The sequence below is a fragment of the Cynocephalus volans genome, chromosome 1, assembly GCF_027409185.1.
Source record: "Cynocephalus volans isolate mCynVol1 chromosome 1, mCynVol1.pri, whole genome shotgun sequence".
Lineage (NCBI taxonomy): Eukaryota > Metazoa > Chordata > Mammalia > Dermoptera > Cynocephalidae > Cynocephalus > Cynocephalus volans.
In genome coordinates this window covers 35,846,712-35,918,800 of record NC_084460.1, presented here as the reverse complement: position 1 = coordinate 35,918,800, position 72,089 = coordinate 35,846,712, and positions in this window count along the sequence as shown.

Genomic DNA, 72,089 nt, shown 5'->3' with positions numbered 1-72,089 from the left:
TCATGTAGGATATGGAGATATTTTAATGTGGTTAAATGACGTGAGGTGAGGCTCAAAAAGTAAGAGGGGCTAGGGACTCCCAAGGTCTTAAAATAACTGTACAATGGATTTAGACCTGATGTTATGGGAAACTCACTTGCAATAACATTTTTAAAAAAGTGAGAGAGGGCACAGGAAGAGAAGAGTAAAAGAGTATACAGTTATGAGGACGAATGCCTCATGTATTTTATAAAGAAATCACACAATTACATGCAGGTAAACATATACATTTGTGGTAAGCAGAAAAATGATCCTTAAAGATGTCCATGCCCCAATCCTGTGCACGTGTTACTTTACATGACAAAGCGCTTTGCAGATGTGACTAAGGTTGTGAACCTTGAGATGGGGAGATTATCCTGGATTATCCAGGTGGGCCCAGTCTAATCACGTAATTCCTTAAAACTGGAGGACCTTTCCTAGCTGTGGTCAGAGGTGGATGTGTCCCGGGGAGAAAGGTCAGAGAGACGCAGCAGTGCTGGCCTGGGAGATGGAGGAAGAGGCCCTGAGCCAAGGAGTGTGGTGACCTCTGGAAGCTGGAAAAAGGGAGAACATGGCATTGTCCCCAGAGTCCCCAGAGCAGACAGCAGCCCTGTAGGCACCTGTGGGACCAGAATCAGACTTGCAACCCATAGAACTGTAAGATAGTAAATACATATTGATTAAGCCCTTAAATTGGTGGTAATGTATTAGGCCAGCAATAGCAAATGAATTGTGTGGATCCACGTAAGAGTCTGTATTTATTACACGCTTTCTGTATCCCACGCACTGTGCTTTGTGCATGTGTGTGGCTTTGCTTAATTTTCGTAACAACTCCATGAAGTGGGCACTGTCATCGTGCCCATTTTAAAGACCGAATCTCAGAGAGGTTAAAGCAATTGATCAAGGTTACAGAGCTTGGGAGGGACAGAAGAGGGGTTTGAACCCAGTTCTGCCTGTTACTCCATTTGTAGAGTCACTCACGTCTAGAGTAAAAGCTCTTTTTAATTTTTTGCCTCTGATCCAGGGATGACTAGGAAAACATCTTCCTTGGCAGGACCTGTGAAGAAAAGTGTCTGCAAGTTGCTGGAATGTGACAGCTCTTTAGGGTAACATGCTTTAGTACTTGAAGAAACATCCTTCCCCCCCCCCTCATAAATTGTCTACAGGACATATGCTTTAGAACTTGAAGAAGCATCTCTTCTCACATAACCAATTACAGAACTAATTACGAACTGTTTTTATCTGTTCATTAAGGTAGATATAATTAAAGCAACATTTTGTTAAACTAGTTTGAGTGTGTGCTTTAAAGTAATAATTACTACTTTTATTTCTTTGTGACTCTTTCTAATTTGTCTTGGCTGCGTCTCAGGCTATCTCATGTTCTCTCTTGCTCTCTACTCTCCAACAGGAAGAATTTGGCCCTCAGTCCCACATCCCTGGTGCTTTACCTAGTTAATTCCACTCCTCTGGGAGGCCTCCCTGATTTCCTCGACTGGATGAATCCTCTGACATTCATCCCCACATTGCCCTGTTCCTTCCCTTTATCAGCCTGATTACACTCAGCAGATTATAAATTTATTGCCTGTATTTCCTGTAAGCTTCTTGAAGGCAGGGCCACATTTCCCACGGTGTCCTGAGTGCTCCAAACAATGCTTGGCACGCAGTAAAGTTCAAGAAATAGCAATGGACAGATGGATAATATGGACTGGTCTTTGCTCCTTACTGACAACTTTTGGATTCTACACTTACGGTAACTGGGTTGTGATTTTTTTTTTTCTCATCCTCTGCCTCCTCCTCCCATTCTGTGAGTGTGCACAAGCCTGGGCACCTGTGCTTGTGTGTGCATGAGTGCAGGTGTACACACACACACACACACACACACACACACACACATGCACACACACAGACAGAAGATGAGCGATGTCTTTTCAAATCTCTTTGTCTTTAAGCTGGAGCCCATTGATCCTTGTCAGCTGCTTCTGAGTCAGTCTACAGAGGGAGAAAGGGCTTTCCAGGGTGATTAGGAGGAGAGGCGCTTTGCCTCCCAGGAGCATCTACCTTCCTGGGTGCCTGGGGGATTACCCATGCATCTGCCTACCAGCTGTGTCTCTGACCAGCACCCCGCAGGTGGCCTCCTTTGCCCTAAGCTCCTGCCCCCACCCTGCCAGTCCTGCCCCCGGTGGGCTGGTGCTCAGACTGTGGAGCCAGAGGCTGCGGCCATGCCTCCTTCCTCCCTCCCTCTGTAGTGTCCTGCAGGAGTCTCCCCGGGAGGAGTATCGCTCGTTCAGGGGCAAGGTTTCCTGCCTAGACTGCACAGGGATGTGGGCAAGAGGCCGGGGTACAGTCCTGAAGGGGGCCTGACCCTGTACTGCAGCCCTCTGGAGCAACCCCAGGTGGTCATTGCACAACAGACAGTGAAAGTCACGCCGCCGAGTGTCAGACCTTTGACCGTGGAATCTCAGCTTTTGGAAGCAGATTTAGAGGATGGTGGTGTTCTGCATGTGTCCCTGTTCCCAGCCTGCCTCAGTACCCCCACCCCATGCCCCACACCAGCCTTTGCCCTGAACCCTGCCCCTTCCCAGTGTCCATGGGCTGCTCCACCTACTGCCTGGGCCAATAAGAGGCCAGAAGAGGACAGTCTGATGGAGGGGAGGAGGTGGGAAAGCCTTCATGCCCGAAGGCACGGTTGCAGCAATCTCACAGTGCTCCAGACAGCAGCGTCCTGAGCCCCACAGGGAGTCAGCGGGCACCTTCCTGTGTTTCTCTGTCCCCTCAGGACACTGCGGTGTCTGGAGGCTGCCTCTTTGCTGCCTGCCTCATTCCTGTTCTCCAGCACCTGTGTCTTTCCTCAGTAGCCCTGCTCATCGATTTTCCCGTCAATAGAGAGTATTGGTTAGGAACTTTAGAGTCTGCAGACCTGGGTTCAGTACCTGGCTGTTTGACCTTAGACATCTGACTTCTCTCTTTGGACCTCTGTTTCACCGTCTGTGAAATGGGCTTAATAATCCCTTTCTCCCCAGGTTGTGATGGGAATGAAATGAGGCAATGCATCCACTTACACACTTTCTTTTTTTTTTTTTTTATGTGAGTACATATTTTTATGAATATGCATATATGTGTACACATACATATATTTAAAGGTAGGAAAAAAGTGGAATAATATAAATTGTATCTCTCCAATCATTTATGAAAAATGTAAATATTTTCAAATCCCTTCCTACTCTTCTAAAGTCAATCACCAAGAGCAAAGAGATATTAGAGTTCAGAACAGGTAAAATTTTATATTTGAGTAATAGATACACAAAACATGATAGAATGTAACCTATTGAGTAAATGAGACTGTTAAAGGCAGAAGAGAGCTATTTAGAAATACATTCCATTTCTTTCTTTATTTTATTTTTATTTCTTTAGTTTTTTATTCATTTTTACCCTGTTACAGAGGTTTATTTGTTTTTTTTTTTCCCCAAATTTTATTTCATTTTGTCAATATACAATCTGGTTGATTACTGTGGCCCATTACCGAAACCTCTCTCTCCTCTCCCTCCCAACAACCTCATATCTGTTCGCTTGTCGTATCAACTTCAAGGAATTGTGATTTTTGTGTCTTCTTCCCTCTCCCCCATTTTTTTGTGTATTTATTTATTTATTTTTAGCTCCCACAAATAAGTGAGAACATGTGGTATTTCTCTTTCTGTGCCTGACTTGTTTCACTTAATATAATTCTCTCAAGGTCCATCCATGTTGTTGCAAATGGCAGTATTTCATTCTTTTTTATAGCTGAGCAGTATTCCATTGTGTAGATGGACCACATTTTCCTTAACTACTCATCTGATGATGGACATTTGGGCTGGTTCCAACTCTTAGCTATTGTAAAGAGTGCTGCGAAGAACATTGGGGAACAGGTATGCCTTCGACTTGATGATTTCCATTCCTCTGGGTATATTCCCAGCAGCTCACTTACCCACTTTCTGAGCACCCACAATATGACAGGCACTGAGCAGGGTGCTGGGGTGACAGTGGTGACTGACACTGAGACTGGTTGGAAGGAGCCCACAATTTGGAGTGAAAGCTCTCATGCACATATGCAGAGTTACATACCCCAACAAATAAACAGCCATGAGTTCCCACAGCACTCTGGGCACTGCTGAGAAGCACACGTATGCGAAGCAGAGACTGAAGGCACCAGGGTGAGGGTAGCCTTGGGGAGTGGACAGGGAAGGGCTTTCCTGAGAGACAGTACCAACGAGAATTTTGAAGGATGAGAAGGAGCTCAGGACTGCGGGACGGTGAGACCCATAGACGGCCGTCTTGAGCGTGAAGGTCCTGAGAGCAAGACACAGTTGGGTGGGTTTATAGGTCTGACAGCTGACATGACTGGAAGACGGATGGTGGTCACTGTACTCTGCAAGGCTCCTGGGGCCGAGAGAGAGGTGCTGCCTGCTCCCTCCTGCCCTCTCGCTCTTTTTGTGGGTGTGGGTGGCTGAAGGCGACTTATAGCCCGGGTCCTTCCCACTGCCAGGCCCAGCCCTGATGCTCTGCGCTTCAGAGCCTGCTGTGGAGCGTCCACCCCTGCCTCGCTCCTGGACCTGTGGTCAAGAAACAAAGGCCCTCATGGCCTCACCACCCTCAGAGCCAATGAGCCATTTCCACAGATCATTTAGGTAAAAATTGCTAATATACCAAGAAAGTGAGGCAAAATAGCTGAAATACTCAGGTCATGAAAGCCAAACACTTGAACTAGGTTGGAGAGTTCAGGAAAAATAATTGAGATCTCAGAGAATTCAGGCAAAGCTGTTTGGTAGTCAGTACGGTTAGAGCAATGGGGGGCAGGGTGGATAGGAGTGGGAGCGTTCAGAATCACCTTCCTGGTGTAGAGACCAGCTTTGCCATGTGGCCTTGGGTACACTACCTAGCATTTCAGAACCACCATTTCCTCTTCTGTAAAGTAGGGACAATAACGCCCACTTTGTAGGATTTTGTTAAGGACCAACTGAAATCCTAATATCTGCAAAGTGACTGGCAGAGAGCAGGTGCGTAATGAGTGCTCTCCCTCTTGTTACTACTATGCTGCTACTGCTGTGTGTCCTTGTTGTCACAGTTCCTATTGCTGCAAAACAAATCATCCCAAAACTAGTGGTATAGACACACCATTTTATTATGCTCCCAGGTTCTGTAGATTGGGAGTTCAGAGAGGGCACAGCAAGGATGGCATGACTCTGCATTGAGGCCTCAGCTGGGGAGACTCAAAGGACTGGAGGTGGCTGGAGACAATGATTCCATGCATCTGGAGCCTTGGCAGGGATGGCTGGAAGCTGGACTCAGCTTGCACATTTCTACTCTGGTGTGAGTCCTTATGTGGCAACACAGTGTTCCAAAGAACAAAATGGAAACTTCGTGGTGTTTTATGACAAACTTTGAAAGTCATGTAGCAGCATCCTACCGAAGCAGTCACAAGACCACCCAGATTCCAGGAGAGGGGACAGAGATCCTATCTCTCAGTGGGAAGACTGTCAAAGAATTGTGGCTGTGCTTTAAAACCACCACACTGATGAGCCTTCCAGACATAACACGGTGATGACCAGGCCTACCCCATCCCCTACTCTGAGTGATAGGGAGGCTCTTTTCAGACATATGGCTGCAAAATTGTCAGATCCTTGTAAGCCTCAGAATTCAACTAATCTTGGTCTATGACCCAAACTGGGGTACAGAGTCCATTTTCCTGCAGCCTGTGCAGGTCAGCCCAGCTGGGGAAAGGATGAAAAATATTCATGAGGTTCTCCCTCTCCGAGCGTTTAAAAAGCAGTAATAAATAGATGAGAGCTTGGGAGGTGTGATTGATTTGTTTTATGAATCACAGAAGAGGCTGTAACTCACAGGAGATTAAGGCTGAAGTAAGTTGTATGGCTCTTGCATTACACATGGAGATTAATGACTTATCACACAAGGCCCCACCGTTAACCCAGCTCACCCACAGGGAGTTTAATAGCAGGGCCATACAGGCGGACTTTTAGTAGTTGAACGAATGCTTCTAGCTCGTGTGTAGCCCTGATTATCACCAAATGAGCGCCCGCCTCGTTAGAATTATGAGGGCCCGGGAGCTTGGGAGTAGCTTCCCCTCTTGGCGAGGAGGAGCTAAGGATTTCCAAGGATACCCATTTTTTTCCCACCCTGTTTTTTTTTTTTTTTTTTTTCTCAAAACAATGAGCAAAATTTCTCAGGAGGGCTGAAGGATGATGACATTCCTGTTATTACCACTAGCTAGCATTTACTGAGTGTCCCAGGTTCTGTGCTGAAGGCTTTTCAGATTTTCATTGAAATCTCACAGCAACCATATGAGGCAGACATTACTGAACCCATTTTACAGATGAGAAATGTGGGATGAAGGCCTTGTGCACTTATGCAAGGAGCGCGTGCTGAAGTCCCACAGGCCTGGATTGGAATCCTGGGTGCATGCTTCCTTCAGCAGTGTCCTTACTATCCTGGAGCTCCAGTTGCCTCATTCGTAAAACGGATAATATAGATTCTTTGTAGAGGTGCTCTGAGGACCATATGATCACAGTGTCTGGCACTCAGTAGGTGTTCATTTAGAAGTCACCCAGGAGAGACTGCTGGGGACAAGGAGGGACAGCAGGGGGAAAAGCCATCCTGTGCTTCTGATGGTGCCTCTGGTCCCATAGCTAGGAGTTTGACGGGGTTGGTTGGGATGGCTGAATATATCCAGATTGGGGAAGAATGAGGTTAGGCTCTAGCCTTGGCCATGATGCAAAGTCTCAGGCTCAGAGCGTGGGGTGATGCATGTTGCAGTGTTCTCAGGGGAATTCAGGAGCTGGATGGGCAAAACCAGCTGTAGGCTCAGCCCTTCTTCCCTTGAGATCTGTCCTGCCCAGGGCAGCAGTGGTCAGAGGTCTCTGCTGAGCCTGCAAGGTGGCTGGAGTTACCTGTGTTGGTGGTGAGCTGGGCACCTAGTGGGGCCACCAGAAGCCCTTGATATTCCTCACCTCAGCCTATTGTCGACCTTCACGTCTCAGCTTCTCTCTGCCCCCTCGCTGGGAGCTGGACCTGCCATCACACATAGTCACAGCTGCTGGTTTGTGTCCAATGGACTTAGTCAGGTGGAATTCTAAACTTTATATCCACCTGCTCCCTGGTCTTTGTACCCACAGAGAAGACCTTGGATTTTTATAGCTGTCCATATCGCACCAGAATCCCCCTCATTGCTTGGAAATCTGTCTTCCACTGGAACCAACGCAGATTCTACCCATGGGCTTGATTCACTGAGTCCTGATAGTAAAGATAGCCCCTCTGCAACTTATAGCTTGCTGAACTAACTTTAGTACAAATTAAGACTTTCTCCCTCTTCTCACAGTGGGAGTCACTAATTGCATGGATAATATGCATCGGGCCAGGTTCTGTACATTTTCCATATGAGATAATCTTCCCACTAAATGCATCCACACCTCCCCTCAAACCCTGCTCCCCTCTCCTCCTTTCTTGCTTTATTTCTTCCTCGCTCTTCAAACCTTCTACTTTATAATATCCTTAATCATTTTATTTGTATGCCTGTCTCTCTACCCCCATTTCAGTGTAAATTCACAACAACAAGGATTTCTGTCTGACATGTTTACTGATCTCTCACCAGCCCTAAACAGCATCTGACTCATAGCAAGTGCTCAATGAACATCGGTGAGATGGATTGGATGAATGAATACTTGTGAGCTTTCAGAGATCTGAGTCTCCCAGATGGCTGTCTCCTACCCTCAAGCCCCTGCTTTGTCCTTTTGGGGACTCTGAACCCTGGGCAGCTCACCATGGGCTCATTGGCCTCTGACCTGGCCACTCAACTTTGCTCCCCAGATTCAGTCTTGGCCTGTGGCCCAGGCTTTCCAGGAAATTCAAAGCCAGATGTTTCCAGTTTTGACTTTGTTTCTCTTGTCTCTGAAGCTTTGTGGGGCTCTCATTTCTCTGTGTGGCAGACACAGAAATGCTCGGCTGTATTGGGCCTGTAGTCAATCCTACACAGCAGATCTTCAGCTGAGCAGTCAGTCAATAAACACTTACTACACCAAGCCAGAACACTGCAGCCATACTGCCGGGGTGCAAATTCCACATCTGCCACATACTAGCTCCTTGGGGAACCTTAAGCCTCAGTTTTTTCATCAGTAAAATGTGCTTAATGATGCTTAATTAGAGGCTTCAGTGAGATTAGTTCTGAAAAGCAAATTTAGCTTGGCATGTAGTAAGTACTCAATAAATGTTAGGTATTATTATTGCGTGCCAGGCACTGGGCTTGTTTTTGAGATTACAGACGTGAATGAAACACAGTCCTTGGCTCCAAAGGACTCATATTCTAGAGGGAGAGGCTGAAAAATTGCCAGGAATGTATAGTGCCATATTTGGAGCTGTGCTGGGGGACACAGGGCTCTATGGCACCACTCCGGAGGGCTACCTAACTCAGCCAGGGCCAGGGGCAGGCAGCCAGAGAATACCTCTTAGGACAAGTAATACTGGAGTAAGTGAATATGACTTTCCAGGTTGAAGGGTATATGTATTCATTTCCTATTGCTATGTAACAAATTATCCCGAGTCTTATAACCCAAACATTTATTGATTCACAGTTTTGTGGGTCAGGAATCAGGGCATGGATTAACCAGTTCCCTGGCTCAGGGTCTATCACAAGGCTGCAATCAGGTGTTGCAGGTTCTGAGGTTTTATCTGAAGGTTCAACTGGAGCAGGACCCCCTTCCAAGTTCACTTTTATGGATGTTGGCAGGACTCAATTCCTCACGGGCTGTTGACTGAGGGCCTTAGTTACTCACTGGCTGCTGACGAGGGGTGTTCCTCAGTTTCTGGTCACTTGGAGCTCTTCACAACATGGGAGCTGGCTTCCATCAGGACCAGCAAGCAAGAAAGGATGAGCAGGACAAGCCACAGTGTTTTTATAACCTAATCTCAGAAATGACATCCATCACTTTTTTTTTCTAGTAACCTAGAAGCAAGTTACTAGGTCCAGTCTATGCTCAAAGAGAGGACTTACACAAGGGCAAGGATCTCAGAAGGCAGGATCATTGTGGGCCTGTGACCTGCCTACCACAGTAGGGTTGTCTTTCAAGGACAGAGGAAGCAATGCTGCGCTGAGGCATGGAGGGGAGGGGTGAACCTGCGTGTATATTTTGGAAAAGGCAAGCAGCTCAGGTGGAGCAGTTGAGAGAAGAATGTGTAGGAGGTGATTGGCAGTGAAGGTGACAGCAGATGGCATTGGAGAGGAATGTGAGGACTAGTCCATGAAGAGCCTTGAAAACTCTTGATGGAATTTCTTCTTTAGTCCTAGGACAATGGGGAGCCACTGAGAGGTTTTGAGGAAGAGAGTGACATATGGAAGAAGAATCTGTGTATGGTTTTGTGCTTTTTCACATGGCCTTGAGTGTCCAGGCAGACCCTCCCTTAAGAGAATGAGGCTGGGCCAGAGGTGGTAGCTCAGGTACAACGAGCCCACTTTTCCACTCCTGTGTCCTTAGAGCTTTGTCTTGTGGGGTCTATCCTCATGGCCACTTTCCCTGACCCTCATTTTGTCTCAGCTGACCTATGGTTGGATATTCTCACTGCTCATATCAACCCCCTCAGTGAACACTTCATAGGCAACTGCTGTATGTCAGGCAGGCCTGTGCTGAATGGAGAGGGAGATGGGTGGGGACAAAGGTGGGTCAGATGAGAGCATGCAGACCACCGTGCCCGTGGGTAAATCAAGGGCATTAATAAATCAGTTAACATTTACAGGGGTCTCACTGTCTTAGTTCAATAGGGCTGCTATAACAAAATACCATAAACTCGGTGGCTTCTAAACAACAGAAATTTATTTCTCCCAGTTCCAGAGGCTGGAAAGTCCAAGATCAAGGCACCAGCAGATTTGGTGTCTGGTGAGGGTCCGCTTTTTGGCTCACAGATGGCATCTTTTCACTGTGTCTTCACATGGTGGAGGGGCGACTGAGCTCCCTCAGGCCCTTTTTTCAGGACTCTGTTCTCATTCATGATGGTTCTACCCTTGTGAACTGATCATTGCCTGAAGGTCCCACCTCCTAGTACCAGTATTTTGGAGCTTAGGATTTCAACACATGAATTGGGGGGGACACAAACATTTAGACAATAGGTGAGTACCTATGGGTGCTATGTTAAGAGCTACACACGCCTTGTTTCATTTAATTCTCAACCAGCCTCCTGGTTGGTACTGTAGTTATCCCTTGCAGATGTTGAGTAGATATTCTGAGAGGTGACACAGCTGGTGACTGGCATAGGTAGGGCTTGAACCCACGTAGTCTGGCACCAGAGCCCATGCTCGCACATACCTGAGTACCCCGGGGAAGCATGAGCATTCTGTACCTTGCTAATTTCTCTTATTAGTCAAGATAAGAATAGAAACTCATTGGATGACATTGTAAAATAATGGAAAAAGGCCAAAAAAAAAAAAAAAAAATCAACCACATACAATCAAAAATGCAGAGACAATGTGACTCTGCTTAAATTTTTTTTTTAATATCACATTTCTCCAGTAAAAGTAATGATGCCTGACACACTGTCTTTCTGGGACATAAGAATGTTCAGGCTTCTGGTTGATTTTAGTTCTCCAGGGGGATAACCAAGTGTGGGTCAATAGCTTGGATCTTGCCAGAATTCTAGCTCTGTTACTTACATGCTGTGTGCTTCTGGGTAAGTCAAACTCTTTGTAGCAAACCCTGTCAGTGCTCCAACGTTGTTCCCCCAGATCTTTTTCTTGTTTTTGTACTCACCAGCCAAAAACTAGCATGAGTCTTTCTGGCTGCAGAGACCACTTAGCCCATGTGCATGGAGAGCTGGAGCTGAAAGTGATTGCTGGGTGCAGGGGATATAAATTCTCAAGCTCCACTGTCCTCCAGTTGGGACAACTTTGAGGAGTGACCCACATTGTTTGCAGGGTTTTCCTGTGGGACCGAGCCAGACTCACCCTCGGTGGGACTTTACTTTGCAGCACCCCCCGTGCTGGCCTTGTTCCCTTTGGAATCCCACTTCTCACTATCCCGCCACTTCTCCTGGAGAATGCTTTCAAGAGTTTTGTCTCAGGCAAACCAAAATTGATGAACATTCTACAAAATTCCTGGCCAATACTCTACAAAAATGTGAAGGTCAAGAAAGGTAAAAACTGTCTAAGGGGCCGACCCCGTGGAGCACTCGGGAGAGTGCAGCGCTGGGAGCGCAGCAGTGGTCCTGCCGCAGGTTCGGATCCTATACAGGGATGGCTGGTGCGCTCACTGGCTGAGCACGGTACGGCCGGTCACAAAAAGACAAAAAAAAAAAAAAAAAAAAAAGTGTCTAAGAAAATATGTTAGCTTAATGGAGATTAAAGGGACATGCTAATTAAATGCAATGCTTGGTCCTGCATTGCATCTTAAACCAGGAAAAATAAATAGCTTATAATCTCTTATAATTATAAAAAGTATTATTGGGACAATTGATGAAATTTGAAATGTGGATTGTGCACTAGTAGTATTGTGAAAGTTCACTTTCATGATTTTGATAACTGTAACATGGTTAAGTTAAAGAATGTCTTTTTTCCTAGGCCATACACACTGAAATATTTAGTGGTAAAGGTGATGTCTCCGAACTGCTTTCCAATTATTTATTTACAAAAGCGATGAGTGTTGGGGGAGGTGGGAAGAGGATGAAGCAGGTAGAGTCGTGTAATGATTGGCGAGTGTGGAGGAGGAGTGTATAGGAGATCCTTGGGCTGGTATGGCAACTTTTCTCTAAGTTTGCAATTATATCAGAATAAAAGGAATCTGTCTCAGGGTGTGTTTCCGGGGAACCCAACTTAAATTCCTCCCTGAGCCTGTTTCCTCAATTGCTAAATAGGGATCAGGGTCTTTACCCCACCAGGCTGTGGCAAGGATTAAAGTAGCTAATATCTGAGAGGAGCCTGGCACAGGGCTGGATCTACACTTCCCACTCGTTAGCCACTCTTTTTGGAACACGGGGTTCAGGATGCATGCAAAGTGCTCACATACACTGCAGGGGGGACCTCTGAGAAAAGCACTGTTGTTCCCAGTTATCTCTCCCCTGGCTGTCTCTTTGCAGAATACTTCCCAGTCTGCAGCTGTGGTCAGTGATGTTTGTAGATTAAAAGAAACCCCCTGGGGGGAAAAGTTTTTCCTGGGGAGATCAAAGAGTCAGCCTAACATAAAAGAAAACTTATAAAACTATATATATTAGAAGCAAAACAAAATAAAATAAAAAAGAGAAGCCAACCTGAGAGCGTGATCCATATGTTAGAGTCGATATGTCTAAACTTCTGCGATGTGGTCTATAGAGTTGCCAACTGAGGCAGGAATGCTGCCTTGTCCAGAAAAGGCAGCCACATAAAAGGGAGATTTTTATGGACTTTGGCACAAAGATGATGCAGGAACTGTATGCCCACAGCTTTGTGAGGAATCTCTAGGAATTGATGTGGTTTCCTTTACTTTTTTTTTTCTTTAAAAAAAATCTTATTGAGGTATTATTGGTACGTAAAAAATATGCAGATTTAACATATACAGTTTGATGAGTTTGGACATATGTGTACACCCCATGATACCATCACCACAGTCAAGGTAGCAAACATATCCACCACCTCCAAAAGTTTCCTTGTGTCTCATTATTGTTTTCTTTGTTTGTTTGTTTGGTTTTGAGAGCTAAGAACATTTAAAATGAGATCTACCCTCCAAAATTTTTAAGTACACAATACTGTGTTGTTAACTATAGGCACAACGTTGTATGGTGGATCTCTAGAACTTATTCATTTAGCATAACTGAAACTTTATACCCTTTGAGTAACGTCTCCCCGGACTCCCCTCTCCTCAGCCCCTGGTAACCATCATTCTATTCTCTGCTTCTGTGAGTTTGTCTGTTTTAGATATGTCATATAAGAGGAATCATGCAGTATCTGTCCCGTGACTGACTTATTTCACTTAGCATAATGCCCTCAAGGTTTATCCACATCATCACAAATGGTAGGCTTTCCCTCTTTGTATGGATAGACCACATTTTCTTTGTCCATTCAGTTATTGTATAAGTCAGGGTTCAACCAGAGAAACAGAACTAGTAGGAGATATGTATTAAGATTTATAGAAAGAATTGGCTTATGTGATGTTGGGAGCTGGCCAGGCAAGTTCAAAATCCATTGAGCAGGCTGTCAGGAAGGGCGGACTGGAAAGTCTGGGCATGCACTGACGCTGCTGTTCATAGGCAGGATTTCTTTTTCTTCAGGAAAGCCTCAGCTCTGCTCCTAAGGCCTTTCAACTGATTGAATCAGACCCACCCAAGTTATCTAAGATTATCTTCTGTACTTAAACTGATTACGAATTTTAATCACATTACAAAACACCTTTATAGCAACTCCTAGATTAGTGTTTGATTAAATTAATGGGGACTGTAACTTAGCCAAGTTGACATGTAAAACTGACCATCAGTCACTAAAACCAGTTGTTGCCACCTCTGAGTATCTTCAGAATCCCTCCACCTCTCTCCATCCTCATTTACACTGCCCAAGGTCAAGCCCCAGGGTCAGTGGCTCCTCTCTGGTGTCCCTGCATCCAGGCCCATGGTCTCCAATCCAATCCACTGTGGCGTATCCCAGGTCAGAAACCACTTGGTTCTCCCCATTGATTATGGGATAAATACCAAAATCCTAAGGTGGGCAGTTGCCACCCTTTATTTTGTACCAAAGCCCCAGCCACACTGACGTGCTCATCTATTTCACACCTTTTCTTCTGCACGTCGTGATAAGAGTTGATGTTTCTTGGGCATCTGCCAGTTCCCAGGCACTGTGCCCAGTGCTTTGCATAGACTGTCTAATTTAATAATCAGAACAAATGTATTTTGTAGATGGGGAAACCGAGGCATGGAGCAATTAGAATAAACTGTCTGGGTCACCAGGGTGGTAACTGGCCTAACCTATAATCCCACAAATCCTGACTCCAGAGTCCATGTACCCTAATTTGCATGAGCCTGTGAGGTGCCTTCTAGGACATACAGGTAAGCCATGGGCCTGTGCACCAGCACTAAGATTCTTGAATATGGGCATCGAATGCTGTTGCCAACCTTTTAGACTCAGATTTCTGTAGATTAAAAAATAAATCAATAGACTTACCCTGAGGTAGGCAGGCTTCCAGATGCCTGGGCTGAGCATTAGTGGGAGGTGACACTGTCTGGTGCTACCTGGCTGTCAGCCCATCTAGCCTCCTAATGGCCAATGGTCAAGTCTCCAGAATCCTAGATAGAACCCTGTTAAGCCTTTCCTTAAATGAGGAGGGCCCCTCTTGTTTGAAGGGGCACCCAATAACATGTCCTTTTGGTGGGAAGGGGATCCTCCTTAAAGCAGAGACAACATCATGGGGATGAATATAAGAGCCTAAGGTGACCCACTGTGGCACAGAGCAGAGATATGAGGCTAAAATGGTGGGCACATTAAGTCCAGAATCTTGATTAGACTCCTGCCCATGAAGACTGCTAGTGCTATATGGTCTGAATGTTTGTGTCCCCCAAAATTCATATGTTGAAATCCTAATCCCCAGTGTGATGGTATGAGGAAGTGAGGCCTTTGGGAGGTGACTGGGTCACGAAAGTGGAACTTGCACAAATGGGATTAGTGTCCTTACAAAAAGACAAAAGACAGTTGCTTTCTCTATCTCTGCTCTGGCCATTTGAGGATACAATGAGAAGACAGCCACCGGCAAACCAGGAAGAGGGCCCTTCCCAGACACTTGATCTGCTGGTGTCTGGATTTGGGCTTCCCAGCCTCCAGACTATGAAAAATAAATGTTTTTGTTTGTCACCTAGTCTATGGTAATTTGTTATAGCAGCCTGATCTAAGACAGCTAGTCATCAGGAACAAATTGAAGCCCTTGCAGTCCCTTTATTCTGTTGGTGGCCTCAGAGTCTGTAGCTAGCTGCATTCCCGTCGCAGTTGTGATTGGTCTGCCATGGGCTCACCTGCATCCCCAACCCTCCTCCGTTTGTCCCAGTGCCCTCTCCCTGGGAGCTGCTCTCTATTGCTTCTCTGGACTGGCTGCTTTCCAAGGGTGGGGACTGTCTCAGTCATCTGTGTCATACTCGCATCCAGCTCAGGGCTTGGCACATTGCTGGTACCCAATAAATATTTGATGAATGGAAATGAGGCACAGATTGCAGACAAGACACAGTTGCTTCATCCTTACAGACAATCCAAGATGATTGCCTAAGACCTGAGATAATTTCCCGTAGGTGTAGATACAGCTAGATGTCCTCAAGGCAATGGAGAAATCTGGCATGATTTAGTTAATTTGATCTGTGTTGACAATTATAAAAACAATGAATAATAATAAGAATTCTACTTCACCCCCAAATATTCTGGTTTGGATGTCTAAAATAACTGGGTATTTGCCAATTCTCCTTTTTGCTCTGTTTTCTATGGATATGGCCTTGATCCTGGCAGAAGTGAGTTTGGAAGTTTAAATTAGTCAGATTGTGAATCCATTCTTTATTTGGACTCGATGGTGGATTCACTGGGGGATTATTAGAAGAATATGAAGCTTGGGGACCAAAGAAACTGAGTCCCATCATGATTAATGCATTTACTATCTATGTAACATTGGGCAAATCTCTAACCTCAGTTTCCACATCTGTAAAATGGGAATAACCATATCTACCACATAGCATTGCTTGGAGTATTAGGAAACTATAGGAAAGATCTGAAGACAGAGAACTCAGGCTCATGGGAGGGATAGATAATTAATCAAAAAATTGTTCCATATTACCTGTATCTTGGTAGATGTCATCCTAAGGCTCACTGTGGGAGCTTCCATTACTGAGCACGCACTCTGTGCCTTGGACTGTGCAGGGCAGAGGGATCAGGAGGGTTTACTTCTCTGCACATGTACGTGCAATGCCCTTAACTCTTCACAGCCCTTGGCCTGCGCAGATCCCAGCTTGAACCCCAGAGGCCTGTCAGAAGATGATGATGAAACATCTCTTTGGATGCAGGGTCCTGCGCACACATGTGAATTTAGCTTCCAGTGCATCTTAGTCAGAGGAAATAAGAAATGATTGCTTTCAGGAGGCAGCAGGTAGGTGGATGAAGGGGGCACTGGCTTTGGACACTTGGCAGAAACATATACTTTGCTTGTAAGGATCAAAAACTGTCCCTCTACTAAGCCATATGAAAAAGGGGAACACTTTATGACTGTGTTCAAGGTGGAGGATTCAAGTGGTAAAAGGGGAAAAGGCAGAGGCCAGGAAGGGAGGTGGCTGGTGTGTCCTGCTGGATCCCTGCACCTGCCCCAACGGGAATGAGGACAGTTCCAGCAGGGAACATTCAAATAACTGTGCCTGGGAGTGGGTGTGCCCAGGCTGAGGGTGGTCTTTGAGCCCGTGGAGGAGGAGTGTGGAGTGGGGACTAAGAGGTGTCAGATGATCTGAGCCAGTCCACCTGTCCTCTCTCTGTGCCTCACTTTCCTCATCCGAGAACATGAGCTGAGCTGTATTCCGGAAGTACTGAAAGAAAAAAAATGTGACAGGTATAAAGTTCTTTGATTACACAAATCACTAAATAATAGCATTTAATTATTTATAAGGTGTTTTGAGATCTTAGGATGAAAGCTGTGGAGGCTGCAGCACATTATTAACTGTTTGTCAGGAACCTTTGTTCAGGTAATAGATGTAATCAGTACATTAATTTGATACAATGGTGGAGAGGACTAGAGGGCCTCCCACCCCTGCTTCCTGCCAGTCACCTGCCAGGTCTTCTGGCCACTCCAGGGTGGGAATGTGTGCCCACTTGTTCTGATCCCCTTTCCTTATCTCATGCACATGCATGGTCTGGGCTGCACTGCTGGTATCACTGGGGAGTACGCTGTGGGTGAGGGATTCCTGGGCTTTGGGGTTGATGAGGCCAGTCTCTATTGTCCCTGTGAATCAATCATCAGCTCTAATTAGACTGTAAGTGCCCTTTTTTTTTTGTCTCTAAGCTTGTTGCAGGTCATGTGGCTGGTATGTAAATCTCAGCCCCTGGAGCAGTTTAATGGCTGCAGTGACCAGAGGTAGTAACTCAAGCTCTCTATAAATGAAAAATAAAAACAACAACCCATTACTGATGATGGTAGGTCTGCAACCTGCACGCAGTGCATCGTAAACTTGAGTGATTGCTCCTGTGCTTGGCTGAGGACAGGACTGGGAAGGGGGCACAGGTGGCAGGAGAGGAGATTTGTGACCTGCAATTTCCAGGTTGTCTCTCCCCTCTCTGTCCTGGTGCAGCCCAGCCACAGGTGCTGAAGAATTTCAACTTACCCTGTCCCAAGCAAGCAGGAAGTGGCTTCTCCTCAGACCTCATCTCCACCTGTGGGTAGGGGTTGGCATTGGCTAGTTGGTCCTGCTGCCCTCCTTCTGAAGCTGGTGTGTGTGCTGGGCTTACTGGGGCCACTGCAGTCTTGTTGCCCATCTCGTGTTGTGTCACCAGTTTTACAGGGTTTGACAGAGCAGAAATGTAAATGCCATGCACTGGAGACATTTGCTTTAGTCACTGTTCTTCAGCATCTAGAGCTGTGCTGAGCACGTAGTAGGTGCTCAATAAAGAATTTTCTCAATGAAGTGGATGAATAAGCAAAGTCTCTGGGTTTGGGGACCTGGTCTGAATCCTAGCTCTGTTCCTTATTAGCTGTGGCAAAGTGGAAAGTTTACTTAATCTCTTTGGACCTCAGTTTTCTTATCTTTAAAGTGGGAATCAAGTGCCTATGGATCTGGGTTGTCATGAGGATTAAAACAGTTGATGCTTCCAAACAAGCCTAGCCTTGGCTGGCATATGTGTTACTTCCGAATGACAAATGAGGAAATTGAGGCTTAGAGAGGTTAAGAGATCTGCCGAAGTTTTCAAGGTGTGGGAATAGTAGGAGAGAGGACACTTGGAGGGTACCCTGAGTCATTTGGATTTAGTTCTTGTCACTGTTAAGAACCTAAGCCCCGACTATCAGAGGGGATTTGGTGGCTCCTCTCTCTACTTCTGGAGGACTTAGGAGTCCTCAGAACCCATGCAGACCTGATGTTCATTTCAGCAAGTGTTTTTAATTAATTAATTAATTATTTTATTTTATTTTTTATTGGTTATAAATATTCATGGGGTACAAAGCAAATTGTCACCACTCGTGCCTAAGATGCGATGGCCAGATCCATACTGGCAGCATGTCCATTACCACAAATTGTGATTATATCCCATGTCCCCTACTCAATTATCCTCTCAATTATCCCTTCCCTCCCTCCCCATCTCCCTTTCCCCACTCCACTTTGTATTCCTAGGTATGCTCTCTCCCTCTGCAAGTCCAACACACCACTGTGGTCTTTCTTTCCTTCCTTCTTTCTCTCTTAGTTCCTACTTATGAGTGAGTACAGACGGTATATATCCCTCTGTGCTTTGCTTATTTCACTCAACATAAGTTTCTCCAAGCTCATCCACGTTGTGGCAAATGGGAGAATTTCGTCCATTTTTACAACAGAGTAGTATTCCATGGTGTAGATATACCAGTTTCCTTATCTGATCATCCACTGATGGACATATAGGTTGGTTCCATATCTTGGCTATTGTAAACAGAGCTGTGATGAACATGGGTCAGCAAGTGTTTTTTTGAGCATCTGCTCCATGCCTAGTTGGGTTAGGTCTGGGGATAAGAGTGAATAAAACCAAGTCCCTGTCTGCACGGAGCTCACAATCTGGTGGAGAACACAGAGGCCACGACAATGACGGTGGAATATGAGCAGCACTATAGTAGTGTCACATACAGAGTTGTGCAGAATTCACAGGTGGGAGGGCTGGACTCCATCCAGGGGTGTCTGGGAAGGCCTCAGAGAGGACAGGACGCAAGCTGAGTCTTGAGCAACGAGAAGAAACACTCCTGGTGGAGAAGGGAGTAGAGTGGAGTGTTAGAGACAGGAGATATAGGGCACAGGGCAAGCTTTGTAGGTGTGAATTGCACGGAGCGTTCATGGCTTGGTATGGAAAGAGCAGGAGTAAGTGGAGGAACAAGAGAAGACCAGGTTTACCAGATGATAAAGGGAGTATAGGCTATTCTAAAGATGCCTTTTTTTCCTAAGAGCTCTGGGGAGCCACAGAGGACTAGAAGCAGAATGACGTGGTTCTATTTACGATTTGATAAGATTACTGTTTACTGTCTGGTGAATGATACAGAAGTCTTCAAAACAGGGCACAGTAAATTCAGATTTAGATGCAACTGAGTGAGGTTAACTGAGTGTGTACAACTCGTATGCCTGACTCTCTGTATGTCATCTCACTACCTCTGATGCAGCTACAAACCAAGAAACTCCAGGAATGACAGCAACCACCCCAAACTAGAAGAGACACAGAAGGATCTTTCTTGCAAGCTGCAGAGAATGGTCATGCAACACATTGATTTTGGGCTCCTGGCCTCCAGAACTTTTGGAGAATAAATTTATGTTGTTTTAAGCCACCCAGTTTGTGATAATTTGTTGTGACAACCCTAGGAAACTAATACACCTTCTACAACAGCCTGTGAAGAAGATGCTGACTGTTTCAAGAAGACTGATTCTGGTAGAGATTGAGAAAAGTACCCATGATTATCCTCCCAGCAAGTGCTGGAACTGGATTCAAAATCAGGTTTACCTGACACCAGACTCATTCTCTTTCTGTTATAGTGGTGAGGACTTTTGTGAGCAGCCTGGCTGGGAAGGAGGATGACCAAGTGTGGGAGGTCCAGTCTAGCAGATGGAAAAGGATGCAGGTGGTCTTTGGAAAGCCCCACAGAACATTCTGGAAACTTATTTGAAGCAGATAGAACCCATTTAACCAGCTTGAGGGACAATGGGATCACTGCTTCTTTATTTTTCCCTATCAATCACTTGAGTTCCCACAGACATTTTTAGCACGAATTCCAGTACCTGGAAAATTTCTAAGGACCTCTGGAGTCCTGTTCATACAGAAGGGGGCCTATTCTGTTCTGAATGTCAGGTGAGAACTAGAGTTCCTGACCCATTCACTGGAGTATCATTTGGTCCTTCCACATGGTGTTGCTGTTGAACACCAGTCTCACGCAGCCCCATGGACTGTTGTGCACTGAAGTAGTGAATGTTCTTGCTGGCCTAAATCCCTGCACAAGTCACAGTGGTGGGCTTCAGAGGTGAGGGGTCCCAGAATGAGCCATACTTTCATGACAGCAAGGCCCCAGCAGTTGAATTCCTAAGCCTTTTTATCGAATGAGGTAAATTGACTCTAAAACTATCATTGAAGTAGCCTTCCTGATTAGAGGCTATAGAAGCTCCATCCCTCTTCCATCCCAGGAGTGTTTTGCCAGGAAGGTACACAACCAGATCTGGGGAGGTGAGGCTGGGGACACGCTTAAAAGTTACTTCCACAGGGAGGCCTTCCTTCACTCCTAAGTTTAAGTTAGGGCCTTCTGTTATAACCACTCCTGGTGTCCTGTGCTTTAATTTTATCCTACTCATCACCTTTGTAATTGCGTGGTTATCTGTGTAATTATTTGCATAATATCTCCCCAGTCAGGACCTCCATGAATACCAGGAATGTTTTCTTACTTCTGTATTCCCAGGGCCTAGCACAGAGTCTGGCACTTAAGAATTTGGTGACTATGAATATACTATCAGAGGCAGCAGCCTAAACCTCAGCTGTGCTATTAACTATCTGGGCTGTGAGATCTGGGGTTAGTTGTCCAATCTCTCTAAGCCTCTGTTTCCCCATCTGAAAAATGGAAATAAGAATATACCTATTTCAAAGGGATGTGGTGAGGATTAAATAACATAAAGTACAGAAAACACAGCATGATGCCCAGCACAGAGCAAATGCTCCCTGTACAGTAACTATAAAAGGTTTGTCTTCCCTCCTTTCCTTCCTTTCTCCCTTCCTCCCTCCTTCCATCCCATCATTCTCCTGCTCATTTCCCCACTCTCTCAGAGCATTGTGTGAGTATGTGTATGTATGTATGTTTGTTTGTGCGTGTAAGTGTGCGTAGGGTATATGTGTCTATGTGCAGGTGTGTGTATGGGTATCTGTGTGTATGTGTGTTTGTGAGCGTGCATTTGTGCATGTACGTGTAGGCGTGTTAATGTATGTATGTGTGTGTTTGTATGTGTGTGTATAGGGTATATGTGTGTGTGTGTGTGTACCTGTGTGTGTGTGTATCTTCAGCATGGGAAACTCTCACCCTTGAAACATAGAACTGTAAGTAAATCTTGGGTAGAGGAGTCTGTGCTATCAGTTCAGGGATTCCACTGCCTGGGAGGCCTGGCCCTTACCAGGGCATGTAAGGACAGTGCAGTGCTCAGAGCTGTCCTCACCTGCCCTGGCAGTAGCTACATCCCCAGAGCCGTCAGCAGGGGTGGAGCCCTGGTTTGTGATGAAGGCTGGATACCCACCCACCTGAGTCTTTCTTTATCTGCGTCATCTTGGGTCGTCTGTAGCTCCTCCTGGCCTCTGGGCTTGGCAGGACAAGATCATTGAAGTAGAGGACAGGGCAGTTGAGGGGCTGACTTTACTTCCTCAGGCATTGCTGAAGGGCATTTGTCAAGGAAGACCGCAGGCATGCAACTCACTGGAGACCTTGGCAAGTTGTTAAGCTCTTGGTGCCTCAGTTTTCTCATCTGTATACTGGGAATTTTTGAGGTGAGAGTCTTTAAACTCAAGCACGTGTCCACACCAGGTAGCCAAATGAGTGAAGTGCAGGGAAAATATTCTGTCCCAAAGGGGAGGATGCTATTCAACATCAGCCAACTGCTGCTGTGTGAGAAGCTGATTTCAGAATTCCAGTTTTCCAGGTTTTCAAGAGAAGGCAGAAATCTGAATTTGTAGGAGAAATCCTGCAATTTTTTAAAAAAAAGTTTTATTGGATAATTGATTATATGTATTTTTTGGGGTTCAATGTTGACATGTTGATCAAATCAATATTACTAGTATATATATTGTTACAAATTGTACTTATTCTTTCTGCCCCTTGTCCAATCTCTCCCCATCCCCCTCTCCTTCCCCCTCCCCCCTCTAATCACCCTAGATTTCTTCTCTCCTTCTGAAAGAGTAATGGTTACTCTGTTGATTTGTTTCCTAAATGATCTGTCTAATGCTGAGAGGTGTGTTCAGGTCCCCCACTATTATCATAGAGCAGATGCTTCTTCTGTCACTCTGGAATGGGCTTTGTGGAGAGAGACACCTTCTTCTTTTCTTTGGTCTCTGCTGGTGACTCTCCTTGTGTCAATGCACTCCAGTGGCCGCTGGACCATCTGCGTGGTGGCTGTGGCATCTAGCTACTTGCGTAGCAGCCATGGTTATTGTGGTGGCTGTGGTGGGCCACCCACATGGAAGTGATGTTTTTGGCATGCTCTTTAGTGCTGGCAGTGTGCCTGGTTGTTGAGGGGGGCGGGGGGGTCCCAGTCCCCGAACCATGCCTCAGGTCCCAGGCAAAATCCTGCAATTTTCACTTCGGAAAAACAGTAAAATTTTCTTAAAACACTCTGTGTGTCATAAATGAAATATCTCAGTGGTCCAGGTATGGTCACTACTTTGTGGTCTCTGCTGTCAAGAAGCTGGCACAGTGTCGGGAATATACTGAACACTAAATTAAATGTGTGCTTGCCCTCTGAACGAAAGAAGCAGAGGACTGGGGAGAGGGAGAGAAACAGAAATGAGATGTGGAGGGGGAAAGGTTGGCATAGTCAGATGGGCTGCAGGGGCAGAGGAGGGGAAGGTTCGATTATGAGAGTTCATTTGGTTTCTGTCCAATCCTGGTGTGGACTGCCTAGGACACACCCAGGCTCCCACTTCTCTGATGCAGGTCAAAATCAGCTCCTTGCCTCAATGTTGATGCTCCAGTTGGGGGCTACCAGGGTATCTGAACCTTACTTTTGCTTCTGGGAGCAGAGGGTAAAATGGGTTTCTGTCCACTTGCAAGTGTCCTTCCCCCATCCCGCTGTCTGTGAGCTGCAGGATATGGTGTCTCCAGAATAAAGGGCATCACTTCAAAGGTGGAGGAGTTTTTGAGTTGCTCTATCAAGGATTTGATATCATCAGACTACACCAGATGATACTGCACCCACTGGGTTTACAGATACCACCTAGAGTCTTATTGGGCTGGGGCCACGGTGGGGAGGTGGGGGTGTGTTCAGTGAGCTCAGCTGCCCGCCTACCCAATGCTTTCTTTCAAAAGCATCTCAGTCAGTGACCAGGGGGCTATAACTGTCCAGGGCAAGTGATTTCAACTTCCTGAGCTTCAGCCTCCTCATCTTTGAAGTGAGGACAATGTCACTTGGCTCTCACGTTTGCTGGGAGGACTGAGTGGTGTGCCTGTTCCTTTTCTCTCACAACCTCGCATCTGCCAATGTCACAGAGAACGATCACCACACTTGCTTCTCCTCTGGTGTCCAAGTTTTCTGAGAGGTCCGCCTGCCCCTGGCCCTGCTCCTTCTTCCCACATCCACCTGGGGGCCTGAACGGAAAAGGTCTAAGAGATCTTGGCCTCTAAACCCTTTAGTCACTTGGGTCATTTGTTGACATGTGTGAATATAGATTTCAATTCACGCGCTTCTGAGGAGTTCAGGCTTCATCAGATTTAGGACTGGCAGAGAGACAGAGAGCCCTCTTCTCGACTTGCTTTGATCAGGTGAAAGGGGCAGGGTGTGTGGTTACAGGTGGTTCTCTCTTTTTCTGGGATCCACATTTGCTCGTTTATCCCTGGGGGCAGTACAGCCTAGGATTAAGAGTATGGATTTAGAGTCAGGCAACCTCTGTTCCAATCCCAGCTCTGCCATTTATGAACTGGGTGTCTTTGGACTTAATCTGTCTGAGCTTCAGCTGTAAAATATGCAGACAATGACGTCAACCTCAACAGTAGGACTAACATCAGGAGTAAATAAGACGAAGCACGGAACACAGCAAGTAGTAGCACTCAGGGTTCTCGAGTTTATGCACTTACTATGTTGATGTAAATGTGTTATTCAGTCAATAAACTATAACAAAAATGCCACCTTTCTTGTTTGAAGGCATCCAAATCAGAAGGAAAATTTCAGAAGTCTTCAAACCCAGAACAAACAATTACTGGCAATTGGAGAGACAATGGTTTTCTTCCTGAAGATTTCAAGGCATAATGCAGAGTTTGAGTTATTTCCCCCACAGATCCTAAGAACATTGAGCAGAGTCCTGAGCTGGGATAGGGGTCCAATGGGGGGTGGGGGTGGGGGTGGGGGTGGAGTTGAACAAGGTGGAAGGATTATCCAGAGACCCCAAGAGGGACAGAGGACAGTGAGGCTAACACGGAAATGGGCAAAAACTTCAGAGGAGAGCAATTGAGGCGGGAATTGGTAGAATGTGCATAAATTAAGTTGAAAATATTTTTCAAGCATTTACTATGATTCTAGGCACCTGGGACAGTGACAAACATGATGAGGGTGGCCTGTGATGAGGGAAGACAGAGGCTGGGCAGGAATTACATGCAAGGAGAAAGCCACAAAGGGGAAAGTTCAAGGTGCTGTGGGGCTGCACACAAAGAAATCTAGCATGATCTGATGCAGAATCTCCCAAATGAGGCCTGCTGGTGTTTTTAATGGCGGTAATGATAACTAACAGCTACTGTAGGCTCACTATCTGCCAGGCATTTTGCATGTGTGATCTCATCTAATCCCCAGACCTAGCCATTGAAGCAGATATTTTAAAGAAGTTGTGGCTCTGGGAGATGAGGTAATGCCTGCAATCACTTGGCCATCAGGTAGTGAGGTCTGATTGGGGTATAAGACCTATAGTTGCACAGTGCACTGACACAGGGAACTCTGGGCTTCAACTGGTCCTGCTTGGAGGCTGTCAACCTGAGTGTGACCAAGGAGCAGCCTCAAACCTTCCTTCTGTTCTCTTCCTCCAAGGCATACACATAAGGTAGGAAGAGAGACCTGGGAAAAGTAGACACCCTTGAAGGAAAGACTGGCATACAAAACATACAAAACACTGTGCATGAGAGAGCACTTAGGTGTGAACAGAGCTGGGGATGTGCATGGGGAAGTGGGAGTGAGACAAGGTTGAAGGGACTGAATCGTGAATGACCTTGAGGTCAATGACTAGGAATTTGGGCTTGATCCTGAGTGTACAGGAATCCATTGAAGATTTTGTGTCTGCTTGTGTAGTGCATTGAATTATGTCCTCCCAAAACTCATTGAAGCTTGAATTGTGTCCCCAAGTTTTATGTATTAGAAACTTAGCCTCCACTGTGACTGTTAAGAGGGTAGGAAATCCTGTTATGGTAATTGGAAGGTGGAGCCTTGAAGAGGTGATTGGATTGTAGGACCATGCCATAGTGAATGGATTAAAAATGGTGGTCAGGGGTGTGGTTCTGAGGGCTTTAAAAGAAGAGGAGAGTGTCTCTCTCTCTCTTTCTCTCTATGCTCTCTCTGCTTCCACCATCTTGCAATGTGAGACCCCTGGGTCACTGTTGCTACCACCAGATGGCCTTTGGACTTCTCAGCCTCAGAAATTGTAAGCAATAAAAATCGTTTTTCTTTATAAACCATCCAGTTCAGTGTACTTTGTTATAAGTAACAAAAATGGACTAAAGCAGCTTGTTTCTAATTTGGATAAGAAGGGATCAGATTTACATTTTAAGAAGATGGCTCCGATGGCTTATAGGAAGGTTGCGTTAGATAGAGAGAGGTTAGTAGCCAGAAAACCAGTTGCAAAACTGTTGCAACAGCCTGGGCATGAGATCTGAAGAGGTGTGACCATGGAGATGAGAGGGAGGGGTTTGATGTTTGACCTATTTCAAGGTGGAAGAGGCAGGGAAAATGGTTTCACAGGCCCACCAGCATCTAAACGTTTGTCAAGGTGGTTGTGAAAGAAGACATCAGGTATAGCATGCATGGATATCCTGTGCCTCGGCACCCAATCTCCATGCTCAGTAGGGGTGATTGCACCTGTAATTAATGACAAGTCCAGGCTTGGAAGCCTGTTTCTGAAGACATGGACCAATGGACTCAGAACAAGCATCTGGGTGGGGCTTATCCACATTTCCAGCTTTCCTGGCTGCTTCCCACACAGACTCTGATCTCCAAGGACCAACCTGGCAGTACTGCCCTCTTTCTCAACCCGTTGTTCCTCCCTGTCTAGCTTGAAATCCAGGTGGAGGCAACAGGACTTCTTTCCCAGGTGCATCCAAGAGAATGGAGAGGAGGAGATAAGACCTCTGAGGCAGACAACCAGGACGCAAGTCCAAACTCCACCAGCCTCGATGAGTCAGTTCACTTCTCAGAGTTTCAGTTTCCTGTGAAATGGAAAAGAGCACCTTAAGAGGTTGTGAAAATTATGTGATAACCATATAAAACCCCCAGCCAGGTATTTGGCACCTAGTAGGGGCTCAATAAATGTTCATTTTCTTCCAGCGAATTTTTCACTTCCAATGTAAGCCCCAAGTCGTTGCTTAGGTAGAGAAGTAACTGTGTCTGGCAACTGTTACAATGACTATTTTATTGAATATTGAGGCCCACGCAGGATATTTTACACACATGCGTGCACGCACACACACACGTGCATATTTCTCACTGGTTGTAGAATGTGGTTTGTACTGTCTTACAGCCAGAAACTTGTTGGGTCCTGAAACTTGCCCCATTTCAAGCTGGATTCTGACTTCTGGCTTCAAAAGTCTTTCAGAACTGAGGTTCTGAAACACACAGCACTGTAGCTGACCCAGGGGTTGGGAAGCTGGAATCTAAGAGCTGCCATAGAAAGCTTGAGTCTCTGAGCATCAAGACTACCTCTGTCCTCTCAGCTAGGGAGTGACCATGTCGTCCCCTCAACAGGAGGCTGGTCCCTTAGAGAGTTCATCACAGATTTGGATGGAGCAGGGACCAAACCACTGTGCAGTAATTGTATTGTAGAGATAGAAGAGCAGGAGAGAAGGAAGAAACCATATTCCAGCCTCTGATGGGGAGACACTGGAGGACTAGGCAGGACAGCTCTCAGGCTGGGGACTTTTTGAGGACAGTCTTGGGGAATCCTTTTCTTTTTTCCGTGAGGTTCAGCTGCATCCCAGCAAGTTGTATTGATTAGGGCTTTATATCTTACACGAATTTAACTTACACAATTCAGCTTTGAAACAAAAATAAAGAGAGGAAAACAGAAATTTAAACATGCGGATGATTCTATCATTCTACTCAGTGGGTGCAGGCATAGTAAGCAGGTGCAGTGAATCTGGGAGAAGTGAATCTGCTGGCTGGTGCCAGTTAGCTTCCAGTCCATGCACCTTTCTATGCCTGAGTGTCTGAGTGGGAGAGAAATCACTGTGGTTGTAGCTGAGATTTTGGGCTTGCTTGTCACAGCAGCATAGCCTAATCCATCCTGACTGATACAGAGATTTTTAAAGGGGAATTTTGGGTACACGTGATTGTCACTTTATGCTATGGCTTTGGAATCTATGTCCCTGTGGCTCCACTAAATGAACAGCAGGGCTACCATTTACAGAAGCTTATTCTGTTCTAAACACTGTACTCAGCACTTTGCATATGAGGGCATTTCAGAAAGTTTGTGGAAAAATAGAATTAACAGATAATGTGAATCTTTCCATGAACTTTTTGAAGACCCCTTGTATATTATCTCATTAAATTCTTACCAACACTTAGGGAGGTTGATAGAACAGTTCCCATTTTGTAGATGAGGAAATGACCAAAGAGGGGTCACACATGTTGTTCAGATTCACAGTGGCGGGGGTGGACTTTACTCAGGTCCAAACCAGGGCTCTCCCCATGGTATCACCTCTCCTTGCAGTTTCAGAGCTAGGTTCCCCCATGGTGGAGGCCAGGCACCTGGGGGTTTTCCAATAGGACTTCCCTACCAGGCCTGAGCCACCCCATGCCAGCCCAGTCTCTGGCGTGTGCCAAGCCTCCAAGCACCTCCACTTACCCCACACCCCCTTCTGCACTAATGATATTTACTCTCGTCACCCTGGCAGGGTGTTCCACTGCCTAATTACTATTTAGAAACCTCTGAAGGTGGAAAACACGATGTTAGGTGCCTAATGGCTAAAGGATTCATGTCAAGTCTAGAGTGGAGTGAGACCTGGGGATTGCTCGCACAGGGCAGGGTAGAGAAACTGGGGATTCAGACCAAAGCAGGTGCATTGTGTCATCTCAGGGCAGGGCAGGGACAAAGGCTCTGGCAATGCCGACTCAGGCTGAAGCCAAGACTCGTATTAACTGGTCATGTGGCTGTGGGGAATATCACCCACCATTGTCACCCCTGGATTCCTCTCTGGGGCCAAACCCTCGTCTTTGCCATATTACCACAAATGTGATGACTCATTTATTGAGCACTTATTAAGTGCCAGGACCATGGCTAAAAACCTGACAATCATAATCTCACTTATACTTTACCACCATGAGACAGGCTCTTGTTCCCATTTGAAATCTGAGGCTGATACGGGGTGGTGTAACTTGCTCAAAGATGCACAGCTAGTGAATGGTAGAATTGCATCCAAGTTTGTCTGGCTCCTGAGCTTGGACTTTTAAATCCCAGGCAGCTATATGTCTCTTTTGAATAAAGTTTAAAAGCATAAAGTCAGGCATCTTTGGAATCAAAATAACATGACTTTGAGACCTCAAGCCCTGTACCTATGCCTTTTAATATGCCTGAATGGTCCCCACTTCACTGTGGTGGTAACTGTGAGCATATATGGAAAACATTAAAAACTTAGTGTCCTTCCTGAAGATTCTTGGGTCTCAGTTTTGGAAGACAGCACAGTGATGATTCTCTCTATCCTAGACTTAGGAATTCATCACTCTCTTGAATATTTCCCAAGATGGGGAGCTCACCACTTCTCAAGGCCACCCCTTCCCTAGCTGTGCAGTGCTGTCTCAGGAGCTCTACCTGAGCAAAGTGCATGCAGGACAATAGCCCACATCCCCAGGGGAGATAGGAAGAGTGGGAGGAAGGGACAGGGGTGGACACTTAATGACTGCATCCTGGTGGGTGTCCAGGGGGGCACGCCTGTGGCGGTGATGACTCGATGGTGATAATAGGTTATTTCCCTAATTGGCATTAATGACACCATTTGGTCTGAGCATCCACCTGCTTTCTCTCAGACCACACCTGAATGGCAACACCTAACTTTCCAATATTCCAGCTTGTCCGGCCAACAAGGGTTGGTCCTGGAAGTTAGGGCAAATTGTGCGCCTGGGTTCTGGGTCCTTCCAGACCCAGATTAGGATTCCAACCTGCCTTGCCCTGGATACAAGTGAAATACTGGTTTTCCTCCAAAGTGGGATGGCTGTTTTCTGTAAGCAGAGGCTTCCTATGACCCAGATAAAGATTTGCACCAGAAATCACCCTTCACTGGGATGAGATACGGCTTCCACAGGCTAGAGGCTGACTGCCCCCAACCTACAGGAGGGAAGGAGACACACTGACTGATGGAGACAGAGACAGACAGAGACTTGCAGATCCGCAGACAAAGGGAGGCACAGAGAATCAGGGAAGGAAGGAGGGAGGTAAGAAACAGTAGTACATACATTTTCAGATGTTTCTTTTGGGAGGTGGGCTCCTCAGCTACCTGTCTTCCACCCTCCCCTCCCCCCACTTCATTCTATGTTAACTATGCAGAGACTCATAAGTATGGGGTGGGGCAGGGTGGAGGTGGGAAGAAGAGAAAACAGGTGCTCTAGCTCCCCCACTTAGCTGAGTCACTTCAAGCTGAGTCTCAGCATCTCTGAGATGTGACCTTGGCTTTGAATGGAGATTCCTCCCTCCCAGGTGGTCATGGAGCTGCCCTGAGCTGTGGATGGGTAAATTTCTTGGACACTCTGGGGAATACTTGCAGGAAAATTTGGTCATATTTCAGAGATCTAGGCCCACAGGGCCAAGGCTGGGCTCCTTCACACTGTGGGCAATGGTCCATTGGCAGAGGCTGCTCCACACTCGGGAGCTGGGCAGAGGCTGGAGGCTGGTGGCTGGGGCCAGCTGCCTCCCAGAGTGAGAAGTCCTGAGTGCCTGTGCGGGTGCTAGGGCAGCTCCCGAGAGAGGAATGGTGTGCTGGGGAGGGGATTGGCAGGAGTGCACTGTGGGGAAGGTTACCGTTTCCTGAGCCCTCTGCCCTGTGTTTTTGACTGGTACACTTTCATTAACTCCAGGTGGGTTTTATCATCCCCATTTTACAGACAAGGAAACTGAGGCTGAGAGAAGCTAAAGTCTCACCCGAGGTCTGTGGAGATGGGATGAGGTGGGTGTATGGTGGTGTCTCCTCCTTCTTCAGGCACAAAAACAGGGAAATGGTCTTTCCCAGGTGAGGGGTCCAACACTGAATCTACCAGTCCAGGCCAAGGCACAGCCAGTTTAGGGCTTCTGTTATGCAGCCACTTAGACTGGTGGGAAGGGGCAGAAGGGGTGGCTGAGAGTCCCTTGCCTTCTCTGGGCTCTGGCAGGGCCAGCAGGAGCCAAGAAGAAGCTGGGTCCTCCTGCCTTTCCCTGCCTCTCACTGTCTTCTGATCAGGGCTCACCCTGATGTGAGCCACGCAGGGCCTGTGGGGCCCTCAATACCGCCCTCTTTTTTCTGGGCCTGTCTTTCCAGCTGCAGAGGGAAGAAGTGGGACCAAGTGGCCTTTCAGGACTGTCATCTGTCAGGTGGGACCAACCCGAGAGTGAGAGAGGAGGAGACCCTGAGGCCCCTGCCCTGGGGAAGCTCACACAGTTGAGAGAAACAGATCTGAAATACATAACCACACACACAATGGCATAAGTTCACATGGCGCTTAGTGCCACAAAGGAAAAGAAAGCACAGGATTCTATGAAATACTGAAAAAGGGTGACAGTGTAGACGAAGCCTTAATTTAGAAGGAATCAGGAATCCCCAGGGAGATGACAGCTCACCTGAGACCAGAAGAGTGAGTAGAAGAAGTCAGTGTTGAAGGAAGAGTGTTCTGGTAGAGAGAACAACACGGGGATAGACCTTGAGGCAGGACACAGTAAGGAATATTTGAAAACTCTGCTAAACTCTTTTCATGCATTATTTCATGTAATCCCAATAAAACTCCAGGAGATAGAGTTTTATTAATATACTCATGGAAGAAATGAGAAAACCCAGGGTTAGGGAGGCACACAAGATATATTTTTTGGTAGCCCACAGTTATTCTCATCTCCCCTGAATCTTAGGGATTAGAAGTCCAGGAACCACATCCTGGCAAGATTCCCTTGTCTCAAGAGTTCCAGATGTGATCAGTGTCTTGCCAGCCAGATGGACTCATGCAAGATTAAGAAGGGCCCCAGAAACCTTTCTTCCTCCTCAAGCTGTGATGGCAGACACGGGAGCCTCTCTGAGTCCTGCCTGTCACCTGCCCCAGACCTGCAAGGAGGGTAGCTATGATGGTCAGTCGTGGCTTCCTGTAACCTCCTGACCTCTGCATCTGGAGGAAATCGCTGAGTTTCTGGACCACAGCTATGACAGCAAACCTGAACACTAGAGACAGACACCAACCCTCTCTTCCAACCCTTCCAAAGGTTTTGTAAGCATCCAATTCTCTGAATTAAATCCCTTTCTGTCTGAGGTGCCTCGAGTGCATTCCAGACGGCACCCTGGCTACTACAGAAGATAGGAAACTTGCCCAAGACCACAAGCTAACAAGCGAGACTGGGAGTCAAACTCAGGTCTGTCTGATTCTAGGGCCTGCATTTTAATTTTTTTTATTGTTTACTTTTTAAGAAATAAAACTTTAAAAATTGTGATGAAATACACATGACATAAAATTTATCATCTTAACCACATAAAATAACATGTATCATCTTAACCATTTTTAAGTCTACAGTCCAGTGGCATTAAGTATATTCACATTGTTATGCAACCACCACCACTGTCCATCCACAAAACTCTTCTCCTCTTGCAAAATGGAAACTCTGTACCCATTAAACACTAACTTCCCATTCTCCCCCACCCCCAACCCTTGGCAAACACCCTCCTAATTCTGATCTCTATGAGCCTGACTACTCTATGTACCTCATATCAGTGGGCCTATTTCACTTACCATCATGTCCTCAAGTTTCACCCATGTTGTAGCATGTATCAGAATTGTGATCTCTTTTAAAGCTGAATAATTTTCCATTGTATGTATGAAGGTACTTCAAAAAGTTCATGGAAACATTCATATTGTCTAATTCCATTTTTCCATGAACTTTCTGAAGTACCCTCATATATACCACATTTTCTTATTCATTCATCCATCGCTGGACACTTGGGCTGCTCCCACCTTTTGGTTACTGTGAGCAATCTTGCTATACACATAGGTGTGTGAAAGGGCCTGCATGCTTAACCTGCCCACCACATGGTTTCTACCTGCTGGTACTTTCCATTTCACCTCAGCCTGAAGGCACGTTATCACTTTCATGCTATTGAGGCTGAAGGACAGGACACTGTTTTCCCAAAGTTGATATGCAGAATTACCGATCAATCATTCCTTGGAAAACCAGGCTGTTTTCTCATTCCTCTCAAATATTCATGGGAGCAGCATCAGGCTGAAGAGGGTCCAGGAGAGGTAGGGAATGAGTGAAGCTTGGGGTAGTTTGAGAACCAGCAACCTAGAAGCCAATCTCTGTGCCCAGGAGGAAGAATCTAGAGACAATGCCCAGCTCTATTCAGCAGCTGGCAGAGGACACGTCCTATCTCAGAGGCGGGCTATGCATTAGGAAATCACTGGGGGGTCTGGAGTCAGTCTTGCTCCTGAAGTGAAATCTCCAGGTTGCCTTGGGCCTCCGCATTATGGCTGAATTTCTGCTTTTACCTTACTTACCTCCTGCTCCCAGAGGCTGGGACTTCACTCTGGCTTCTTTTACTCATTAATTTATTGAAATGATTCATGCATTTAGTCAACAAATACTCATTGAGTTTTAGTGTGTGTTAGACATTGGAGGTAGAGCAGCAAGTACACAGATAATGGTCCCGACCTTGTGCATAGTGCATTATAGCAGGCAAGGCACAGAAGAAATCCACATATAGGCTTTCTTAAGACATTGGCAAGGGCCATGAAGAAAATAGAGTCCTGTTGTAAGGTTGAGAATAACTGAGTGGGGGGTAAGGGGACATTAAAAGATGGGTTAGAAAATGTCCTTGACATTTGAAGTGAGGTGACATTTGAAATGGGATCTGAATGATGAGGTGCCAGCCCTGCCAGGACCTGGGTGATGTCATTTCAGGTGCAGGGAACAGCAGGTGCAAAGGCCACGAGGCAGGAAAGAGAGCTTGGCATGGTGACAAACATCAAAAAAGACTTCTGGCTCTACCTAACTATTAGTATTCCTCATGATCCAGTAGGATGTAAAGTTTGAACTGAAAGAGACCTGCTGAAAATGGAGGCAGATCCCCATGCCTGGTCCTGCCCGTCTTTGGTTTCCTCACTTCTGCTCTTCCCACATCTTCTGCATGTGTCCCTTCATGGCTGGGTTCCCAGCAAGCTCCAGAAGCCAAAGGCCTTTCTTTGGACACAGTTCTTACTCAACCTTGAGGTCAGAGATTCTTTCTCCAGACAGAGGTCTGTCTCTGATGTGGTGCGCCCTGGGGCACATGGCCTCTCTTTTACCCAGGCTCCACAGATTGGGCAAGGCCAGATTGGGGTTGACAAACACACCATTCATTCATTCATTCACTAACAGTTATTAGCACCACCACTGATAGAAATAAGAATAATAAGGTGACAGTTAATGAGGGGAAGTTAGCAAGGAAGAAATTTTTTGAGAGCACCTAACTGGGCCCTGGGCCTCAGGCAAGATTTTTAGGAGGAACCGTGCATAAACTGAAGCCTGAAAGATGAGTAGGAATTAGCTAGTGGAAGGACTTATGAGAAAGAAGAGAATTCCAGGTTCTGGAAACTGCCTGTGCTAAGGAGGCCCCAAGGGGGAGAAAACGGGAAATTGCAAGAAGCTTATGCAGACTTAGGGATGATTGTAAAGGATGGTGTATTTGTAAGGTCCTCTAGCCTGTAGGGAACAGATTCTGCAGGGTCTTGTTGTCCATCATGGGTTTTTTTTTTTTTTTTTTTTTTTTTGAGTTGTTCCTTACAAGAGAGCCAGAGAAATCTTGGAGGTAAATTACTGCAAAGGAGGAACAAAAGTTGAAGAGATAGTTAACTTCGACTTTCTCTTGTGCTTTGCCTGCACAAGGAAAGGGGTCTCTGTGTGCATCCCCTTCACTTCTGAGCCTGGTTCCCCCCCCAAGGTTTCTGTCCCCTCCTACACGTTCCCCCCACTTTTCTGTTATCTCACCCAGCTACCCTCATGCCCATCTTCGGAAAACTGTGCCTTGTGCTGTGTGGGGTTCTAAGCCTCAGTGCTCGGGCTTGGACAGGCAGACCCCTTCAGCTGCTGTGGACAGAATGGATTGGAGGAAGATGGCAAGGGAGGCAGAGACCAGTTAGGGGACTTTGGTTCATCTAGGACTGGGGTAGTGGCAGAATGGGTGCAGAGATTGGCAAGGCTGGAGAGATTTTCAGGGAGTCTTTCGGAAGGTTTGCATGTGGCTTGGATGAACCTATCTCATAGGGTGGTGATGAGAACTGAAGAAGCAGCATTTCACAGTGATTGCCATAGGCAGGCTCTCTATCACTGTGAGTTAAAGCCATTTCAGGGGCTGCTTTCAATAAACACATGGTTACTATAGATCTGAAGTCGGGGAGGAAGACCTGGCTGAAGGCAGAGATATGAGATTTATTTTCCCGGTCATTGCTCCCATCTACAGAGTAAATATTTGCAGGGTTAATGTTGAAGCATTTAAGAGAATAAACTGTTCACAACCAGCTTCAGATACTTTGGAGGAACTTATTTGCATCCAAGCAATTAATATGCCAATTGCAAACCAAGCCACTCCACTCATCAGAGCTGCCCTGGGGACTAGTTGTTGGTAACACTTCAGTGTTTAGTTAGAGCTATGATATGTGTTCTGGAGCAATAAAACTGCAGTGCATTTTTTTTATATGCATTTCACTTTCCCTTTCCCTTGGTCTGCATTAATGGAGTGTCTGGAATCACTTTGAACTCACTTGCACTGTGGTTTTGAATGGCAGGCCACTGTGATCAGATGGCAAGTTGTCTTGAGATAAGTGTGAGAGCTTGCAGTGATGGACATGTTCTTCTGTAATCTAAGTCCCTTTGAGGTGGTCTGGGGTGGTAGTTTACGCAAATTATAATAAACATATGATTTCTTCTAACCAGACTCTGGGCTGTACCTTTCTCCCATTCAAGGACTCTAGTTGAACAAGAAGAATTAAGAAAGTGTGAATAGCAGAAGAGATGAATGGGCTAGAAGATAGACCAGCTGCAAGCAGAACACTCAGATTTGTTGCTGTGTACACCACCACCCCAAAACTACTGTGTGGCTCCATGCAACTGAGACTTCACTCGGCTGGGAAGGTTGGGAGGCTTGGGCTTCTAAGACGTGCTGTCCTGATGTTCCTCCAGGCAAAGCAGTCTTGGGGCGGAGGTCTCGTTGGCCAAACCAAATCACACCTCCAAGCCCAGAGTCCCTGTAAGGGAGGAGACTACACAAGGGCATGAATTCTAAGAAGGGGGGGGGGTTCATGTGGATCACTACTATGGCAATCTATTCCTAGTCTATGCAATATTGCAAAGATATATACCTGCAAGTTCCCCGAATTATGTAATAGTGATGAAGAAGATTCTGATAATAATCATAATACTATTATTAAATATATGCCATTTTATTTTGTGCTTCTTAATGTCAGGGGCTTAAATCATGCATTCAGTAATTTAATCTTTACAGCGATTCTGCCAGGTCATTACCACCCCCAGTTTACAGATGAGGAAACTAAGCCTCGGAAAGGGGAAGTTCAGCGTCAGTGGATGTAATTCTTCCTAAAGTGGGAGAGGCGTGGCCTGAACTCTTCCACCACGGCCAGGAGATCCTCGGACAAAGCTAAATCACATTTCCAAAGGAGTTCCTTGGACTTGCTGAAGTGCAAGCGGCTTTCACCAAATGGCAGTTTGATGAGCTGAGCGGCAGTGAATCATAGACACGAGGCTGCTGCTTGTGTTCATCTGAACAGGGGTTTGGCAGTTTCCAAGTCTCCTTGGCAAGCAGGGCTCAGGCCCTGCCAAAACCTGGGGCTCTGGCCTCACAGTGCAGGCCTCCAGCTCAAGCCAGGCATCCGTCCTCCTGCTGCTCAAACCAGAGTCCTGGCTCCCTGTGGCCTTTCCTGCTGCTCTTTCCTGCCCTTGAGCCCTATGGATAGAAAGGCAGGGGGCGTGTCCACAGCTTGGTCACATGTGGGAGCAAGATGGCACAGAGCATGGTTTCCTGGAGCACTGTCACAGCAGCAGTCACCCAGGTGCTAGGAAACCCAAGCCTTGGAAATTGTAGTGGCAGGGCCCATCCACGGGTGTGCTGTCGGGAATAAGCTCTGAGTGAAGAAGAGCTTGGCCTGACAGGAGTGGGAGGCTCATCTGGGGCCAGCAAGGAGGTGTCCTCGTCTGATTCCTTTAAGACTGTGGGATGTGAATCTGAGGAAAAGCAGGTTTCAAGCTGAAAGAGATGGAATAGGCCTGGCTAATTAGACTTTTTAAAAATTATTATTGGAAAACTTGTTAGAACCTTTAATGTGCTGATGTGACAATCTAAGAGGGGAAGCAGAGAAGCAGGAGATTCAAGCTTGTCTGACAGTGGAGTGTTTTGTAGGACTGCTGTTCTACAGGATGCACCAGAAGAATTCTGTTTTCAGTGGGTTCTCCCTGCAGGCACCAGAATACAAACTCCATGATGGCAGGAACTGCATTTGCTTTGTTCACACCCCTAGAGTCTAGCACATGATAAGCGGCCAATAAATATATGTAAATGAATAAATGAATGCAGGACATTCACAGAACATCTCCCTCACTCCATTCCTCCCTCCCTTTCTCCTTTCCTTTTTTTTCTTCCTTCCAAGTATTTATATGGTAGGCACTGTGCTAGGTCCTAGGGACACAATAGTGAAACAAAACAGGTCAGCCATGTGCTAATTATTTGATTAATTATAATTTTTGACTGTGAGAGACTGACTGCTTCTGCCCCAGTAGCTGGAGAAGGGTGAGCAGCTCAGAGCTGCCCAGACCCTCAGAGGGCTAGAAGGAACGCTGTCCCCACGGCCCCAGTCCCCCATGGCAGGCAAGCTGGCTGCTTGTTTGTCATCTTCAGACCTCAGGCTCCTTCTTGCTTGCTGTAATACCCCTTAATACCCTGTCATCCTGAAGACTTCATGTACCCCAGATCTGGCCAAGCAGGCTGTTTGCCCCTGCTTTCTTTCCTTGTTGCTGCTGAAGCCAAGCACTGGCCTGTGCGCTCTGGGAGAGCAGGGGCCATGTCTGTCTGGCCCAACAGGGAATCTCCACACCTGGGAGGGACCTGGCATTAATGAATATTTGATGAATAATGAAGGCAGGGAACAATGGTGATTTAAGGCATAGGTCCACATCCATGAGTAAGAAAGAAACAAAAGGGGCAGTGCCTGAAGTTCTGGAATATTCCACAGGTCTTGATCATGGTCCCAGCTCTGAAGCTTCATATGCACCCCCCTCCCATCTGCAAGGGCTGGAGAATATTCCTCCAAGCTTCCCTTACTGATTCCTGAGGTGGGAACTCAGCCAATGTTCCTCCTTCTCCCCTTATGACCAACTCTTGTGGGGATCCAGAAAGACTTCTCTTCTCCATAGGGAGGCTTGCAGGTGCACAGGGCTGTCCTCTCTGGAGAGAGAAGGTTTGCATGGGCTCTGATGTCCTTACTCCCCACAAGCAGAATGCTCTAGGTCTCAGACACATATGGGGGTTCCTGGGACCATTCCTCATCCCTTATTGGCCTTTAGTGCCTGCATCTGGGTGGCGAGAGTGGTTGGTTCCATCAGATGCTGGAGCTGAACTCCCCTCAATGAATTCAGGGCCAGGACCTGAAGGCATGGAGAATGTCAACATTGTATTAACATAAGTGTGGAAACCTGTTTCAGACCACAGAGAGTGTGGTCATTACAAGAAAGGGGATTCTGGGGCTTCTGCCAACACTGAGACCCCACAACGTACAGGGGAGTGGGCTAGGTCCTGTGCTCATGCCTTACACAATCCTGCAAGGCAGGGATTGCTGTCCCACTTTACAGATGAGGAAACTGAGTCTCTGGACAAAAGGGACATGTCAGAATCCAAGTGGCTGAATGGTGTTTGAAATCAGGTGAGGCTGAATCTGAAGCCAAGGTGATCTTTGTATAGCCCCACTGCCTCCCGTGATTAGAAAGGCATGTGCACTCCTAGGCTGCTTCCCACGATGGACCTCCCCAGGTTTGGTGATGGAGGGAGAAGGCCCAGGGGAGAGATGTGGAGAGTATGGCCAAAAGGCCATGGGGCAAGGGGAGAGCAGTAAAGTTACTCATTCATTCATTTAGATAAAACTGAGCATTTACTCTGGGTTAAATGCTGGAGATCCTGCAGAAAGAAACCCAGTCTTTGACCTTGTGGACTTAGAAGGTAAGTCAGATATTTTTCAAGAATGTCACCAATAATTATAAATTGAATCTGTGAGTAGTGCTTTGAAGGAGAGGTGTAAGGTGCCAAGAGATATTATGAGAAGCCTCTGGCATGGCCAAGGAGGACAGAGTGGCTTCCTTGAGGAAGGAATGCTTCAGTTGAGATCTCAAAAATGAGTAGGAATTAGCAAGGTGAGTGTAGGTGTAAAAGAGCAGGAGGAAGAAACACTCCAGAGAGAGCCAAAAGCATATGCAAAGTCCCTGGGGCAGAATAGATCTTGGTGCTCTTTGAAGAACAGAGAGCAAAGGACTGGGTGGTGCCTTGTAGTTGGAGCACAGGAATCCACTGAAATATTTTAGATAAAGGAGGGAACATGATAGCATTTGAATTTGGAAAAATATCCCCCCGGCCCCTATGTAAGAGGATATGTTTACTGGTAACTGCTGAGAGTAAGCCTGGCAAGAAGGGACCGGGGACAAGTCAATTTTGATAGGCCTCAGATTCCTCATCTCAGTAGTGAGTTTGGATTCAATGATTGATACTTTTTCTCTAGCTTAGATGTGCTGCGGCTCTTTCTCACTCTCGTTGTCTCCCAACAGGACCCTCAGTCCTGGGAAGAAGAAGTTCTTTGCATTTCTCAATCTTCCTCTTGATCATTTCATGTGAACTCTTGGCAGGTGAGTTCCCAGGTGCACATGGATGAATATCTGTAAATACCTAGAAAGGTGACAGGAATTGTTTTCACCTTGGGAGAACCATGCAGTGATATCTGTTAAACCTAAATATGTGCATCTGTGATGCAGAGACTACTACTTGGCATCAACCTTCCAGCAACATCTGCATGTGGGCAAAGGAGGAGTGAAGGAAGATGTTCATTTCAGTACTGTTTATAAATAATGAAAAAAATTGGAAACAACTTGGCAACTGTTAAAAATTATGGCACATTCCTGGTATTGAATACTAAGCAGCTATTAAAAGAAATAAGTGGAGCCTGTATACAACAAAATGGAAAATCTCTGAGCAAGGGGATGGGTGAAAAAACACATTGTGCAAAGGTACATACAGTATGAAAGTAAGTATGGAAATGCCCCACACCCAGCCTTTCATATGAGCTTCTGTGCAATCTATAAGCACCATCCAAAGAACAGAGATTTGAAAGAGAAATAGGTAATGGTTGCCTCCGGACAGGGACCAGGACTGGAAGTGACAGTTGTCAAGGAGAATGCTGGCCTTCTCAGTAATATTTTGATATTTTTAAATAGAAGAACACATTTATATATTTCTTACGTAAATTAAAATTAATTAAAAGATAAGATAGCGCCTTTGAAGATACTTGGGAAAACATTGACCAGATTTACTACTGTGGAGGGTGTGCGGTGGGAGTTGAGGAAGAGTTTCTTGTTTCTATTTTTCTATATTTGATACTCTTTACCTTTTCCATAATGAGAATATATTTATATATTCGTGGTGCAATAAAAGAGGGAAAAAAGGAAGTAGTTCTTCCAATTTAGCTCTTCTCCAAATGAGCTCAGCAGCTAAGAACCCTCGGAGAACTGAGGCCGGGAGCCCATGTGACTGCAGGCGAGCTTACAGTGAGTCAGTGGGCGAGGGAAGAAAGGGCCGTCTGCAGCCCCCGCCTGCATCACGTGATGCCGGAGGATAGCAAACTGGCTTGTTTTGCAACCCAGGCAGGTCCTTTAACCACAAGCCTGCTGGCTGGCCCCATCGGCTGGGGGAGATGGTGCCAACCCTCTTCCCTCGAATGAGTCATGCTTTTCCCGCAATAGCTGGGGGAGGATGTGGACAAGTTGGTCTCCGGGGCAGAGGCGCAGTTACTGTCCATAGGCCATGCCAGGCTGGGTGCCCTGCAGGCTGAAGGGCTCCAGGTGCCCTTGGGGAAGTCCCCATATGGGAGCTGCTGCTCTCATGTGTAGATTAACATAACCGTGGGCATCTACTTTGGGGCCTCTGTATGGTAGTCATAAGGAGCAGGGTTTTGGAGGGCTTCTATCAAACACTGAGTGTATGTTAAATACAGGGCATTGTGCTCATGCATCATAATTACCTGTGAGGCAAGGCTTGCCGGCCCCATTTTACAGATGATGAAACTGAGCCTCAGTGGAGGTAAGTGACTTGTCTGAGTTCTAAAGTCCAAGCCAGTAAGTGGCAGAAATGGGAACTGAGACCAAGTGTAGCTAAATCCAAAGCCCAGATGGTTTTCACTGCACTCTGGTTGCTTCCTTTGGTCAGAAAGTATGGGTTTACCGGTGTATGCCCTTGGAAGCCACTTCTCATTGGGCATGCTCTCAGGTTTGCTGGTGGAAGGAGAAGGTGAGGCAGAAGTGGGAGGTCCTCAGAGATGGCAGCGTGACATGAGAAATAGATACTATTTCTCTGCCAGCTACCAGGCTGAGCATGTCACTGTCATATGCTCTTTAGTCTCCCCAACTACTGGTGAAACAATTATTCCTTTTTCACAGATGGGCAAACTGAGGCTTGGCGATCTACATGACTATCTAATCATACAGCTAGCAATAAGAGGCAGGGTTCAAAACCAGGTCTATCTGAGTCTAAAACCTACTCCCTGTAGGCACTCCTATGCCATTTCAACCTGCAGGCACATATTCTCTTTGAGGCCCAGCTCTTGGCCCTTCTTTCTGCCTTCAGCCTGGCTCTTGTCCATGAGTCAAGTTCTCATTCATGTTTCAGTACCCCATGGGACATCACTTCCTTCATGAAGCCTTCCTAAGCTCCTTAGGGAGGGATTCTTACCTGTGTCCTCATGGTCCCCAGACCACATTTATTTTTATGACACATGTCACATGGCTTTGTGGTTTTGTCTACCTGTCTATTCAGGGGAATATTGAGCTCCTTTAGGGTCGTCATGGTATCATGTTCATCAATTAGTTTTAAATCCTTTGATCATGCTTTTCCATCCAGAAGCTAATGCAGTGGTTACATCATAGCTTTATAGACCCATAGATCTGGGTTTGAATCCTGCCTGGGCTGGGAGGTGTTGGGGCAATTACTTTACTTTTTTCAGCTCCATCTGTAAAATAGAAATTCTAGTGTCTACTTTTTGGTGTCTTTGTAAAGATTAAGGATAATATTTATGTTAAGTGCCCAAGGACAGTGCCTGAGGCACAGAGTGCATTGATATCATTAACCCTCTGGTCTAATCTAGTCATGCGTCAGCAGATGGCTGGCTAGAATAAGTATGTCTATTCTTGTCAGTGTGGCTGTCCCTACCCCGTTGTAAGAAACTAGTTCAAAGTTTTGAGTGCTCCCCATGATTTATAACTCCAGCCCCTAAACATGATAGTCTTTATTCTTCAGAGGTGACGAGGGTTGGTGACTTATATCCAAATTCACAGATGCAGAAAGGAATAGGATTTGCTAAACAAACCTATAAATAAAAATTCACATATAAGGTAATGTGAAGAGTAAACAAACATTTAAAAATATGTTAATTCCTAATTCTGACCAAGGAGAGTAAAATGAATTACATCAACCATCTAAGAAAAAAGTAAAAGTGTTATTAACACCCGATGCTGGTAAGGTTGTACTGAAAATCGTGCGTGCAAGCACTACTTTTTTTAAAAAAATTGAAACAAGTGATTGTACACATCTGTGGGGAACAGCATTGAATATCAAGACCTGTGTGCAATATGTGATGCTCAAATCAGGATAATTAGTATATTCAACATTACACAATGGAATCATTTTTTGTGGCCCTTTACCAATTTCTCACTAACCACCCTCCCCTTTTCCTGCCTCTGGTGGTTTCAGTTCTGTTCTCTCCTTCTGAGAGTTCAATGAATTACTGTTACTGTTGTATCTTTCTTTCTTTTTTTATTTATTTGTTCATTTTTTTAGTCCCTACTTATGAGTGAGGACATATGGAATTTCTCTTTCTGTTCCTGGCTTATTTCACTTAACATAACTTTCGCTACATTCATCCATCTTGCTGCTAATGACAGAATTCCATTCTTTTTTATGGCAGAGTAGTATTCCATTGTGTATATATACCACATTTTCCTTATCCAGTCATCCATCAATGGACATTTAGGTTGCTTCCAACACCTGGCTATTGCAAAGAGAGCTGCAATAAACATGGGAGTGCAGGTATCCCTTTGACACGATGATTTCCATTCCTTTGAGATTGTTGAATCATATGGCAGTTCTATCTATAGTAGCGTGAAGAAACTGTATACTGTTTTCCATATAAACACTACTTGTCACCATCCAAAATCTTACAAACTTTTGAAACAATGTGATAATACATCGTCACACCGTGATATTTATCCTGAGTAAATAATCTTGAAAAAGGGCTAGATCTAAGCAGAATATGTTTATTACATCAATATCTAGAACAGTAAAAACCTGGATAATCTTCAAAGGCCCATGTACAGGAGTGTGATAAATCCAATCAGGGTGCATCAGTATAATCGTCAACAGTGTCAGTGACGAAGGTGTCATAGAAATATACAAGGCATTTATCATATATTACCTGGAAAATAGAATCTGACCTGGAATTTACTCTGCATGCAACTATGTTAAATTTGTGCAAGGACAAGAAAGTCAAAGGCAAAATGGAGGGATTGTGGTGGGTGGGGGGTTGTGGATTGCCACTAATGCTATTTGGACCGAGTCACTATTCCTGGGTCATCCTACAAGTGACCTGGAGAGAGCAGTCCCCTGACTTTGGGATTTCATGTCCAGAGTCCTTTCCCCCTGGCTGTCCAGACTTTCTCTGCATCTCCTGTAGCCAGGCTCACCTTCACCAGCAATTCTCCAGATACATCTTCCAAGCTGGCCTCAAGATGCAAATACACATAATTTCCTCTTGTCTGGCTCCAGAAAGCCAAGTGGACTTCACCAGGGATTTTTGAGAGGCCAATGCCCTCTGATCTTGACTGGAAGGTTCCCCACAAGTGCTCTCCAGTATTGGTCAGCAGGGGCCATTCTGCTGAGAGGCTCCTGAGAGCACTTTCCATTGAGGCAAGCCCAGAGGGAGGCTGCATTAGGCCTAATGGGGCTGACGGAAGCTCTGTTGAGTTAGGAAATCTGACTTCCTGAGAAACTCATGTGGGAATCATGCACTTTGTCCCACAGGACCATTTCCAACGTTAGACAAAGCAAAGCCATGGATGGAACCATTTCTGTCTGAAAGGAACCTGGAGGAGCCCATAAGGCAGGGCAGAAAATGCTCAGCTCTCCAGCTGCCCACTCCCTAAAATCCTCTTCGGTCTGGTTGTAGTCTGGTCCTCAGAAGCAGGCTCCTGTCCTCTGCTTCCACCTTGGTCTCCTCAGAGCTGGCCCACCTCTGCCCAGCTGCTGAGAATAGACAATCCACACAAAATCACGCCCCACAACCTGGAGAACCTGAGTAGCCAGAGAGGAGTGCTTTGGCTTGGTAATAATTTCTCCTTCACTGCCATCCATCCATCCATCCATCCATCCATCCATCCATCCATCCATCCATCCATCCATCCATCCATTCATTCATTCTTTCACTCCTCAATTATTAAACACCATCTACTTTATGCTAGACATAATTCTAGGCCCTGAGGATATGGCAAGACCATGGTGGCTCCACATGAATAATAAAAAGCCAAGAAAATAACATATTTCTTTAAGTTTTATAGAAGAAATCTACTGGATGTTCTGTTTTGATGCAGAACAATGGGTAGGGGTGAGTGGGGTAGACCTTCATTCCATTGGGGTGGCCACTGGAGACCTTCTGAGCAAGCGTCAGTTTAGCAAAGGCCAGAAAGAGGAGAAAAAGCCAGCCATGCAAGAAGCTGGGGAAAGAGCCTCCGGGCAGAGGGCAGAGCCCAGCAGCAGCCGGGCCAGCGGGAGCTGGGTGTGCTCCAGAGTGCCAGAAACACCCTGTCTCCTCTCCTTTCCCTCTTCCCTCCCTGCCTCTTTGTCTCTTTAGTTGATCATTTGGTCTCTGTTTGTATTTTGGTTTCTGATTTCCTTGGTTTGAGTCTGGCCCTGTCTCTCTCTCTTTTTTCTTCACCTTTCTGACTCTTTCAGTCTCCCTAACTCTGAATGGCTTTTTCTCAGGCTTTTTTTTTTTTTTTTCAGTCCCCTTCTTGTTTTCTTAGTGCCTCTCGCTTTCTCTCACCCTCTCCCCTTTATCTCTCCATCTCCACCTAACTTTGGCCCCAGCTCTCTCTCCCTCTTCCGCTCCTCTGCCTGATGTCTCTTCCGTTCCTGAGCAGAGGCCACTGGGAAGCCCGTCTGATTGATATCGCTACTGACAGCTAAAGCCTTTAAATCATTCCCACAGCACATCTCTGGGAGCTGGTAAGCTGGCGGTGTTTTGTCTGCATCCAAGAAAGACAGGGGTTTTAAACAAATATATACATTCTCAGAAATCCAAGTGATTGTATTTCTCCATTGATCCATTCAGACGTTGAATAAGTGTAGAGCTTGCCTGGTGCCTGCAGGGGAATCACAGAATGAGCAGGCTGTGCCGGACAAGGAAGGAAGAGGGGAGGAAATCAGCCCAAGGAGGCCGTGGCCAGAGCCTGTGCTCCAAGGATCTGAACAAAGTGGCTTATTTGCAGAAGGGAGAGAGATTACTTCCTGCTGGGGGAGTCAGAGAAGGCTTCATGAAGCTCAAGTGTTACTTGCTTTGTAAAGCCTTCCTGACCCCTCTCCCAACCCTAAAGGAAGTGACAGTTCACCTCTTCTGTCTCCACTTTGCTGTGTATGGATGTCTAGCACAGAACCTGGGGCTCTTTAGGGCCTTTATTTGCCTACAGGTTCCTCTTCCTCACTGGACTATGCATTTCCAGGAAACAGTGATCCAGGGGTCCTCCATTCACACCTTGAGTGACCATCCCACAGCCTCTATCCTGCCTAGCCAAGGCAGTTTCCAGTTAAATATTCATTATAGGGGTCTATGTAAGTAACACCAACTTAGGAGGTGATGGCTTTGGAGAAGTGCCTCGGTTTCTTCACCTCGAAAATAAGGGTGCTGACGAGCCGGTGCAGGTTAAAGTGCTTGTAGTAAATGCTCAGTAATGTGAGCTCTTGTTACTATTTTTACCACCATTACCATTGTCATCATCATCACCAAATTCCTCAGGCTCGGGTGCCATGTTGTTAATTGGCCATAGAATCCTATCTCTCTTAGTTATGAATGGGATAGGAGACTATAATTTTTGGTGCAAAAGGCCAGTTATAATTTGTGTGGACTTTTTTTTATTCTCCCAAATGTGTTCTTTCACACCCGGGGTCTCTGTACAGAGATATTTCGAAGAACTCAGGGACTGCTTGGGCATAATAGGTGTTCAAGGACTGTTAGTTCTTTCTCCTGGCTTCTCCACTGTCACGTAGCTCCATCCCTGCTTCCAGGCTTGGCTCAGTTGTGTCTTCCCAGTGGTGTCCTGCCTGACTCCTCATCCTTGAAGGCCCTCGGGAAGACTAGAGAGCTCCTCTCCATGTGGTCGTAGCTGCACAGCCCTCATCTGCCTGAGCATTTGCCACAGTGTTTTGGGATGCTCAAGGTACGTGATTCTAGAACTTCTAACCACCTCTTTCTGAACTTTAGCTTCCTCAAGTGTAAAATGGGAGTATCATATACCTATAGTTTAAACATGAAGATTAAATGAGATAATTCACTCTCTCTTCTTACCCTAGTGTAAACTATTCGAGGGCAAGGACTATGTCTGACTCATCTTCAACGCCCTAGAGCTGTGCTGTCCGACGTGGCAGCCATGAGCCACATGTGGCTATTGAGCACTTGAAATCTGGCTGTCTGAGCCAAGCTGAGCGACAAGTGTAAAATAAACACTGGGTATCAAGGACTGAGTACAAAAAAGAATGCAAAATAACTCATAATGTTTTTTATATCAATTACATATTGAAGTGATAATATTTCGGATATATTGAGTTAAATAAAATTAACAAAAATTATTTATGACATGGTATTTATATTTTATATTATTATAATTATTATTATTTTAAATTTTAATTTCTCAATATATATTGTAGTTGATTTTCATGACCCTTTCTTTACCCATTCCTCTTCCCCCCTCCCTCTCTCCCCTTCCCCCCTACATCGTATCTGTTCACTTGTCTTAAAAAGTTCAAGGAATTGCTGTGATTGTTGTGTCTTCTTCCCACCCCTTTATTTGTTTATGTGTTTATTTACTTATTTATTTATTTATAGCTCCCACAAGTAAGTGAGAACATGTGGTATTTCTCTTTCTGTGCCTGGCTTGTTTCACTTAATATAATTTTTCTCTAAGTCCATCCATGTTGTTGTGAATGGTAGTATTTCATTCTTTTTTGTAGCAGAGTAGTATTCCATTGTGTAGATGTACCATAGTTTCCTTATCCACTCATCTGATGAGTTCCAACTCTTGGCTATTGTAAATAGTGCTGCAATAAACATTGGAGTACAGGTATCTTTTTGGCACAATGCTTTCCATTCATCTGGGTATATTCCCAGCAGTGGGATAGCTGGGTCATATGGCAGATCTATCTGTAATTGTTTGAGGAAACTCCATGCCATTTTCCATAAAGGCTGAACCATTCTGCAGTCCCACCAAAGTGTATAAGAGTTCCTTTTTCTCTGCAACCTCTCCAGCATTTATCATTCTCAGTCTTTTGGATATTAGCCATCCCTGACTAGAGTGAGATGGTATCTCAAAATGGTCTTGATTTGAATTTCCCAGATGCTGAGTGATGTTGAGCATTTTTTCATGTGTCTGTTGGCCATTTGTATATCTTCCTTTGAGAAATGCCTATTCAGCTCCTTTGTCCATTTTTTATTTTATTTTTATTTTTTATTTTTTTAAATTTTATTTTGTCGATATACAGTGTGGCTGATTATTGCTCCCCATCACCAAAACCTCCCTCCCTTCTCCCTCCCCCCTCCCCCCCAACAATGTCCTTTCTGTTTGCTTGTCATATCAACTTCAAGTAATTGTGGTTGTTATATCTTCTTCCCCCCCCCCGGTTTTGTGTGTGTGTGTGAATTTATATATTAATTTTTAGCTCCCACCAATAAGTGAGAACATGTGGTATTTCTCTTTCTGTGCCTGACTTGTTTCACTTAATATAATTCTCTCGAGGTCCATCCATGTTGTTGCAAATGGCAGCATTTCATTCGTTTTTATAGCTGAGTAGTATTCCATTGTGTAGATGTACCACATTTTCCGTATCCACTCATCTGATGATGGACATTTGGGCTGGTTCCAACTCTTGGCTATTGTAAAGAGTGCTGTGATGAACATTGGGGAACAGGTATACCTTCGACTTGATGATTTCCATTCCTCTGGGTATATTCCCAACAGTGGGATAGCTGCTTTGCCCATTTTTTAATTGGGTTATTTGTTTTTTATAAAGTTGTTTGACTTGATAGTATATTATTTTAATATTTAATATTTAAGTATATTTTATATTAAATACGTATATGAAATATATTAAAATTCTTATACTATTTTATAGTAACAAAAATAATTATTAAATAATAAAGTTATTAATTACATTGATTTTATTTGTTTCTTTTTGGTTTTTAAGGTGGCTAGTAGAAAATTTAAAATTACATATGTTGTTCACATTATAGGACTACTGAACAGCACTGCCTTAGAACACAGTAAAGAAGCTTAGCATAGTGAGCAATACATGTGGATGGGAGGGATGGATAAAAGAATAGACAAAAGTAAATGAATGGGTAGATAAATACATTTTAAAATAAACTAACAAATGGGTAAATGAATAGATGGAAGTAGATGAATAGACAGATAAACGAATAGATGGATAAATGAATGAGGTTCTGTATAGATGAAAAAAACCAAGAATGAATAAAATGATGGAATAAAAGAATGGCTAGTTAGAGATAAAAAATGATAAATCAGTGGGTAAGTAAGTTATCAAAAAGATTAAATACATAAGTGCCTAAGTACAAAAATGAACACATACCTAAAGAAAGAACAAATGTCCTGGGACACCAGGGCTTGACTTTGACAAGAAGACTTGTTCCTCTTACTGGGCTTATGGAGTCTAAGCCTTTGACCAAGAAAAAAGGTTTACCCTTGCTCTTTGGGAATTTATTATTTTAATTGTTAGCCTTCATCAGAGGTTATTGGAATTTTTTTCCCTCAGACAGTTTATCACTTGTAAATTATTTGTCACATCATTGCAGTTCTATCCAGATCCTTAACTTTCTAATCATGCATCTTTTATGGGGTCTCCTTTAAAGAAGCACTATAATTATGTGCCAAGGGTCCCAGTAAATTTTATCAGGCCATAAAATATTATACTTTAATTATTTGGAAGGGAAAGAAAGGTAAATGTTCCCTCTGCAATACTGGTGATCAATAGAGGCTCATGGTGGCATAGGCAGGTTCAGATGTCCTTCTGCTTCTGACATCCCTTCGAGAGCTTGTGCTTCCTGCCCAGGGTGGTGTCTGCACATAGCAGCGGGGCCCACTGTGCTGACGTGTCTTTCTTGATTCTCTGACAAATACTGGAGTGTAACTCATAAATATACATCCTTGGAGTGGTTGCATTTTGCACAGCAAGTCTAAGCGGTTGGTGGGGAGGATGCTTTTCTTTCTTCCTTTTTGCAGATGGGGAAACTTAGACCCAAAGAGCAATTGGGGATGGGGTTCTAACCTAGCTCTCCTGACTCAATGGTGGCTTTTTTTTTTTTTTTTTTAGTTACATTCCCCTGCCATTCCCCACTGCTATTATGAACTTGAACCAGAGAACATCTATGAACTCAATGGACTGGGGTTTTTTATTCTCAAGGGTTTGAAAGTAGAAATGCTATGGCATCAGAGCTTTGTATTCAACACTGAATTAATTTCTTTATTCATGGAAATAAACATTTAATCTTGGCTCCCACTATGTGTCAGACCCTGGTGCTGGAGTGAAGCATGAACAAAGCAGACAAGCTTTTATTAAGTTGAGGGGGTCCAGGAAGGCTTTCATGAGGAAATGAGTGGTCTAAGATCTGAAAGATAAGTAGGAGTTAACTAGGTAACAAGAAGAAGGAAAAGCATTATAGGTAGAGGGAACAGCATATGCAAAGAGTTTGTGGTGAGAAGGCCTGGAAGACAACGTAAGGTTGCTGGAGCAGAGTTATCAATGGGAGATAGAGCTAGTGGGCCATAGTAATGCGTTTGGTTTTTATCCTAAGAGCACTGAAGTTTCAGATAAAGGTTTAAGTGAGGAAAAGATTTCTTTTTTAAAGGCAGTGCAGGGATGGTAAATCTTAGTGCAGGAGAGGGGAGGAGGAGTGGTTGTGTGCATGGATTGATGTCAGGAGATTCATTTGTCTAAGTATAGGGGTAAACTCAAGAAGAGGAGAAAGGCTGGGGAGGATGACTAATCCTCACACACCCTTCTGGTCTTGCCTTCTATGTCACTTCTTTGGGGAGCCCTTCTCTGACCCCCAATTGGTCCAGACTCTCCACCCCACCCCAGGAATGGCTCCCCCACTACTTCCCTTTTCACAGTGCACAGTGCTATTGCTACCATTTCTTACTTAATGGTCTCTTCCCCTCCCTGGCTGGGGGCCCCATCCATGAAGGCAGGGATCGAGGGTGTCTTCATCCCCACCAGCTGCCCACTACCAGCCTGCCACCTGGCACATGGTTGGTAGAGAAGACAAAGGACTGAATGAACAAATGAACAAGGGTAATGCTCATGAGAGAGGGGATTTGTAAAGGGCATATTTCCTCCAGACTCTTCCCCTCACTACCCCTCCCCAACCCTCCCTTTCCCCCTCCCTTATTCACTTCCCTTTTTTTCCCTAAAGCTGAACTCTTCCAAACTCTCTGCTCAGGGACTCTCATCTGAAAGAAGTGATGGACACGGGAGAAAATATCTGAGCTCTGAATCTGAAATATCAATTGCCCCGGAAAGGGTCTCAATGCGTGTGCTCATGATACAGATGAACTGCCTGATTCAAGAGGTAAAATGACTTACTTGGTCATGATTACACAGAAGGAAGATGACTGAGCAATTTGTGAAAATCCTCCATGTCACCCTCTCAGAGTGACTCATCTTATTACTAGGTTTGCTGCTAATTATCTGGGGGTGAACACTTTTTGGTGAACCCTGTGGTCACTGGGCTGGTGAAATCCCTAGAACACTTTTCTGCCTAATGAAAGTTGTATTTATATCAATACTTATCATACATATGCAAAGGCTAATGGTAGCTAGCATTTCTGCCAGGAACTTTCCCAATCTTTTATATCAGGGGTCTGTCAGGCCAAATCCTGTTTTTGTCAGTGAAGTTTTGTTGGAACACAGCCATGCCAATTTGTGTGTCTGTGTGTGCTTTCTTGCTACTATGAAATAGTTGAGTAGATGTGACAGGAACTGTGCTGTCCTCAAATCCTAAAATATTTGCTGTCTGGCCCCTCAGAAATAAGGCTGGCCAATCCTTGCTTTGCTTTCATTATTGCAACATGACGACTAAGTATCATTACCTCCATTTTATGGATAATGAAAGTGAGGCTCAGAGAGAAGTAATTTTCTGGAGGTTTCACAGAGACTCAAACTCAGAGAATCTATCTTCAAAACTCACGATCTTTCCTAGTGTGCTCTCCTAGAAGTGACGGTGTCATTCTGACCTTGAGGGAAAAGGCAGGACCCTGAATACTAATAGGCTTCAGAACTTTAAAAGCTGGATGCTCCAGCAGCAATTTCATTTTTGGGCAAATGCTCTGATTATCTCTAATTACATAAAGACACCCCTAGGTGAATAGCTAAAAGCAACAACCATTTACCTTGCTCCCACATCTGCAGTTGGAGCAGGGTTGGCAGGGCCACACAATGCTCCAGAGTATCAGCTGTGGCAGTGCAAGGGAGGCTCAGGATGCACTCCCAGGATGCCTCTCTCACTTTGCTGGCAAGAGCCTCTCCACAGCATGTCTTGGGCTTCCTCACAACATGGCGGCCAAGTTCCAACAGTGAGCATCCTAAGAGACAGGAGTGGAATCTGCCAATTTCTTAAGGCCTTAGCCTGGAAACTTGCACAGGGCCACTTTTGCTCTGGTCAAGGCGTCATAAACCTGCCCAGATCTGAGGGAGGGGATAGAGACTCCATCTCTTGATGGGAAAAGTATCAAAGAACTTTGGGTCCATGTTTTTAGAAACCTGTAGTAAGTACTCATAGTCATTTCTGGGGTCCCTTGGACCACCACTTTGATCCAGCATAACCTACCCCTCGTTAATGTGACCTGATAATTTCTTGTCCAAACTAGGAGACACTAGGAGGATGAAAGGGAATGGTACAAATAATAATATCAGGCATGAGAGCAAAACAGAACAGTCCCAGACAAACCAAGTATGAGGTCACTCTATCCCTGCGGGCAATGATTAAGGCCTTTGATGTCCCCAAGTCACCTTGGAAGGGTTATATTAGGACCATTGCATTCTGTTTAAGTATGAAACCCACTTAGGGAGGTCTTGATAAATTGTTTAAAAAAAAAAAGAATAATACTTTTTTTGGATATGAAACCATCAGCTATCTGGTAAACTCATTTAAACAGAGCTGCTGCTTTTCAAAGTCTTCTAGCTAACTTTGCTGTTCCTGTGAGATGTGCAACACTGAGACACAGAGCACCCCTAAATGCTGTGCTGCCCTGGCCCCACTTGCTGGGTGTTCACTCCATATGCGTCTCTGTGCTAGATCCTGAGAAAGGAGATATGGGTCAAACATGGTCCTGACCTCCAGGTGCTTATGACTTATTGGACCAGATAGTCCAGCCAATAGATCATTGTAAAGCTCAGTGGCATAGAAGTAAAAGCTATGTATTATGGGAACATTGGAAAATAGGAAAATGGAAAAAAAAATCAAGGACGATTTCACAGGGGAGGTGACACTGGTTTATTTTTTGATTACCTAGAATGTCTCAGGCATCCTACTAAGCATTTATCCAGTATTTAGAAATCTTTGAGGTTGGCATCATTACTATCTCTATTTTACAGAGGAGGAAACTGAGTCTTGGAGGGGTGGAGTAACTTGCTTAAGTTTTTACAAGTAGCAAGTAGCCAAAGCAGAGGAGGCGCTGGGGATAGAGCAAGGAAGGATGAGTAGGAGTTTCTAAAGCTTCAGAGAAGAAAAGGGCATCTTAGGCAGAGGCACCAGTAGCAGTAAGGATGGCTGGTAGAATAGGGTTTGGCAAACCTGGGATACAGTTGGCCTTTGGTGGGTCTGGAGCATAGCTGGGGTGGAGGGGAGAAGAGGGGTCCTGGCTGGGAGGGTGTTGCAAGGTAGGGAGTTTGGATGCTCCCAGCAGACATGGGGGCTCCTTCTGAGTGTTGAAGCAAGGAAGGGAGTGGGATATTAGATTTAGCCAGCACCAGCCACCTGCATCTCGGACCCCTTGCTATTGTAGGAGCGACCCATGGAGCAGCAGCATCACCCAAGAGCTGCTAAGACATGCAGCATCAGAACTGAAACCACAATAAAATACCACTTCCTACCTACTGAGATGGCTATATCAGTAGTAATAATAACAAAAAATATACAGCAACATGTGCTAGCAAGGATGTGAAGAAATGGACATTCTTATCTGTTGCTGGTGGAATGTGATATCGTTAGCAGCATTGGAATGCAGTTTGATAGTTTCTCAAAATATTAAATGTTGGAGTTATCATCTCTATGATCCAGAAACTCTACTCCTATGTATAGACCCAAGGGAGATAAAAGCATACGTCCATGCAATAACTTATGCACAACAGTTCAGAGCAGCATTATTCATAACGGCCCTAAATTGGAAACAATACTAATGGTCCTTCAAATGGTGAGTGGATAAACAAAATATAGCATTTCCACACAATGTAGCATTATTCAGCAACAGAAAGGAGTGGACTACTCAAACAGGTCACAACATGGGTGAACCTTGAAAACATCATGCTGAGTGAACGAATCCACCTACAAAAGATCATAGTCTGTGATTTCATTTATATAAAATGCTTATAATAGATAGGATGGGAGTGACTGCTTAATAAAAACACAATTTTCTTTTTTTGGAGTGATGAAATTGTTCTAAAATTATATTATTGTGATGGTTGCAAAACTTTGCGAATATACTGAAATCACTAAACCGTATACTTTTAAAGGGCAAACTTTATGGTATGTTAATTATGTCTTGATAAAGCTGTTAAAAACTAAAAAAAAAAAAAAAAAAAAAATGCAGCATCAGGTCCCACCTCAGACCTACCAAGTCAGAATCTGCATTTTAACAGATCCCCAGGTACTTCATCTGCACAGGAAAGTTTGGGAAGCACTGTTCTAGCACACTGCAGGTTTCAGAGTTTATAACTTCATATTCACTCATAGTCAAGACTTTCTATCGATAGTTTCTAGTTTTACAAACCTGAACAATGGCTTGCAAAGAATTTGGGGGATGGTCAGAGGTCAGTAACATCAATAACTGTGATCTATCTGTTACATTTCCTTCTCTTGGTTGTTCTAGTGACTGCAACCTGTACTCTCTGCAGTGAAACTAGACCCAGTCCTGATTCCCATCCACTTGCTCCACAAACTCTAAGCAAATCAGCTCAACAATACAATTTTGTGGGCCACAGGTAGGCATCATGGGTCACTGGATCCTTATACCACAAGTCCACTGGGTACTGGACTGAGTGCTAGTCCCTGGGGGCAGGTACAAAGATGAACAGATCCTTACCCTGTGCAGCACATAGAACAACTAACCACAGCTGAATGGAGGGTGACATTAATGTTTTACCAGGGCAGGGGCTTTCTCTGGCTGAAGTTGGGATCTGGTGACTGAAATTGATCCCTAGGCAATCACGTTCTCTGACCATCCAGAGACGTTCAGAGGCAAGAGCGGGGCAGATGGTGGGGATGTCAGAATCTGGAAAGTTCAGGTTGCAGAGATGTTGTTAGCTCTTGCATTTCCTCCCTGGCCCTCAGGGAGCCTTAACTAGTTCCTGAAGTCAGAAGTGGTGGTTAGAAATACAGTTGCCTGGACATTTCCATCTTTCCTTCTTCACTCTGTAAGTCATTCTGTAAGCACCTCCTCTTCCGTGCCAGCCTGTGCTGGCCTCTGGGTTGAGCAGAGTGGAGCTGGTCCCCGACCTGCTGAAACACTCAGTGTGGTGGGAAAGGTATAAGCAGTGAAGAGTTTTAAAGGGGCTCAGAGAGGGAAGCAGTTGGTGCTGGGGGTGTAAGAGGAAGGGGTCTCTGGTTCCACATGGATGACAGCTCTGCCATTTGCCACCTTTAAGTCCTTGACCAAATGTCACAGCGTCTTGGATACTCAAAATCTTAGTCTATGCCATGGTTATGTTAATTTCCCCTTTCAGGGTTTGAGTAAGACTCAATGGGGTATGGGAATGCGCCTAGCCAAGGGTATAAGGCATGATCCGTATTCACAGAATCCTGGTCCCTAACCTGAGACTCCAAACTGGGCTAACCCTCCTGGCTCACCAGGGGTAATAAACCAAAGGGACTGGTTTCATTTCACCAACCACGCTTACCCAGAACTCCTCCCTGTCTTGTAGGGAAGTGACTTCCCTCACGTGCCTGAGAAGATGCATGTGATGATGGCGTGCCCCAGGCAACCTAAGGGATCTTGCAAAACATAAGATCCCCTCATTGCTGCAGAGGAATGAAAGGGAGGAAGGAAGTAGGCACCCCTCCTTCTTTGGGGTCTTAAGGCCATTTTTATGAAGTTGGACTCTGAATGATTCAGGGATTGCCCAGAAAGTGTTTCTTCCTTCCTTTATATTTCCTTCTCCTCCTTTTTCTCCTTCGCCTTTTTCTTCTTCTCTTCCTTTTTTTTTTTTTTTTTTAAAATAACACACCTTCTATGCACTTTCTTGAACCTTCTCCCACAGAATGTAATCCTCAGAAAACAATGAACCTGTCTAGGCTCCAATGGTCTTGGGGGGAGGGCTGTCTCATTTTTCAGCTTGCACCAGCTGGTGCAAGGCAGTGCTCCCAGGCAAGCCACAAGAGGCGAGGCTGGTTTTCACAGCTCATGGAAGCTTCAGAGACCTGGAATGAATAGGCCATAGCCTGAGTGGGAGGTTGAGGCTCGTTAGAGGAGGTGAGCAAGCCCCGAGCCCACTCCTCTTTCCCTTGACAAGCATCTATGCATTATTGCAGGCTCAGCTCAGAGGTGTTTTCCCCTGAGAATCTGCTTTTCCTGACATCCCCCTGAGGCCTTTGGTCTTAGTGTAGGTGATGACTAACCTCTTCCCAAGAGCAGCAAGGACTCTGCTGTGAAGGGAGCATGAGTAATGGGTGCACTTCTGCATTGTGGCTCTGCTTCTCACAGTCACACCCAGGCTGACCCACGTCACGTACTCTCATGGTGCCCACACCTGCCAGTGTGTGCACGATTATTTTCACCCATATACACACTTATGCACACTTACGCCCCGAGGGTGCTTGGCTCCATGCACCCCATCCACACACCCTCCAGGTGCAGGCACCTGCACCACGTGGCTCAGACTCCCCTCCACAAGCATGGCCCCCCCACCGTTCCATTAGGGAGCTTTATTGCCTGAGCTCCCAGGTGTTTGCAGACCTGACATTGGCAGTGACTGAGTGGGCCTTTTGGTGACACATCCATAAAACCTTATAAATCGTCTCTGTGCAATGTTGTACGCACATTTTAATTTTCCTCAATAAATACACACATTCTTATTTCCTAACAGCTCCAGCATTGGCTGAGTGCCCAGCCAAAAGTTCCACTTTCTGTGCATTTGTCCGGGATGCATCGTGGACAGGAATGCGGGCCACGATGTCAATTGTTTTGAGGCCCATGACATCTTTGGGGACCTGGGATAGGGACAGCCTAATTTGGGTGGAATACTAGGGGTCATCTTGTCAGATACAAACTCCCCCTCTCCCCTGCAAACCATTCACCTTTCTGTTTGTTCTCTTACACTTTCCCAACTCTCCTACTAAGGTTTTAGGCCATGGCCATTATTAAGCCAATTCTTGGGATTTGAAACCTAAGATTCAGAAAAATTAAGTGATGCTCATGGGTGGGGCATGGGAGGCTGAATTTAAATAATGATCTGTCATCTGATTCAGGAGCTTCATGGTCACACCTTGAGAATGAAGGTATTTTGTGAGTATGACTTGGACCTTGTGGTATAAACCATGCTTTTCCCTTTCTTAAAATATAAACACTTTGGAAATTGTAACTCTAATGAAGTAAGGGGGAATTTTAAGGACAAACATTTTTTTTTATCCAGAAGCTTGGTGGGACTTAAAGCTCTAATAACTTTGGAGTTGGCCATCCAGAGAGGCTGGCTACGGCCATCTGCCACCTTCCACGGCTGGTGCAGCCCCTCACCTCTCCTGGCTTTGATATAACTTTGTTGTGCCATCATCATTAAAAAATAATGACATTACCCTACAAGGTGATACATCTTTACCCCTTATGAAGCTCTTCCACTGATATCACTGAACCCCCACCACAGTCCTAGGTAGTGGGCTGTTCTCGTCTCCATTTTACAGAAGGGAAAGCAGAGGCTATGAGGTGACATTTCACCACCAGTAAGTGGCAGAGTCTGGATATACACCTAGCTCTCCACCTCAAATAGAGCTTGTTTTCCACTGCCCAGTGTTGCCCTAACACTAACTAACTACTATTTGCTTGATGGCAGCAGGTTGGAGGGCTGTGAACTTCCAGGGCCAGTGCTATGTACGTTAAGAATCACAGGGCTACATACGGCACGTATCTCCTTGCTGTGAAATCTCGTGGAATGGAGAGAAGGCAGGACAAAGGGAGCTGAGAGATGGGGGCAGGGATCAGGGGTCTCTTATTCAGTGCCGTCCTATCTGGTGCTATCAAGTATGACTAACTGCATGCCACATCAGGAGCAGAGGGTGAAATGTAAACCAAAGGAGAAGGCTTTTCTCTGAGGCTTTTAAAGTTAAAAACTTGGAGGAGGTGGAGGAGAGGGAGTCAGAGAGCTCTCATCTTGCTTTGATTTGGTATTCTGTGAGGGCTGTTCTTAAAGAGCCATCAATAGCCTGTGAAGGTTGCAGAGAAGGGAAGGGTGTGGCCACGGGAGAGCTGTAGGAGCTCTCAAGCATTAGCCTCTCCCTGGGTGCCCCAAAGTCATGCCACCAGAGAGTGGGGATGGGACAAGTTCTCACCTCTAGGAAATGCCTGCTGAGTGGGGTATCTGAGCAGATGCATGTGGCTAATCACTTACAGGTTTTGTATTCATCTGAGATGCTTCCAGAAAACAGAGAAGAATATTGACAATATCCTGACTCTTCTGACCCACCCATGTGCAATCATAAACTCTGGGTGCTTCAGACTGTTGTCTGAAGCTCTAGGTCTTTCTGATTCCTATTAGATTTGCTCCCTGCTTCCTGCTCTGTGCCTGTGCTCACAACACAATAAGACATAACCCAAGTGTCTCTTGAAGCCTCCTCTGCCACTAGCAGGTCTGGATCTCATCAAATAGGTGGCCATGGTGGCAGGAATGGAGGTTACCCATGGGCTCAGCAACATGCATTTCCACTCTTCAAGGCTGATCTGGTTGCAGTGACTGCTCAGTGCTCTACCTCCCAATGGGAGTGACTGACTCTGAGTCTTCAATATGGCACTATTTCCCAGGGGATCAGCCTGGTGACAGGGTGATTACTCTGAATAATTTCTATCATAGAAGAGGCAGTGCTTTGTTCTCATGTGAATAGATACCCCAGATATAGATTGCCTTCTCTGCCTGCAGTGCTTCTGCCAGAGCCACCTTGGATGCACAGAGGCTTTATTCACCATCAGTGTTCCACACAGCATTACTTCTAACCAAGGAACTCATCAGACATGGAATGAAGACCAGCAGCGGGCTCATGCCAATCACACGCACTGGCCTGTCAATGCTCCTCATTGCTCTAAAGCAGTTGGCCTGATAGAATTCTGGAATAAGCCTTTTGAAGACTTTTATGACACTGGCTGGGTGGTAGCACTTTATGGGCTGGAGTAGTATCCTTCATGATGCAGGAAATGCACTAAATCAGTGATGGTTTTCTCCCTAGCCAGGTTTCACAGGTCCCGAAATGAGCTCCAATGATCTGGAAGCAAAATTTTCACATTCTCCCTCCATGACTTTAAGCTCTCCTTATCTAGCAAATTTAGATCCCAAGGGAGAAGTGCTCCCACCCAGGGGCACGGCGGTGGGTCAATTTGATGGAAGTGGAGACTGCCTCCTGGCCTCTTTGGACTCCACATGCCAGTGAAGCAACAAAGAAGGGAGTTACTGTGCAGTCTGGGGTGATCGATCCGGGATTCCAAGGAGAATCTGGCTGTTACACAATGAGGGTAAAGTAGAATATCCCTGGAATGCAGGACACCCTCTGGGGCAACTCATGGTACTTGGGGAAAAAAGTTGGAAAACTACAATAACCCAATACAAGCAGGACAGCTGGTGGCCCAGAGCTTTTAGGAATGAAGCTTTGAGTCACCTCACCAGGCAAGAAGCCATGGTGAGCCAGGCTATCTGCTCATGCAGAGGGAGGGTGGCAAGGGTAGTAGGAGTGCATGATAACTACCACCCATGACCACGTGGCCAGTTAAAGAAACAAGAATCTTAATAGTTATGAGTATTTCTTCCTTATTTTGATATAATTAAATTTGTATTATCTAAGTCTTCTCTTTACCCTTTCTCCCATTCCCCTTCTATCTAATGCAAGATGCATTAAGAGTAGTAAGCATCATAACTCTGTATTTAAGTTACAGAATATTAAAGGGGGTGGTGCAACTTAGAAGTTAATGAACCTCACCTAGAGATGGCTAAAGTGACATATGGGACTCTGTATCTTCTTTTGGGGAGATGGTAAGCATGTTTTCAACTGTATGAGAAATAGTCGCATCGTGCTAAGCAGGAGCATGACTTCGCTGTCTTTTTTCGTGTATGATGGAAAGGGTTGTGTATGGGTGCCAAGCAGAGAGAGGAGTAAACTGTGGTGGTTTTGAACTGCACCAGTATAGCTGAGCTGGAGCTATGTTTCCTCAAATTCCCGTCCATGTATGGTGAGGGTTGACCACAAGAGAAATTTACCTGAGATGGGGAAGGTGGAAATGAAGCAGCACCTGTTTCACTCTGAAGGTCATTAATTGCAATCACAGAAAGCATAGGCTCCAGGCATGGCTGTGGACTGTGCATGTTTTTGATGATCTGCTGCCTTCCACTGGACTTTGTCCATCATTTTTTCTGAGCCCTGGGTTGGGGCATGCACAGCTCTGTGACAAAGGGCATGAACTTCTTCCCCAAGTTACTTTTGGCAAGGCTGGGTGTGGGAGAGACAGATGTGGGCCTCAGTCCTTCCTTTCCCTGCTTCACATCCAGTTTGACTTCCTGATTGCCAACCCTACTGCCCTGGAGCAACTCCGGACCCACTCCCAGAGGCAGAGTCAACAGCCTTCTATAGACTTTTTCACCAGCTCCCACAATTATATAAGGTCTAATTCCTACCATAAATCTCTTATTCCATACTTCTCATAGAGTTCTGCTTCCTTGATTAACTGCAAGCCTATTCAGAAATTTGTTCATGGTAGAGAAATATTTATCAAGTGCCTATCACATGCCAGGCATATTCTAGGTGTCTGGGATATATCAATAAACAGAAGAAAAATACATATTATGTATTTAGGACATATACTAAAAATAGTTCATTGCTTATATGAAATCAAACTTGACTGTCCTGTATTTTTATTTGCTACACCTGGTGATCCTACCTACCATGGACAGGGAAGAGCTGGTGGACTTCCAGCCCTGGGTATGGGACACACATTCGTACCATTCATGTTGTGCTTGGAGCTTCTGGAGTTTCACCACCTCCAGTGCATTTGATATGACTGCTGGTGACCCTGAAGACCCTTCAACAACAGCCCTTTTATTAGAAGCCCAAGCCCTTCTCATTCTTTGTTACTCCTTGGAGACAACAGTAACTTTATTGTCTTGAAATAAGTGGTGCAAAACTGTATCTTTAATTCTCACACTAGACATTTGAAGTCCATATCAATACTCTTATTTTACCAGTGCAGAAAGTGAAGTTCAGAGAGGTTTAGTAACTTGCCCAAAGTCCCAGAGCTGGAAGTATCAGAACTAGTATTGAAGCTCTAGTCAATCAGACTTGCAGCAGGCTTTGATCACCTTATTTATGTCATAGGTGCATTGATCCTTCAGCAAGGGGAAGCAGATCTTTGCAGAGTCACTTAGATTCATCTTCAGCAAATAACCCCATCTGCATGGGTGTGTAGCACTTGGGCTTTTGTCGGGAGTCCCGGGCATGTTGATGAACATGGTAATGATGGTCTACAGGCAGAATGGGGGCTGAAGAGCAATGAGTTCTCACCTGTACAGCAGCATTGAGTGTGGACAGACCAGTCAGTTGACCTGGCACCCTGCAGACCTGATCTCTCAATATTGGGGGCTCATCTCTGTGAAGACTCCAGCATGACAGGGATCTGAGAGGTTTGGTAGGCTGGTTCTCTGCTGAAGTAAAGGATGTCACACATCGCTGACACCAGGCTGTGATTAGGGACAGCTATGGGGAGCAAGCCCTGGGCTGCAATGAGGGAGCCAGTGTGACAGCTCAGCCTTTCCTCAGGCCTCTCTCTATTGACCTCTTCTTGGAAGCAAAAACAAATGTTACATACACGCATGCATTCGATGTGATATTGCATATTGTATTTTGTATCCTGTGTTTTTTCCCTTTATATCTTGAACTTTTCTGCAAGTCTTTAAAGATTTTTTGAAAACATGATTTTTAATGATTGGAGAGTATAACTTATGGATATACTATATTTTAATCACCCAATCCCTTTGCTATCAATTATGTAGTCTTATTCTATTTTTTATTAGTGCAAATAATATCTTTATGAATTTCTTTGTACACAAATTGTCATGTTCCTCTGAATATGTACTTTAAGTTTTTACTGGAAATGGTCTTGCTGAGTTAAAGGATATGAATAATTTGATAAATATTTCCAGGTTGATTACAAGATAAACTATGTCATTTATACATTAACAGTGTATGAAAGTGCTTGCTCATTTCACCGCACACTCTATAGCATTGTGTTATTATTTTAATTTGCTAATTTGTAAGTAAAATTGTATATGCTTAATATAAATTTCTTTTCTTATTAGCTGTTTTATCATTTTAGGTAGATTTATTGCTATGTGTATTTACTCTTTTATTGTATCACTTTGTTAGTCATTGTTTTATTACTTTGTAAGGATTCTTTGTAATACTTGCTGAATTATTATTCTTCCCAATTTGCCATTGACCCTTTAAATTTGATGCATTCATTGAAAATTACTTTTGGACTAAATTATAAACTAGGCTCTGGGCTGCACTGAGTTATAGCAGCCGAATGCGACAGGTGTTTGCTTGTCCCCTTGAGGCTTGTGATCTGTCACAGCAAAAGACATTGAACATTAATTACAGGCATGGAGAGTCTTATGAAGGTAAAATAGCAATTGTCCAATATGGCAGGGGCTCAAATAAGTCTTTTGGAGAAGGGACCTGATGGGAGAAAGCTAAATATATTTTGTGAATTATGTTTTGTAACCTCCAGAAAATTTACATTTGAATCTAGGCAATTTTACCTTTTCACTTGTTTGTCCTTATGCTTAGAAAGTCCTTCCCTATCTAATGTTTACTGATATCTTCTTCTAAATGGTTCACTTGTATGCTTACCTGTATTTTTATCACAATATTTTAAGGGCTTTCTTAAAGCGTTATAAAATTTTAATTAATCTGAAGTTTATTATGATGTATGTTTTCCATTTAATTACTACAGTATTATTTTAGAAGCATGCTTTTATTCCCCATTTATTTGTGCTGATAATTTTATAATATATTAAATTATTTTACACACTAGGAATGTTTTTAGGTAGTCCATTTAGTTGAACCACTTGTTGACTCTTATTCTTTTTTGTATTGTTTTAATTATTATTGATTTGTTAGGTATTGTCATTGTTGGTAGTATAAGCCCATCTCTTTCTTTTAATTTTTTTTGCTTTCAGAAAATTTGGTCTCCACCACATGTATATTCTTCAAAACAAATTTTAGAATTATTTTGTTCTGCTGGATATTTTTTGAGGGGTATTAATTAATATTATTATATGTATGATATGATTTGGAAATTTCGTATATTTTATTTATATCCACATGAATTTTATATAAATATTTATTTATATATGTATATGTACACATATATACATACTTTATATAAGTATATATAAATTTTTATGTATACATGAATAAATTCATATGTATATATAAGTATAAATGTATATAATGAATGCATATAATGTGTTCATATATATATGTGTATAGATAAAATTCATATGTATGTAATTCACATATTACATTTCTAATGAACATAAAGGGAAGTTATTTAATGGAAATAAATAATGAAAAGCCAATTCATATTGCGTGAACTGAAGTAATACGGTGTGTTTTTCTATTATATTGTCTTTTTTTATGTCTGGTAAAAAGTGTTATAGTTTATTAATAAGTGTCCTTCGCATTTATTGATAAGCTATTGCTAGATGTTTTATATTTTAAACTAGATATAGGAGATATTAGATATTTTTACAATTATAAAAATAATAGATTTCCATTAATTTTCTAATATGTTATTATTGCAATTATGAAAAAAAATTATTTTATATTAAGCCTTTTACTCAATCTTCAAATTGATATAAGACATTTTAGTTGATTGTCATAGTGTTCGATGTTGGCAATAATATGAGCAAATATTCTTAATTTTGTTTTCTCTTTTCTAATAGTTACAACTCAATTTTTTTCTTGCTTTATTCCATTGACTAGAATTTTCAGAGCAATTACTAGTGGTGATATTGTAAGAAGCATTACTGTCTTGTTCCCACTTATAATAGCAATCCTGCATATACATTGCCATTTAAGAATAAAATTGACAATCATTTTTGAGATAGACATTTTAACCATGCTATATTAGGTTTGGATCTTCCTATTTTTTATATTCTATGATATTTTAGAGAAATGAACATTAAATTTACCACTTAATATTTATCAAAATGATTGCATTTTAATTGATCTGATACATATATTTTTAACATACCCCCTAGCATTAAATTATCTCTTTATTACTGGTTGTAAATATGTCTTTAATATGTCAATGAATTAAATTTGCTAGTGTGCTTTTAGAATTTTTGCAACAATCTTGTAAAAAAATTAATTAATTAATTATTTTTGCATGTTGATTTTCATGGTCATTTTTGCAACAAATTTTAAAAGCAAGATTAGTTTATAGTTCTGATATTAATATAGTATAGTTGACCCTTGATCAACATAGGTTTGAACTGCATGGGCCCACTTATGTATGGATTATTTTCAATAAATACATTGAAAATTTTTTGGAAAAAAACTGCAATAATTTGAAAAAACAAATAATCGAACCAAGTAGCCTAGAAATATAAAAAAAAAAAAAAAAGAAAAAGTTAGGCATGTCATGAATGCATAAAATATATGTAAATGCTGGTCTATTTTATCACTTAATACCATGAAATATACACAAATCTATTATAAAAAGTTAAAACTTATCAAAATTTATATAAACTTACATAAACTCAGATTGTACATGGTGCCATTTGCAGTTGAGAGAAATGTAAACAAATATAAAGATGCAGTATTAAATCATAACTGTATAAAATTAACTGTAGAACATACTGTATTACTGTAATAATTTCATAGCCACTTCTGTTGTTACTGCAGTGAGCTCAAGTGTTGCAAGTACCCGCTTAAAACGTCACGTGACACTAATCATTTCTATGTGAGCAATTCATCTCTCCAGTAAAATGCATATGGCAGTAAAAAGTGATCTCTCATGGTTTTCTCTACCTTGTGATTTTCTTAACAACATTTTATTTTCTCTAGCTTACTATTGTAGGAACACGGTATATTATAAATATAACATAAAATATGTGCTAATTGACTATTTATGTTAATGGTAAGGCTTCCAGTAAACAGTAGGCTATTAGTAGTTAAGTTTTTGGGGAATTGAAAGTTATATGTAAATTTTCGATTGCTGGGGGCTTGGCACCCCTAACCTCTATGTTGTTCACGGGTCAACTATACATGCATACTGACATAAAACAGATGAAAAAAAATACGTCAAATTGTTAGCAGTGCTCTCCTTTGTGTTGGATGGTGAAATAATGGGTCCATTTTATTATTTTTCCCTAAAATTCAATACACACTTTTAAATGATAAAACTGAACACTGTGTCAGTTATCTATTGCTGTGTAACAAACTACAGCAAAATTTCGTGGCTAAGATAATAACCATTCTATGTGCTCATGATTCTGAGGGTCAACAATTTGGACTGGGATCAGCTGGGTGTTTCTTCTGTTGGTCTTGCTGAAGGTCACACATTCTATTGTAGTCAGATAGTGGGTCTGCTAGGGGCTGGTTTATCTGGAGGACCTCAAATGGGACAGCTTATTTCTGTTCCCTGTCATGTCATTCTACTTGATTGAAGGAGCAGCAAGGTCAAAGTGCAAATTGGAGTGCGTTAGGAATGGGAGGAACTGTTGCAAACAACTTTGCAAATAATCTGCTACAAACATTCATTAAGATTAAAAATTAAAAACAAAATATGCAGTATAAGAAGAAAACAAAGGGTAATACCCAGTGCTGATAAGCAAACTCTCTTACACATTACTGATGGGCCTATTAAAAGTATAACTGAAAAAATGATTTCATAATAATGTATTTCATGACTGGTAAAATGTTAATAGACTTTGACCTAATTTTCTATAACTTGGAATTTATTCTAAGAAAATATATTTCCACAAAAAACGATGTGCAAGAATTTTTATGTATAGCATTATTTATAAGTGAAAAAGTAAACACAATCTAAATGTCAAATATTAGAGGAGTTAATGATAGCAGATAGCATCTTCATGTAATGAAAAATGGTATAATTATTAAAATTGTTTTAGAGCATGAATGCAGTCAAAATATGTATACAGAAAATGTATGTATATATTCTGTATATATACACAGAAATATATGTATACTATATATATACATATACTCATATATATACTATATATACATGTACATAGTGTGTATATATATATATACACACACACAGAAAAAAGATTGAAAAGACATACATGAGCATAGTAATGTTAATTATTTCTGGGTTGCAATTGGTTTACTGGTGGTTTTTATATTATTATTATTATTATTATTAGAGCCGCAGGTGTCAGATAAGGGCCACCTTGCCACTTAAGAAATAGGAGGGTTGACTTAGCTACCATCTCATTTCCAGTGGAAAGTCCATTCCTTCCCCAGGAGTTCTATGACCCTTTGAGGGCTTTCATTTTCACCATAACCTCCATTTCCTGTTTTCAGAATGCCATGACTCTGTCCTGTCTTTTGTGGTCTTCTTATGTCTTTGTCCTGACATCTTGACTGATGTACGGGGCATATTTCCCTCTCCTTTATTTCTACCTCTACTCTTCCCCCAAGAAATCTAAATATAAATCTGTTGCACATACTAGACTGTTACTAAAGATCTATAGATCGAGAGAAGGGTTATTGTCACATACCATACAGAAGACAAATAAGTCTCATGTTAGACCTGAGGTATTTAAAGATTTTCTTTTTGTTGTTGTTATGGAACCTATTGGCCGTCTTGTAAAAACTATAAACTCCTTCCAGATAGAATGTTTTTAAATGCATACAATAAAATAAACAGGATTACAAAGAAAATGAATTATGTTAAAATAAAGTTGCCAAATTTGTAAGAAAAAACAAATTTTTGAAACTGTGATGCATGAGCTTTTGCATTAATCATGGGTTAAATAACGACATAGTGGCTAGCTAAAAAACTAGTGTAATATCAAAGTAGTAATAAGTGCCAATGATATTTTGAGACATATGTAACAACTGTAACATGGTATAAAAACATCTGTGATTTCTATTGATGACAAAGCCACAAAAATTGCCAATACTATTGTGATGGGTTGGCTACATTCATAAATGAAGTAAATGCTAATTTTCAGTTAGATGTTGGTGAAAATAAGCTGCAATTTTCCCCCATCTCAGTTCAAAGACTCCCTGAATTCTACCTGTGGATCACCTGGGGTACAGGGCCCTGGATCAAGAACGCTCGTGTGAGGCGTTCCTGTACTTCAAAGCCCATGGATAACACCGTGTCATGTTAGATCTATTCTCTTAACCATATTCTCTTTCTCTTTCTCCCCTTCCTGTTAGTTCTGGGAAACTTGGAATTCTCTGTCTGTTACTTTGAGTGATTCTGCAATCTTTGCTTCCTAGTTTTAAAGTTAGTTCCTGCTTTATCTATGAATGTCTGAAACCCAGTAGGGTGTTTTCAGTCAAAAAACCTGGTCATCTACTCCCTTTATAACGGGAATAACCAGTGGTCACAGAGTATTTTACATGTATCAGGCATTGTTCTGAAGAGGGCATTCCTTCTTTTTATTTTCACAGCTAGCAAAGCTTGCCCAAAGTCATGCAGATGGCAGACTGCACAACCCACGCTCCTAACCATCATACTGCACTGCTTTCCATTCCTAGCACCAGGAGAAAACAAAATTGAGCCATTCAGATCTTTCTTTCCATAGGACTGGCCATCTTTAGAAGGGAATTATTTTAAAGTAACATTTTGTTTCCTCTGGTGATACATTTCTAAGTCTTCCACAGTGGTACTGGTTTTCAGTGCTTTGTCTGCCCAGGCTCCTGATCCTTTGGGAATTGCTAGGGGAAAGCTAGTGCACAGGATTAGAGAAGACTGGAGCAAAAGACTCCAAGAGAAGGAGAAAGAGGACACGTCTGGGACTTCCTGTGTCTAGTCTGTTCTGAGGCCTGGCTGCAGCCTGTCACTTGTGTTCTGTAGGAACACCTATGGCCTTCTTTTACAGGCCCCAGAGGATTAACCTTAAATACCAAAAGTATTTAACAAGTACAAAATAGACATGCATTGCCTTTAAAACCAGGAAGAGAACACTTTACTAGCCAGCATTACCAGTTGTGGGAAGTGATTCATCTTTCTTCCCAGCCCTTGTCCCAGGCCTGTCCCATTCTAGTGACAGTGATGAGAATGGTGATAGAAGTGACTTTTGGGAGGAAGGTGTGCAAAGCAGATTGCTACAAACATCACCTCCTCTGTGTCTCAGACCACCTGAGGAGGACATGTATCCTTCTTTATGTTCCTACTGCAGTCAGACTCACGTGTACCTCCTGGCTTAGCCACTCTTTTTAGGACCAATAACCTTTTGTTGCATATAAAGTTTATTTGTTGAATTTGTCTTTCTGTATTTCTATCCTATTGGAGTATACACTCCTGCAAAGCAGAAATCCTCTTTGCATCTCCTGGAACTAAGTGCCCAGGAAAAGACCAAATGCTTGACAGTCACCAAGACACTATTGATACTTGGTGGAGCATGATGCTGGTGAGGGGGCTGCTTCCCATCTTGGTTTGTATTTTTTAAGTGAGCTCCCTATATCCACTACCAAAAAGGCTGGCCCATAAAGGAAACTTACTGTACTCGATTAGTGTTGGAAGCAACTGTCTCAGATCTTTTGCCTTGGTTGTAAACCTGGTCTTATTCTAATTCTTTTAGGCTTGAAGTTTGTGTTCAGTGTCTTTGGCATGAAGTGCCAGCTCTTCCTTAAGGGATCTGGCTTCATCTTATTTATCTTTGGGCTAACTTGGGTAGGAGACCATAGGCATCCTTTGGAATCTCGATCCCAGGCTCTGGTTTACCAGGCGACATTTTGATATGGAATGCCCAGACTTGAGTGTATTTGAGATAGAGGTGAGTAATACAGACCAGGTAACAAGCATAGCTATTCTCATCAAAATTCTTTCACTTTCAAGTGAAAGAAACGTAACTCAAACCAGTATAAGCAAAACAGGCAACATTTTGGCTTAAATAACTGAAAATACAGGCATCGCTGGATCCAATAGTCCTACAATTTTATCAGGGCTCCTCTTCTTTCTGATCTTCTGCCTCCTGTGTATTTTCGTTTTAAGTAAGGTCTTTTTACCTGGTGGCAATAGGTGATCTCTAGCGGCTTTAGGGTTATCCAGTCCAACTTTGTAATATCAATGAGAGAATAAAAAATAGCCACCTTTCCCCGTATCTGTAAAACAGATAAGACTTAAATCTTGGGTTCAATTTTGAATCAACGATGGAACCACATAGGATGTAAAAATGGAAGGGAAGAGGTGTTTGGGGAAAACTAAAATTATAGATGTTCCACTGCAATGGGGATGGTCAGAAGAATACATATGTGGGGAAGACAGGTAAGGAAAGATGAGGGCAAGAGGAGCAGCAGGGTCACGGAAGTGGTGTTGCTGGTTATGGTAGTGGTGGGGTGCTGGTGATTGTGAGAGTGAGAACAGGCACTCTTTCTTGCTCCAAATCCTACTAACTCGAGGACGACAGTCCAGCAGGATGATGCATCCAACCCCGTTAGCAGAGACACATGACTTCCTGTGGTTCTTGCCCTTAAGGGCAGAAAGGGCTGCACATTTATTCTAGAAGAAATTCAATGGTTCCTGAGTCAGCAAGCTCCCCATGCTTGTGGAAGCAGACCACGTGGTGTCTCAGAAACATACCTATGTGTGTTAGCAGAAAAACAGAGCAAAACAAGCCTCCACCACCAGGACGGCAGGAAGTGTGGTCAGCTTTCTTTGAGCACCAAGGGAGGTGAAGCCAAGATGAGAGGTCACTGGCTTTTACTAATGAAGAAGCACAGAAACTGCTGATTTAAAGAATAATAATAAAAAAGTGCCCTGGGGGACATTTTATTGCACTTAGAAAATGTCCAATTTCATCCTTCATATAAAAAAGACAAAAAAAGAAACATTTTGATTTTCATAAAAGCCAATAGATTAATATAAAAAGAAAAAGTTCCCAGCCAAGAACTAAGCCACAGTTGTGTTCCTGTGTATGCCTGAGCTAACTCCTCCGGCCTCATGTGAGCGTTTGCACTTGGCACACAGATCCCTTGTTCTGTAAAAACTATTTCAGGAACACTTTGAAAAGGCTGCCCAGTGATGGCTGCCTCATTTGGGATTTATTATAATATCATTAGGAGGGGTTATATCACTTGGTATAATGTCAGACACATTGTAGCCTGTGGTTTTATGATGTGGACAAATATCACACTCAGGAATAAGATGGCTTTAAACAAATCAGTTCCATCTGGGTCCTACTGTAAATAGAGGCTTTCCCTTCTGCTGCAGGAAGATGGATTTTCACCCTCATCTGACTCCCTGACCTTCCATCCTGCAGGGTCTTTCTCTTTTAGACCTTCCTCCTATACCCCTGGGGTGGGGGGGGGAGAGAGAGAGAGAGAGAGAGAGAGAGAGAGAGAGAGAGAGAGAGAGAGAGAGAGAGAGAATGAATGAGAGAATTCTATAAGACGGGAAAACCTCATAGAAGGGGAAAAGACTTTGGCAAGCTCAGGGGATATGAAGAGAAAGGGACACTTGCTTTTGAGTGCTTGTCATGTGCCTAAACCTGTGCAGATGTTTTCACCTGCATCAGCTCACCTCATCCTTACAGTGAGCCTATACAGTAAGTAGATATCATGTAGCCATTTACAGAGAAACTCTGAGACTTGATATGGTTAGAAATTGTACCTTGCTTGAAGTCTGTAAACTAAGAGTGGGGGGGGGGGGGCGTTGGGTTTTGAAGTTTGTGTGAAGTCTATTCCAAAGCTTGAGATCTTTCATGGTATCCTGCTATCTCTCAATGTCTGTGTCCATGAATAAAATATTCATGGAGAATAAATCCTTCAGGAGAGGAAGGATTAGGAAATATGGATACAAGTTGTATTTAGTTAAAAACTTGGTCATTATTTTTTTCTTGGTGGCTGGCCAGAAGGGGATCTGAACCCTTGACCTTAATTTAAAAACTTGGTCATTTTAAAAGCAAATAGGAACGTGGTATAACCACTGTGGAAAACGATTTGGCAGTTTCTAAAAAAGTTAAATATCTGCCCACCCGATGACCCAGCAATGTAATTCCCAAGAGAAATGAGTACATATGTTTACAAAAAGGTTTGTACAAGAATATTCACAGCAGCTGTTTTGTAACAGTCAGAAATTGGAAACAATACAAATGCTCATCAGCAGGAAAATGGATAAACAAATCGTGATATGTTCATATAATAGAATACTACATAGCAATAAAAAATAGTAAATTAGTGATATATACCACAACGTGGATGAATCTTTAAACTGTCCTATTGAGCTAAAGAAGACAGACACAAAAGAGAATAAAATGTGATTCCAGTTGTAAGAATTTTGAGAATGAGAAAGAAAGGTAATTAAATAAAGGTAAAAGAAATCATGTAATGTTTAACCTCTAGGGTAAGTAGCAGGTGTATATTGCCCAGGAAGGAGCTCAAGAAAATTTCCTGAGTCTATGGACCTGGGTAGTCATTTATACATGTGCAAAAATTCTTTGAGTTATATATTTAAGATTTTACTGTTTATGAGTTTATCCCACATGTAAAAATTCATTGAATTATATATTTAATATTTTACTTTCTGTAGACTAAACCTCAGTCAAAAAGCAGAAAATAATAAAAAGTTTAATAGAAAAGACAGAAGAAAGTCATCAAAATTGTCATTCCCAACTTTCTTTTTTTATTTTAAATTGGCTGTTTGGTTAATTACAATGCTACTCATAAGAAATAGATAGTATGGAAATGTGGAAAGATACATGCTATGCTATAATATTAGAAGTTGGATGTTTGGAGAGAATATCTAAGTGAATGGTCGATTGATTTATTTCTGGTGCTGCTTAATGTAGAAAATGAGGTGTCATTCTCTTCCCTTGATAAATTGTAAGATGCGTCTCGTACATGCCCCCTGCCCATTTCCTTCTTCCTTTCTTTCTCCTCTTGCAAGTGCTATCACTAGCACCTTTGTATCACACAGAGAGCAGCAGGTCAGGGGATTTTAGGTAATAGGAAGAAAAGGAAAAAGAAAAGCTGACCACTTTCCTTTTGGTGTTAGAATATAATAAAGTACTTTGTATGGCTTTTTTTATTTTCAGAAGGGATCTTGTAGGTCAACTCATAAATTGGCATGACAGCCTGTTTATTTCTGCCAAAAATTCAGTCAAAATGAGAGTGTAAATTTATTTGAACAGATATGTGTCAAATTCACTTAAATAATGCCAGGATGTTAACACTGATGCCTACTATCAAGGAATGCAAACTTACTTTTATTACCAGCCCTATAAAAAGAACACCAACATATTGAGATTGGTTTCTATATTTTTTTCATCTATGCTATCTGTTTCCATGGTCTCAGTGAAGACTAAGATAATGATTCTCAGGTAAGTCGAGGCTGTGTAGATAGATACTCTCAGTAGTTTAGCTAATTTGGCTACACTGTCTTATGTCATGAAATAGTCGTTCAATTCCTTGCTTCTATTTGTGTAGCTCTGGGTGTTTTGGACCAGAGATTTTGCTGCCCTGAATCTCCAAGGACTTTCTCTTCACTTTGGTTGCTGGAAAGTGATTTCCAAGGGCTG